Source organism: Apium graveolens, chromosome 5, assembly GCF_009905375.1.
Source record: "Apium graveolens cultivar Ventura chromosome 5, ASM990537v1, whole genome shotgun sequence".
In the NCBI taxonomy this organism is placed as follows: Eukaryota; Viridiplantae; Streptophyta; class Magnoliopsida; order Apiales; family Apiaceae; genus Apium; species Apium graveolens.
The window spans coordinates 222,004,318-222,076,406 of NC_133651.1; positions in this window are offsets into that span (position 1 = coordinate 222,004,318).

A 72,089-nucleotide genomic window follows, 5' to 3' on the forward strand; every position below is an offset into this window, starting at 1 on the left:
AGTGTGCATTATCCGTCGCTGTACTAAGTGTACATTATATGTCGGTGTACAAAGTATGGATTATCCATCTGTGTACTGAGCATTATCCATCAGTGATGGGCTGTTTCTGATTCTGGAAATATTCATTAAATGCATTTAAGTCAGAAAATTTATTTTAATTAATATAACATATTCAGTTATGTTTTGGTATGTAATATATATACCGAATAAAATATTTTGAAATATGTGTTGAAATATACATACGTAAAACCCTAGCTATCATCTTCCTCTTTATTTTTCTCCCCTCCAAAATTATACAAATTAGCATAGGTTTTGGAGACTGAGGTCTGATCACTGTTTGTACATCGAGTTGCTGTGAACCGATGTGATGTTGCTGTTTTATCATGGGAGGGTTATTGCAGTCTCTGAACACAGTAAGTGAGGGCAATAAACTCTTCAAAAACAGCCTCTTCCTCTCGAGGGATTGGTGACTCAGCTGTGATTGAAAGTTTTATTACGCTAAGCTTTCTTTCTCTTCTTATTTTTCTTTTACAGTTGTTGATTATATATTATTTACGATCTTCATGTTTTGTTTTCGTTATTGGTGCTATTGCCTTGTTCTTGTTATTAGTTATATAACTGCCTCATTGTGTTAGTATAGTAGTAATTAACTATTGTTAATTTCCCAACAATCTTGAAGAGTTTATTTGTTATATAGCTATTTAACGAGATGGTTAACGAAACTGATACTCCTGTTGGTGAGACTCCTGTTGTTGTTGATTCTGGTTCTGTAGTTACTGCGTCCACCATAGATTGGACCACATACAGATTTCCACAACATATTGATTTATCGGGCATGCCTGATAAATTCAGTGGGGGGCTTCTTTTTCTCGCTGGCAGAAAAAGATGAAGCTCTGGTTAACTGTTAAGGGTCTATGGTTGGTGGTACAGTATGATCTTCCTGTTGTGGATCAAGAAAAGCCTGAAACTATGACTGTTTATGCGCTATGGGCTAAGAAAGATGGGGTGGCTAGGGTTGCCATTCTAGCTGCTTTAGCGAACACTTTGTTTGATGTTTATTCATCGGATGCCTATAGTGCTAAAGCAGGTGTGGGAGAAGCTGGACCAAACCCATAATACTGATTCTCAAGGTCTTGAGAAGTATTCTGTGGCGAGGTTTCTTACAAGCTGGTGGATACCAAATCCATGACTGAGCAAGTACATGAGTTTGAGATGTTGGTGCATGTTTTGGGTGAGTCTGGAATGGACTTACCTGAGAAGTTTAAGGTGATGGCTGTGATTGAAAAGCTCCCTAAGTCTTGAGAGGAGTTTGCTCTCTCCCTGAAAAGATAGAAAGGAGAGATCACATGGACAAACCTTATGATGGACATCTCTGTGCAGGAATAGCACAAGTCCAAACAAGGACATGTGATGCCTGTTGAACATGGTAGTAGTTCGAAGGTGAACGTAGTGACTGTTGGGTAGAAAAGGAAATCTGTCAGTAAGAAGGATAACACTAAATCAAAAAATGGCAAGAATAAGGCTAAAAACCAAAGGCAAACAAATCTTGTTGGTTTTGTGGACAGGCTGGTCATTGGAGTAAAGACTGTCCTATGAAGAAAGCAAAGAAAGCTGGAGTGGTAGCTCAAGCAAACAGTGTGCTTGGACTTGCAACCACTAGTGGGCCTGTGGCTAACATGGTTGTTGGTGAGGTTGTTGCCTCTGACGCCAACGACGGGTATGTTAACTACAACCCTGAACTACTTTCCACTTATCTATCTAATGAATGGTTGATTGATACTGGAGCTAATGTGCATATTTGTACTGATATTACTCTGTTTGTATCTTATCAACAGACTTATGGGGTGACAGTGACGATGGGGAATTCTAGTGCTGCTCAAGTGCTTGGAATAGGAAACGTGGACCTGAAATTTGCTTCTGGACGGATTCTATCTCTCACTAGAGTGCATCATATTCCCTCTATTCGTAGAAATATTATTAGTAGAAGTTGTTTAGTTAAAAATGGCTTGAACTTTCACTGAAATGTAATAAAGTAGTTATTAAACATACTGGTACTTTTTATGGCAAGGGGTACTTTTCTGACGGTTTATTTTTAATAAATGTGGAGCCTTTTTTGGGCAGTTTTATTAATGATAGTGGTGCACCTTTTATTGATTGTATAGAATCATCTGATTTGTGGCACTTACGACTTGGTCATTTAAATTTTGGTACTCTAAAAAATATGATTCCAAAGCATTCCATTGATAAGAAAACTAAATGTCAAGTATGTGTGACTGCTAAACAAACAAGGAAACCATTTCATAATATTGTTAGGGATTCTGACTTGTTAGATTTAGTACACATGGACATATGTGAATTTGGTGGTGTGTTGACTAAGGATCATTATAGATATTTCATTACCTTTATAGATGATTATAGTAGATATTTTTATGTTTATTTGCTTAAACATAAAGATGAATCACTAGATAAATTCATTATGTTTAGAAATGAAGCTGAAACACAAACTGACAAAGTACTTAAAAGATTGAGATCAGATAGAGGTGGTGAGTATACAAGTACCTCGTTTAATGAATTTTGCGCAAGCAATGGTATAGTTCATGAGTTGACTCCACCATACATAGCTGAGTCTAATGGGGTGGCAGAGCAAAAGAACAGAACTTTTAAAGATATGATTAACAGTATGCTGATTAATTCGGGGTTGCCTAAGTACATGTGGGGAGAGGCTCTGAATACAGCGTGCCATATTCTGAACAGAGTCCCTCTGAAACACATGGACAAGACACCTTATGAATTATGTAGAAAGCGTAAAACTAGTTTGAATTATCTTCGTGTGTGGGGGTGTCTAGCCAAGGTGCTTGTCCCTGTATACAAGAGAAAGAAACTAGAACCGAAAACTGTTGATTGTGTCTTTTTGGGCTATCTTGAAACCACAATTGCTATGAGATTTTAGTCTTAAAATCTGACATAGATGGTATTGTGGCCAATACGATAGTTGAGTTTCGTGATGCAATATTCTTTGAGGATGTATTCCCTATGAAGACTGGTATACCTCAAGGTACTTCTGATGATGATCCCACTCGCACATCGAGTTCCATTCCCGATCATGTGGAAAGGATGACGAATGTGGGACGGATCCTAGTAGTAGCTCTAATCCTAACGAAGGAGAGGAACCTAGAAGGAGTAAGCGTGCAATACTAGTCAAGGACTTTGGAAGTGATTACATCATTTACAATGTCGAGGACGAACCTTTAACTTTCCGTCAGGCCATGGATTCTTTGGAATCAAGGTACTGGAAAGGCGCTGTGAAGAGTGGGATGGACTTTATTGTTTCTAATGGAACATGGGAGTTAGTCGATCTCCCTCCTGGGTGTTCTAGTATTGGATGTAAGTGGATTTTTAAGAGGAAATTAAACCCTGATGGCTCAAGATAAGTACAAGGCTAGGTTAGTTGCTAAGGGCTTTAGGCAAAGAGAAGGAATTGACTATTTTGATGCATACTCTCCTGTTACTAGAATGACAACAAACAGATTGCTTATTGTATTGTCTTTCATACATTATCTTATCATCCATCAGATGGATGTAAAGATAACTTTTCTTCATGGTGACATTGAAGAAGAGATTTATATGGATCAACCTGAGGGATTTGTTGCTTCCGATAATGAGAGGAAAGTATGTAAGTTAGTCAAATCCATTTATGGCCTAAAACAAGCTCCTATAGACTGGCACAAGAAGTTTGATGAAATTGTTTTAGGCTTTGAGTTTTTAGTTAATGAAAATGACAAGTGTGTCTACTATATGGTTAGAGAAAAATGAATGTGTGATTGTGTACCTATATGTGGATGATATTTTATTGTTTGGAACCAATATTGAGATTATTAAGGAGACAAAGAGTTTTTTGAAAAGGCACTTTGAGATGAAGGATATGGGTGAAGCTAGTGTGATTCTTGGGATCAAGTTGACTCGGTCAACCGATGGAATAACCTTGTCACAGTCTCATTATATAGAGAAATCTATACTTGAGAAGTATGGTTATTCAAATTGTAGAATTGCTAGTACTCCATTCGATCCTAAAGTTGGCCTTATCAAGAATAGTTCAGGTGTTCCTGTGTCTCATTTAAGGTATTCTCAGATTATTGGGAGTTTGCAATATCTTGCTAATGTGACTAGACCAGATATTTCTTATTCTGTGTCTAAGTTAGCTAGATATACAAGTTTTCCGAACAAGACTCATTGGGAGGCACTTGATAGAGTTCCTAGATATCTCAAGGGAACAATTTCTCTTGGCTTGCATTATCGGAGATTTCCGGGGTTACTCGAGGGGTACAGTGATGCAAGTTGGATAGCTAAGAAATCTGGTTCCAATGGGGTGACTGGATATGTGTTTACCCTTGCGGGTGGAGCAGTGTCCTGGAAGTCTTCTAGACAGACTTTGATTACTCGGTCTACTATTGAGGCTGAGTTGTGTGCACTCGATGCCACGAGGACGGAGGCTGAATGGTTACATGGACTCATGAGTATGTTACCTGTAGTAAGCAACCGCTTCCTGCCAATTCTGTTCATTGTGATAGCCGTACAACTATCGACAAAGTCAGAAGTGTTAAGTATAATGCTAAAACAAAGAGACACATCTAAGTTAGACTTAAGTCTATAAGGGGTCTTGTGTTTGATAGGAGTATTGCTACATATGAACTCAGGATAATATAGCTGATCCTTTGACTAAGGGGTTTGAGCATGTTGTGGTCCTTAAGTCGAGGTTGGGGATGAGACTGATAACCCATCATGGTTCATCCACAGCGGGAACCCAATACACCTGAGAGGAGATCCCTCGAAGTGTATTTAATGTGGCAATAACAAGTTGTAAGGATGAATCGGTAGTACCTTTACTATATATAGACTGATACTTACATATCTGAGTCTATCCCCTGAAAACCTCAAAAGGTACTAAAACTGCAAGTATAGAAAGAGTTTTATAACTCTGAATGGGGTCAAGTCGTAAGACGAGATGTTAGCAGTACATCTTAGGAGTTGCCCAGCTAAGCGAATTTTATTGTGCGGTTGCAATTAGAGGAAAGGGTTATTTCTCGAAGCATTCGACGAACAGGATCGAGACACGACCATAACGTCTCAAAGCCGTAGTCTAACCATAGCCTTTGACTTTTCATCGTCTATGGAGTGTGGTTACACTTCACGAATAAAGATTCAAGGTGAAATATTCCATCTATATCCGGTAGCCATCGAAGTAGGGGACTTAGGAGGGTTCAAACCCGGGAGGGTACCAACTCTGAAAAGCAAGTCATGATAAAATCTGATATGCATTTCTGTATGGATTTGTCAGGGGATTGTTAGAAAAATGGAAAGTTTGAGGCATATTTTAAACATGTTTTTAATGTAATTTCCTAAATCTAATTGTTGGAGGTTATTCCTTGTAATGAGGACTTAAACTTTCACGTTTGGATCTAAGTCATTTTCTTAGTGTAATCCATAAAGAAATTGAGTTGAAGTTAGTAGCTCGAAAAGGGTTGTGTGGGTTTGTCCCACATTGATTAAGTAAGCGAGGAATTTTACTTGATGTTTAATTATAATATTTATTGACTTATTATATTGTTTTAATATGAATATTGAATCTGAATATCAGGATTTGGTGAAATGAACTGAACTGATTATCCACCGGTGTACAAAGTGTACATTATCCACCGGTGTACAAAGTGTGCATTATCCACCGATGTACTAAGTGTGCATTATCCATCAGTGTACTAATTGTACATTATCTGTCGGGGTACTAAATGTGCATTATCCATCGGTGTACTAAGTGTACATTATCCATCGGTGTATAAAGTATGGATTATCCATCGGTGTACTGAGCATTATCCATCGGTGATGGGCTGGTTCTGATTCTGGAAATATTCATTAAATGCATTTAGGTCACAAAATTTATTTTAATTAATATAACATATTCAGTTATGTTTTGGTATGTAATATATATACTGAACAAAATGTTTTGAAATACATGTTGAAATATACATACGTAAAACCCTAGCTATCATCTTCCTCTCTTTTTTCTCTCCTCCAAAATTATACAGATTAACATAGGTTTTGGCGACTCAGGTCTGATCACTGTTTGTACATCGAGTTGCTATGAACCGGTGTGTTGTTGCTGTTTTATCCTGGGAGGGTTATTGTAGTCTCTGAACACAGTAAGTGAGGGCAATAAACTCTTCAAGAACAGCCTCTTCCTCTCGAGAGATTGGTGACTCGGCTGTGATTGAAAGCTTCATTACGCTAAGCTTTCATTCTCTTCTTATTTTTCTTTTACAGTTGCTGATTATATATTGTTAGGTCCCGTATGAGGGCTATATTAAGCTAGAAGGGGGGTTGAATAGCTTAATTACAAATTTAAAGTTTATTATGGTGTTTTAAAATAATTTATCCCTTTTTAAAATTTTACCGAGTGGTTATGCAGTTTATATGTGCGGAAAATAAAGTGCAAGGAAAGAAAATACCACACGGTAATTTTATCCTGGTTCGCGATGGTGCAACCTCTAATAGATCCGCTCACCCCTACTCCAGTCCCCGTGCTCCTCTCCCGGACTCAGGATTTTCCCTTATTATAAACTCACTCCTTTAGTAGGTGAAGAAGCCTTTACACCCTTACAAAAAATTATTTTGGTGCGTAACACAAGGGTCACCACCTCAAAATAAATGCAATTCCTACACAACTTATCTTAGACAATAACTCCCTACTATCTCTTCAAAGTTGATGTAGAACCCTTGTGTGGACTTGGCTTCCTTAGCTTTCACCGGTCTCGAATCTTAGTATCCGGTCTTGGGTCTTTCCTCTTCTTCACGGTGCAAATACGACTAACTCCCCGCTAGTGCATATGAGACTTGGGTCTTAGAATGAAGATCACCTCACGTCACCTCACCTCACTGCAAAACTAATAAGACAATCCAGAAAATACAAAGTATAGAGAAAATATGTGTTGAACTAGTATGTTACGGTACTAGCCCAAAAGATAGTATAATATTCAAATAATAATATTAATACTCTATATGTATACTTGACTTGAGATATAAAATGTTATATCAAGTATACTTTTGATTACTCCGTCTCTATGGATTATATGTTAATCGGAGTAATATAAGAAGTCCTTTATATGTATAATCAATATAGATTATGACTTCTTTGATCTTCAAGCTCAATACGTATACTTAACTCGGAATATATATTTATATGTCAAGTATACTTATGATTACTCCGTCTTTGTAAAATATATGTTTATCGGAGTAATAAGAAGTCTTGTATATATGTATAAGCACTATCGCTTATGACTTCTTTTGTATTCTTCTTCTTTCGATTATGTATTTATGGATCGAAGAATACTTTGGTTACAATCTCGGAATTGTACCTATCCTTTTAAGCTCTTAGGCTTATGGATTTAGTATACTTATGATTTAACGATTATGTGGTCAAAGTATACTTTTAACTTCAAGCAACTTTATAGGTTCTATGATTCTTATCCAAGGTCCAAATAATAGGATTGCAAGTAATTGTCTTTGAATTTGTGCTTTTGAAGTTTAGGTGGATGATTACGAAGTTTACTATTGATCGACTTATAATCCCCCACAACACTGAAGGTGCTAGAAGGGGTTATAAGTGATACCTTTCATAATGATACTATATACACGAACTCTGCGTTGACCAAGATCGAGATAAATGAAATGCAAAGTAATTGGTCAACTCGTGTGATTAAATCCACCTTTGAAGCTTAGACGGAAGATTACGAAGTTTATATATATCGAATAAAAACCCCAAGGAACACTAAGGTGCTAGAAGGGGATTATACGATATCTTTCGTAATTGGACTATATACACGAACTATCCGTTGGCCAAGATCCAAATAATAGAAGTGCGAGTAATTGGAAAACTCGTGTGATTTAATCCGTCTCTTATATTTGACAAAATTATGAAGATCACTATTGATCGATTTATAATCTCTCGGAACACTAGAGATGTTAGCGAGATTATAAAATGATACCTTTCGTAATTATACTATATTCATAAAATATGTTGGTCAAGGTCGAGATAAATAAAATGCAAGTAATTGGCCAACTCGCGATGTCAAATATGAAATCTCACTCGTGAGGAGTTATTTAGAGATTTATAAAATCTCACTCGTGAGGAGTTATTTAGAGATTTACGTACTTGTATATTATAGATCTTCTTCGTTTAGAGCTTTGGTTTGAAGATCAAGTACTTATTCGAATTCCGAGTTTGAATCTTCGTTCTCTTTTCTTAGAGAACCTTCTTTATAGGAGATCTTGTATTAGATCTTGAGATGAAGTAGAAAAATTAAGTACAAAGATCAAAATAAAGAAAACCAAAGAAAAAGCTAAAAACTCACCACTTTTGGAAAACGGTTGGAAAAGTTTGCCGGAAAAATTCACCGGAAAAATTCGCCAAAGGTTCGGCCGGATTTTGGCACTATGGACGAACTTGGGCAGCCCTTCGGTGTTACGACCGGCATTTTATGTAATATTATGTGAATTTGGTATAATATTAAGTCAAATGAAAATATATTCAATGATTGTACGTTTGTGTGAGTGAAAATTTCTGCATTATAAATTTGCTTTGGGTAGTATATGATTTTTCAAAGCAAGAGTTTATTTAATTTCTTTATTTTTGATTTATAAGGAATATTCTAAGCTTTGGAAAAATCTTCTTTTAAAAGGTATTTTGTTCACAAATTTTGAAAATGATTTTATAAAGTCTCTAAAAATACAAGTTAATTTATGGTATAAATTTTATAATTTTTGAACTTGTATTTTATTTTATAAAAATAAATCATTATAAATTTTAGTTGTCATATTTATCAAATTACATGAATAACCTTGCATGCAAACTCTCTTCTATTTAATCAAAGGGCAAAGAAGACATTCTCAACCCCACTAACTCACATTTTGCTAACCAATTTACCCCTTTACCCTTGCATGCAAATCTACCTAACTATATTGGAGGGTTACTCTTGTAAAATCTCAAACCCACTCACATTATAGTCAAATCAATGCATAAAAACAAGTCCAAGAAGTGATCATCACCTCACTTCACCCCACCACTTCACTCTCTTCTCCCTCCCTCCTCCCTCACCTCTCGGTTTTTCCCCTCCCCTCTCGGTAACCACCAAAACCGAGCCCCATCCCCTTCTTTCTTCAACTCTCACTCAAACAATCATCTTATATCCAAGTAATTTTACTCCCTATATGTTATTCTTATATATATTTCAAAAGTTTAGAGTGAAAAACCTATGTTTTGACCTTGCATGGTGATGTTTTTGTTAAACTCAAAGTGAACCTCCTTGATTCTTGTGAATCTAAGGCTTTCACCATGAGATATAGTATCATAGGGTCAAGAATGGCTAGACATAAGAGTGTTACACTTATGAAATGTTGTTCTTACCCTAATCCATTCGGCCATGACTTGATAGGAGCCGATTGGATGGTGTTTTGTTGCCTTGTTACATTTTTGTGTATTTTGTGATGATAACGTGAATTTTATAGTAAAAGCTTGATAAAACCCTTTTGCATGCTAGTTGATCATTTAGTTGTAATCCATGTTAGGCTTGCATGTTGAATTATGATAAAAATTTATTTGGAAATCATGTTGCTTTGGCTTGAAAGATCCGAAAGCATGCATGCATGTAAATCACTTTTGATTTTTTTTTGGAAGTTTGATCATTTAGATTCATGTTGTTAGTGAGCCTTAATTTCAGTAGGAATAATGTATTAATATTGATTTATACTTCTTATTGCATGGTAATAATTCGTGGTTATCTATTATAAAAAAATATATATATCTTGTTGCTTCAAGAGCATAAAGGTTTGTGATTTGTAAAGAGTAGTCTCTTTTGTTTTGCCATAGTTGCACCTTAGGTAAGGATGATCTCACCAAGGTTATTTTGAGAAAAAGGGAGTTAGTTCAGTAGAATACCATGTATAAGTCTTTGTTTAAGTTTTGAGTTGTTGTTAGATAGGTTTGTCAAGTCAAAGCCTTGGAAAAATGAGAGTTATAGTTTCTGCAGAAAAATCAGTTTAGTACCCTGAGGTTTAGAGTGAGTTTTGACCATGTCATTGATGTGCACTTTGAGGCCCAAGCTACCAGAAGTTAGTATGGGGAGTATATAATAGGTTTTAGGAGTTGGTTGGAGGTTTGCATGTCATTTGGTTAGGTGCACAAGTAGAATAACAAAATCTGTCCAGCAGGGGACAGTTTTGTTGCAACTTAGAAATAGGGAGATTTGGCCATGTCATGGGTAGGCCCTCATTAGGCCCAATTGGGCCTTAGTTAGAGGGTATGTCAGAGAAGTGTTTCCAACCATAGTTCATAGGATATGAGCTAGAACCATGTGTCACAAGATAATTCAAGTCAGGGCATTTTCTGCCCAGAAAAACAGGGGAACCTTGGACTTTTAGCTTAGACCCAAGAAGGCCCAAGCCAGGCCTTTGAGCCACATCAAGCTTGTGAGATGCCCTTAGGTCAGGAGAGTCTTGTGTAAAAATTTTGAAGAAAAACTTGTAGTTTAAGAGTGTCTAATGCACTCAAGAAACCTTAGTTACCATTCTGAAATTTGCACCAGTGAGCACTTTCACTTATCACATAGCTTTAGAACACTTAGAAGTGAGTATTAGGTCGACCACCATAGTTGTAAGATAGTATAAGGTCAGTAGAGCAAAAGGCACAAGTGAGGGTCAATAGGTTTTGGATAATTTAGGAAAGGCACATTGAGTTAGGAAGCCCAAATTTGAAGACTTTGTTTAGTTAGCGACCAAGTGACTTAAGTGGTGAGTCGAGATCATCCAAGCCTAGTGTGGCATTATGGTGTATATGATGTTATTTGGTATTAATATACGATATGTGATTATGTGGCTACGTGTGTACATTTGAAAATATAATGGTGGATATGAATTAAGTGCGTATAGGCCTAAGTGCCATCCATGTTTAATTTCGGGTTGTAAATAGGTTAAGATGGTAAGAATATATTATAATGAGGATTATTATTATTTATGTAGGATCTCGAGACGAGGGAAAACTTGCCATAAAAGTCGAGTGAAGCTCCAGTTGTTGCTCCTACCAGTCAGACCAGACCAGTCTATCTCAAGGCAAGTGATTCAACTTGACCTTCGTATTTACTATAAACAGTTCATATATATATTGATGCAATTATCCTGAGTCATTTTGATATATTTAAATCAAGCGTATCTTTTGTTTATCTTTGAGTTACATAGAGATGCCATGAACCCTCGAGTACGTATTGCAAGTAGTTCAGAAGTCTTTCATGATAGTTTAATGCCATGATAAAATAGAGATTTGTTATAATACTTTATTGATCCTTTTGATTATCATGCTATTGATCCCTGAGAAATCTTGATATTGCACCCTGATGCTTTGATTCAACTCTTGAAATAACCTCGATAGAAACTTTATCTTGATACCTAAAAGCCAATCATTTCTTAAATTCATTCATGATTGTTTGATAACCCTATCCTTACCCTAAAGCTTGATACCCTGTTATATCTTGAGCTGATGATCACTTTCTTTATATTTTAACACCTCTATCCTATTGGAACCAGTGATGCTTATCTTCTTGATGTTCTAATACCTATACCTTGTCTACAACCATTGCTTTAAGCCTAGTTTGGCATTACTCTTTCATATTATCCAATAGCCTTGCTCAATTTCCTTGTCAAAGCTCTTGTTTATGGAAACCTCTCAATTACCCTAATATAGTAAAGTCTAGTGGATCATGGCCCTGAGATTTAGTGTCATATTTCCAGTGTTTCAAGTTGATCTATAATCCCTTGATAAAAATGATTACAGTCGAAAGAGATTTTGTCATAAATCGGCATCAGTTTTTAAAATGATTAAAATGTGGATTTTTCAGTCCCAAAGGGGGATAAATGTTTTCTTTAAATGGTGGATCTGGACTGAGACGCGAGTCCTTTCCACACTTATATTACGCTTAAAAGTTGCCTAGGGATTCCCAATAATGTTTTAGAACCCAGCGAGGTTCGGGATTACTTCGCGGCTGATCACCGGCTGTAATCCGTAGCGTCATAAAATGATTTTGATTAAGAATGATTTTAAAATTGTTTTGATGCAAGCAAAATGATGCAAACTCACATAAGTTTTATCTCTCGTTATCATTGATTATGTCTTTCCATTGTCATTCCTAAAGGTATATCTCGATTTATGTTTTGCGTTGTACTGTTAGCACTTGTTGAGCTTTTGGCTCACTTCTTGCTTTACCCTGATATTACAGCTAGCAGCTATGGTTAGATTCAAGCAGACTGCCCGTAAGACCTGTGATGCTGATGCTTATGTTCGAGCTCAGGTAGAATAAGTAATAATAGCTGTGAGGATTCGGTATTTGTAATCAGATGTAATAGCTGGTAGTGATGGGCTGTTCCAAACCCTAAACTGTAAGATCTTGGATTGGTTGTGTATCCTTCATTAAAATGATGTAATAGCTATATTTATTTCGCTATTTAAGTTGGGGGTGTGACAGGTTTTGGTATCAGAACTACGGTTTAGAGTCCCTGGACAGCCCAAATAGGTTATAGGATTTGTGTGTAGGTTATAGATATTATGCGAGAGAGTAGGTTAAGTAAATTATTATTAATACTCCTCTTATTGGTTGTCAGCAAAGGGCGCATTCCTCGTCATCCTCTGGGTCGGACGACACTATTGTTTTCTCCGTGTATGCTGAGTTGAGGCGCGAGTTCGACATGCTTCAGGGCAAGTACGACCGACTGATAGACCGACTGAAGAACGTGTATCCGGACAGCCGAAACTACGAAGGGAAGCCCAAGGAGCAGATGATTGCGAGACTTGAGACCTTGGTTCAGTATGTCAACACTAAGCTTGAGGAGATGCCAGCACACCGGGACCGTACCAGCCAGTATGTCATTCAGATGGTGGCGGATGAGCTCCAGAGCATTGTGAAGACGCTTCGAGAGGAAAAGACTACCAAGCCCCGTTCAGATGGAGTGGAGCCTTAGTTCTTTCCATTTACTTTTCATGTTGTTGTACTATCAGACTCTATGGAATCCCCAGTTGTTTCCGTCTTTCCTTTAAATAAGCCTGTTATTCCTAGAATCAGACTATGTCCCAATCCTATGTACTGTGACCTTTAAAAATTTCAATAATTATGTGCTATTGTTCCATTTGCTCTCAACTGTTATTTTATGTTTTTATCATCATATCTGCTTAATTTGGAAACTTGACCCCATATGTAAATGAGAATGCCATGCGATACCCTCGAATCATTTTATCATTCATATCTGTTATGACACAACTCTTATTTCAGGATCATGCCTCCCAAAAAGAAGAACCCAACAACCACCTTCACCACAGACCCAAACATTCTTCGACTACTGGAAACCTTGCAACAGAAAACCAATGCTATAGCTCAACAACAACTAACTCTTCAACAACGAATTGAAAACCAAGATAACCGTGAGCCACACCAACCACCTGAACCACCAGTACCACCTAGACAAATTGTCACTTTCAAAGCTTTTCAGAATGTGAATCCACCTGTATTTCATGATACCACTGATCCAGTGATAGCAAACACATGGATCAAGGAGATGGAAAGGGCTTTTGAGTTGGTACAGTTAGGAGACGATCAGAAGACGCCGTATGCCACTTACTTCTTGAAGGGAGAAGTCATCTATTGGTGGGAATCAGTAAAAGCTATGGAAGTCACTCAGCAGGTTTCTTGGGAGAGATTTAAGAAGTTATTTCTGGACAAGTATTACCCTAAGTACATGCAGAATCAGATGGAGCTAAAATTTCTTGAGTTAAAGCAAGGGAACATGACTGTACTGGAATATGAGAAGAAGTTCACTGAGTTGTCAAGGTTTGTGACAAAGTATACTAGCACTGAGGAAGAAAAAGCAAAGAAATTTCAGCAAGGATTGGAGCCTTGGATCAGAGATAGGGTGGCTATGTTTGAGCTTGAAACTTATGTGGGAGTAGTACAGAAAGCTGCTCTGATTGAGAATAATGGGATGCAGTCAAGGAAAGAGAGGGATAACAAGAAGAGGAAGGTTCCATTTTATGGAGAAAAGTCTGAAGCTGGAAGTTCGCAAGATCGGAATGTAAAGAGGATTGGTTTCCAGAAGGGCGGAAATTTTCAAAGGAAGGGAAATTTGGGCAAAAGGCAAGAATCAAAAGGGAACAATCAGGCAAGCCAAGGGCAAGTTGGAGAAAACAGGTTCCAGAGGCCAGAATGCAAACACTGTGGAAGAAGGCACCCCGGAGTATGCAATAAGCTGAGTATGACCTGTTATAGGTGCAATCAGAAGGGACATTTGGCAAACGAGTGCAAGATGCCGAAGCCAGGAGTTACGTGTTACAAGTGTGGGAAGACTGGACACATGGCTAGGGAGTGTAAGGCAACAGGACCAGTCAGAGCTCTGATGAACGTGGCAAGTACCAGTGCAAGCGTGCCAGCCGAGGTATTGGCATTACCTCCACCACCCGCACCAACCCCGCAAGCAACAACAAGGACATTTGATCTAAAGATGAAAGATGCTGTTCAGAATTCTGAGGTGATAGTAGGTACACTTTTATTCAATAATGTCAAAGCTAAAGTATTGATTGATTCGGGAGCAACAAGATCTTTCATATCAGAATCTTTTGTTGATAAGCTCCAATGTGATAAAACGGTTATGAGTGAGGTAGTAAATGTGGTAATTGCGAACCAAGAGAAGATTCATGTGAATCAATTTTGTCCAAAATGTGAGATTGATATTTCGGGATATAAGTTCTCAGCCGACTTGATACTCTTCAAGCTGGGAGAGTTTGATATAATTTTAGGAATGGATTGGTTAGGAGAGAATAGCGCTCAGATAAATTGTAAGACCAAGAGAGTGTATTTAAAGACGAAGAGTGGAGAGAAGGTAGTATTTAAGGGGCAGAGGCAAGAGCAACTATTTCTTACAATTATTCAGGCTAAGAAGTTACTTAGAAAAGGTTGTGAGTCGTTCCTAGCATATGTAGTGGATTCAGAGAGAGGCAGCCCCAGCATGGAAGATATTCCTGTAGTTAATGAGTTCCCCGATGTGTTTCCCGACAAACTACCAGGCTTACCACCAGATCGACAAATTGAGTTCGAGATCAACCTTGCTCCAGGCACGGAACCAGTTTCAAAGGCTCCGTATAGGATGGCACCAGCAGAAATGAAAGAGTTGGCGAGCCAGCTACAAGAATTATTGGATAAGGGAGTGATACGACCAAGTACGTCGCCATGGGGAGCACCTGTTCTCTTTGTGAAGAAGAAAGATGGGAGTATGCGTCTATGCATAGATTACCGGGAGTTGAATAAAGTAACGATCAAGAACCGCTACCCGCTACCAAGGATAGATGACCTTTTTGATCAGTTAAAGGGAGCAAAATGCTTTTCGAAGATTGATTTGAGATCGGGATACCATCAATTAAAGATCAAGGAAGAAGATATTCCCAAGACCGCATTTAGGACCAGATATGGGCATTATGAATTCCTAGTAATGCCGTTTGGATTGACCAACGCTCCGGCCGCATTTATGGATCTGATGAATCGAGTATTTAAGAAGTATTTGGATAAATTTATCGTGGTATTTATTGATGACATCCTTATTTATTCTAAGTCGGAAGAAGAACATAAGCAGCACCTCTGGATAGCATTGGAGATACTCCGACAAGGGAAGTTGTATGCCAAGTTTACCAAATGTGAGTTTTGGTTAAAGGAAGTTCAATTTTTGGGGCATGTTATTGGAAATGAGGGAGTTAAAGTGGATCCGGCGAAGATTGAGGCAGTTATGAGTTGGGAGAGGCCAAAGACTCCTACGGAAGTGCGAAGTTTTCTAGGATTGGCCGGATACTATAGAAGATTCGTCAAGGATTTCTCGAAGATCGCCACGCCATTGACCAAGTTAACTAGAAAGAATCAAAAGTTTGAATGGAGTGCAGAATGTGAAAATAGCTTTCAAGAGTTAAAACAGAAGTTGGTAACAGCTTCGGTGTTGGTACTTCCAGATGATCAAGGGAATTTTGTAATATTCAGCGACGCTTCACATAAGGGTTTGGGTTGTGTGTTGATGCAACACAGTAAGGTAATAGCATATGCGTCAAGACAGTTGAAGCCACACGAGTTAAAGTATCCGACGCATGACTTGGAACTAGCCGCCATAGTGTTCGCACTCAAGATTTGGAGACACTATCTCTATGGAGAGAAGTGTGAAATCTACACGGATCACAAGAGTTTAAAGTACATTTTTACTCAGAAAGAGCTCAATATGAGGCAGAGGAGATGGCTGGAATTGATCAAGGACTATGACTGTTCGATAAATTACCATCCTGGAAAGGCGAACGTAGTGGCCGATGCGCTGAGTCGGAAGGAGAGATTGAATATGATGATAACATCAAAAGAGTTATCTGAAGAAATCGGAAAATTGGAATTGGAACTTTGTGCTTATGGGAAAGTCAAAGAAGTTTGTCGTGCAATGACCTTTCAGCCAACACTAATGGAAAAGATAAAGAAGTGTCAAGAGGAAGTAATGGAAAAAGAGAAAAATCAGTTATCTGGAGAAGAGATTAATACTAAAAGGGATGAGCAAGGAATACTAAGGTTTTCATCCAGAATATGGATTCCTCATGTACCTGAATTAAAGAATAAGATCCTCCATGAAACCCACCATTCGAAATTTTCAATCCACCCGGGAAGCACCAAGATGTATCAAGACTTAAAGAAGAACTTTTGGTGGCCAAATATGAAGCGAGACGTGGCAGAATGGGTTGCGAAGTGCTATACTTGTCAGAAAGTAAAGGCAGAACATCAACGACCAAGCGGATTAATTCAGCCCCTGAAGATTCCAGAATGGAAATGGGAAAATATCGCTATGGACTTTATAGTAGGACTACCGCGAACAAAATCCGGACATGACGCAATATGGGTTATAATTGATCGTCTTACGAAGTCGGCGCATTTCCTTCCAATAAATGAGAAGTCGTCACTGGACAAGTTGGTTCATCTGTATGTGCACGAAATCGTATTAAGGCATGGAGTACCCGTATCAATAGTTTCAGACAGAGATCCCCGATTTAACTCGAGATTCTGGAAGCAATTCCAGGAATGTCTTGGCACGAAGTTGAATATGAGCACGGCGTATCACCCGCAGACTGATGGTCAGAGCGAAAGGACGATTCAAACAATCGAAGACATGTTGCGCAGTTGTGCAATCGATTTTGCAGGAAGTTGGGACGACCACCTGCCATTGATTGAATTCTCATATAACAACAGCTATCATTCCAGTACCGGCATGCCACCATATGAAGCTTTGTACGGGCGAAAATGTAGATCACCAACAAGTTGGGATGAAGTAGGAGAAGGAAGAATTCTCGGCTCAGAATTGGTACAACAGTTGCATGACTCAGTCAAGTTAATTCAGAAAAGGTTGCTTGCTGCTCAAGATAGACAGAGGAAGTATGCGGATCCAGCGCGTAAGGATGTTCAATTCCAAATTGGCGAAGCTGTGTTGCTAAAGGTGTCACCTAGGAAAGGGTTGATGAGATATGGCAAGAAAGGAAAGTTAGCACCTAGATACATAGGTCCTTTTGAGATTTTGAGTCAAGTAGGAAAGGTGGCCTACGAGTTGGCCTTACCACCTCAGTATCGGCATGTGCATAATGTGTTCCATGTGTCGTTACTTAAGAAATATAATCCTGACACTAGCCATGTGATAGAATATGAACCCGTAGAAATTCAGGCAGACCTGTCATTTGTGGAGCAACCGGTTAAAATACTCGACTTGCAAGTAAAGAGTCTTAGAAATAAGTCAGTAAAGTTAGTAAAAGTACTTTGGAGGAACCCTAAGGTCGAAGAGTCGACTTGGGAGTTAGAGTCTGATATGCGTTCCCGGTATCCTCATCTGTTCTCTTAGATTCTGGGGACAGAATCCCTTAAGGGGGAGAGGATGTTACGACCGGCATTTTATGTAATATTATTTGTGAATTTGGTATAATATTAAGTCAAATGAAAATATATTCAATGATTGTACGTTTGTGTGAGTGAAAATTTCTGCATTATAAATTTGCTTTGGGTAGTATATGATTTTTCAAAGCAAGGGTTTATTTAATTTCTTTATTTTTGATTTATAAGGAATATTCTAAGCTTTGGAAAAATCTTCTTTTAAAAGGTATTTTGTTCACAAATTTTGAAAATGATTTTATAAAGTCTCTAAAAATACAAGTTAATATATGGTATAAAATTTATAATTTTTGAACTTGTATTTTATTTTATAAAAATAAATCATTATAAATTTTAGTTGTCATATTTATCAAATTACATGAATAACCTTGCATGCAAACTCTCTTCTATTTAATCAAAGGGCAAAGAAGACATTCTCAACCCCACTAACTCACATTTTGCTAACCAATTTACCCCTTTACCCTTGCATGCAAATCTACCTAACTATATTGGAGGGTTACTCTTGTAAAATCTCAAACCCACTCACATTATAGTCAAATCAATGCATAAAAACAAGTCCAAGAAGTGATCATCACCTCACTTCACCCCACCACTTCACTCTCTTCTCCCTCCCTCCTCCCTCACCTCTCGGTTTTTCCCCTCCCCTCTCGGCAACCACCAAAACCGAGCCCCATCCCCTTCTTTCTTCAACTCTCACTCAAACAATCATCTTATATCCAAGTAATTTTACTCCCTATATGTTATTCTTATATATATTTCAAAAGTTTAGAGTGAAAAACCTATGTTTTGACCTTGCATGGTGATGTTTTTGTTAAACTCAAAGTGAACCTCCTTGATTCTTGTGAATCTAAGGCTTTCACCATGAGATATAGTATCATAGGGTCAAGAATGGCTAGAAATAAGAGTGTTACACTTATGAAATGTTGTTCTTACCCTAATCCATTCGGCCATGACTTGATAGGAGCCGAATGGATGGTATTTTGTTGCCTTGTTACATTTTTGTGTATTTTGTGATGATAACGTGAATTTTATAGTAAAAGCTTGATAAAACCCTTTTGCATGCTAGTTGATCATTTAGTTGTAATCCATGTTAGGCTTGCATGTTGAATTATGATAAAAATTTATTTAGAAATCATGTTGCTTTGGCTTGAAAGATCCGAAAGCATGCATGCATGTAAATCACTTTTGATTTTTTTTTGGAAGTTTGATCATTTAGATTCATGTTGTTAGTGAGCCTTAATTTCAGTAGGAATAATGTATTAATATTGATTTATACTTCTTATTGCATGGTAATAATTCGTGGTTATCTATTATAAAAAAATATATATATCTTGTTGCTTCAAGAGCATAAAGGTTTGTGATTTGTAAAGAGTAGTCTCTTTTGTTTTGCCATAGTTGCACCTTAGGTAAGGATGATCTCACCAAGGTTATTTTGAGAAAAAGGGAGTTAGTTCAGTAGAATACCATGTATAAGTCTTTGTTTAAGTTTTGAGTTGTTGTTAGATAGGTTTGTCAAGTCAAAGCCTTGGAAAAATGAGAGTTATAGTTTCTGCAGAAAAATCAGTTTAGTACCCTGAGGTTTAGAGTGAGTTTTGACCATGTCATTGATGTGCACTTTGAGGCCCAAGCTACCAGAAGTTAGTATGGGGAGTATATAATAGGTTTTAGGAGTTGGTTGGAGGTTTGCATGTCATTTGGTTAGGTGCACAAGTAGAATAACAAAATCTGTCCAGCAGGGGACAGTTTTGTTGCAACTTAGAAATAGGGAGATTTGGCCATGTCATGGGTAGGCCCTCATTAGGCCCAATTGGGCCTTAGTTAGAGGGTATGTCAGAGAAGTGTTTCCAACCATAGTTCATAGGATATGAGCTAGAACCATGTGTCACAAGATAATTCAAGTCAGGGCATTTTCTGCCCAGAAAAACAGGGGAACCTTGGACTTTTAGCTTAGGCCCAAGAAGGCCCAAGCCAGGCCTTTGAGCCACATCAAGCTTGTGAGATGCCCTTAGGTCAGGAGAGTCTTCTGTAAAAATTTTGAAGAAAAAATTGTAGTTTAAGAGTGTCTAATGCACTCAAGAAACCTTAGTTACCATTCTGAAATTTGCACCAGTGAGCACTTTCACTTATCACATAGCTTTAGAACACTTAGAAGTGAGTATTAGGTCGACCACCATAGTTGTAAGATAGTATAAGGTCAGTAGAGCAAAAGGCACAAGTGAGGGTCAATAGGTTTTGGATAATTTAGGAAAGGCACATTGAGTTAGGAAGCCCAAATTTGAAGACTTTGTTTAGTTAGCGACCAAGTGACTTAAGTGGTGAGTCGAGATCATCCAAGCCTAGTGTGGCATTATGGTGTATATGATGTTATTTGGTATTAATATACGATATGTGATTATGTGGCTACGTGTGTACATTTGAAAATATAATGGTGGATATGAATTAAGTGCGTATAGGCCTAAGTGCCATCCATGTTTAATTTCGGGTTGTAAATAGGTTAAGATGGTAAGAATATATTATAATGAGGATTATTATTATTTATGTAGGATCTCGAGACGAGGGAAAACTTGCCATAAAAGTCGAGTGAAGCTCCAGTTGTTGCTCCTACCAGTCAGACCAGACCAGTCTATCTCAAGGCAAGTGATTCAACTTGACCTTCGTATTTACTGTAAACAGTTCATATATATATCGATGCAATTATCCTGAGTCATTTTGATATATTTAAATCAAGCGTATCTTTTGTTTATCTTTGAGTTACATAGAGATGCCATGAACCCTCGAGTACGTATTGCAAGTAGTTCAAAAGTCTTTCATGATAGTTTAATGCCATGATAAAATAGAGATTTGTTATAATACTTTATTGATCCTTTTGATTATCATGCTATTGATCCCTGAGAAATCTTGATATTGCACCCTGATGCTTTGATTCAACTCTTGAAATAACCTCGATAGAAACTTTATCTTGATACCTAAAAGCCAATCATTTCTTAAATTCATTCATGATTGTTTGATAACCCTATCCTTACCCTAAAGCTTGATACCCTGTTATATCTTCAGCTGATGATCACTTTCTTTATATTTTAACACCTCTATCCTATTGGAACCAGTGATGCTTATCTTCTTGATGTTCTAATACCTATACCTTGTCTACAACCATTGCTTTAAGCCTAGTTTGGCATTACTCTTTCATATTATCCAATAGCCTTGCTCAATTTCCTTGTCAAAGCTCTTGTTTATGGAAACCTCTCAATTACCCTAATATAGTAAAGTCTAGTGGATCATGGCCCTGAGATTTAGTGTCATATTTCCAGTGTTTCAAGTTGATCTATAATCCCTTGATAAAAATGATTACAGTCGAAAGAGATTTTGTCATAAATCAGCATCAGTTTTTAAAATGATTAAAATGTGGATTTTTCAGTCCCAAAGGGGGATAAATGTTTTCTTTGAATGGTGGATCTGGACTGAGACGCGAGTCCTTTCCACACTTATATTAGGCTTAAAAGTTGCCTAGGGATTCCCAATAATGTTTTAGAACCCAGCGAGGTTCGGGATTACTTCGCGGCTGATCACCGGCTGTAATCCGTAGCGTCATAAAATGATTTTGATTAAGAATGATTTTAAAATTGTTTTGATGCAAGCAAAATGATGCCAACTCACATAAGTTTTATCTCTTGTTATCATTGATTATGTATTTCCATTGTCATTCCTAAAGGTATATCTCGATTTATGTTTTGCGTTGTACTGTTAGCACTTGTTGAGCTTTTGGCTCACTTCTTGCTTTACCCTGATATTACAGCTAGCAGCTATGGTTAGATTCAAGCAGACTGCCCGTAAGACCTGTGATGCTGATGCTTATGTTCGAGCTCGGGTAGAATAAGTAATAATAGCTGTGAGGATTCGGTATTTGTAATCAGATGTAATAGCTGGTAGTGATGGGCTGTTCCAAACCCTAAACTGTAAGATCTTGGATTGGTTGTGTATCCTTCATTAAAATGATGTAATAGCTATATTTATTTCGCTATTTAAGTTGGGGGTGTGACATTCGGGAGGCCGGAAAGTGGTGGTGGATGAGTTCACTTGGTGGGAACAAGCTTGGTTGGGTGAAGCTAAGCTTGGATATCAAAAACATTAAGTATATGTGTATATATTTAACAGAGAGAAGGTTTTTGAGAAGAAGTGTGTGTATAGAATTTGAAAGAGATGAAGAGAGGCACTTCTTGAAAATTTCCCAGCAAGTATTTGGCTCTTTAGCTTAGTTAAAATGGTTTGGGGTGGGGGTTTATTTATAGAGAAAGTTGGGTGGAATGAATGGTTGAGATTTGAGAAGGAATAGATGGTGGATGGAGTGTATCACATGGATTGATGACATGGCAAGTAGGTTGTGTTTCTTTGAAAGTGGGAAGGAAGCACAAGCTAGTATTCATTCAAATCTCAGCTGATATATATATGTATATGGGGCTACTCCAATAGAAACCAATTTAGAATAGAAACTAGAAACCAAATAATTTTTTTTAAAAAATTACTTCGAAATATAACACATATGATATGCAAATCGATCTTTGTGAGATGTAGAAATCGGATTTTAAAAAAAACTTACGGTTTGACGGGAAAAATCAAATTAAAAACGAAGGTGAAAAACTGAAATTGGGTGTGGAAGGGTACAAGGTAGTTGGGTGGGGTGATTTAGGGGGGACCATTAGATTAGGTAGATCTAATGGCTTAGATTAGTTCTAAGTTTCTATTTTAATTTTAGTTTGTATTTGATCATTCCCCTGTATATATATTAAATATATATTTTCCTTTTCTTTTAATCATTCTTTAATTACTTTAATTAAGGATTAAGCACCATTAATTATGACCACCCCAAAAACTCTTAAATAAATATCATAAAAAATATTTTAATTACCTAAATATTATGAAATGATGTCCAAAAAAGTTTGGTCAATGGTAGCTAGGTCAAACGTGGTCAATTTTGGGACCAACTACCTCGAACTTCGTGCCCGGACAAAAATTCTCGAAATAAAACGAAATTTTTACCATGCATATAAAATACCATTTAAGTGATCCATACCAAATTTCAAGTCATTCTAGTATGTGGAAGTATTTATTTAGATTTAAAGTGGTTACGTCAGCCTTTACTTCCGAATAAAAATACTATTGGTCTTGGAATGAAAGAGATGGATATTTTGACCAAAATATTGACTTGTATAGATACTTAAAATATATTTCCTAATATATAAAATATATTTGAGTGGTGGGAAATATTTTTGATTATTTTTGAATAATTTTCTCCGAGAAATGCTGATTTTACGAAACGGGAGAAAATTACTTTACGAACACACAAAATGGGTGTAAAAATGGATATTAATACTTCAACCATGAAAATTAATAAACTTTGAATAAAAACTCTTTTGAAGGATGTAAAATATATTTAGGAGCGAAGAGTAAAACATTTTTGATTTAGCACGAAATCTCTAAATAATATTTCTGATATATTCCTTATTCGAGCTTGTTACCTTATTGATGTTGCAACTGTGATCTAAAAAATATCATAACTTGATATTTATTATTTGATCAAATTATCTTAGAGATATATTCCATAAAATATAATTTTGATGTTTTTAGAATAATGGAATATCTCTTTCATAAATAGTCTTGAAAATAATTTAGCTGGTTTGACAATTTGACTTTGATCTGGATCAATTAAAATCATGTCCTAATGGAGAGGATCTAAGTGTACTTAAATTTTATGTTTAATCGTACAAATACCAAAATAAATAATATATCGAAGATATCCTTTCAATCTTTACCTTTTTGGTATTTGCCAAACAAACATAAAATTTAAAATTTTCAAGTGCGTGCTTCCCCTTGGTGTATGCATGAGTTTTAAAATATTTTTGCACATACAGTTTATGGGACTCAGCTTGATTCCACTCTTAGGATAAATCCTACAAAACATTGTTAGATATTTCAAAAATATTGAAGCATAGTGATTATCTAGCAAAATTTGGCATTTGAAAAATTTAGGGGTCTAAATTCGTTTAAGTACTCTTTTCCCTTTTTATTTCCCTTTAGTTTACAATAAAACACTTTAAATTCTCTTTCCCTTTTGTTTGGAAGATAACAAAAAGTAGGTGAATCCCAATTTAGAAACTATATGATCATGTTAAGAAATGAAATATGTGAAGAAGTGCAAGTAGTTTCTTATTGGTTTTCAGTTTCATTCATGCAGTCTAATTTCTGATTAAGCATGGGATTTTTTTTAAGTATACTGTTAGATATATTTGAGATGTCATGTCTAATATGTTTCATGTTTAGTTCTTAGATCTTAACAAACAAGAAATATCAGGACTTATTGGAATTAGTACTTACTGGAAGTCAGAAGATAGATATTAGAACTTAAGGTCATATCAGAACTTAAGTGCGGGAGGTCTTACAGTTAAGGAAGGAAGCTGATTTACAGGATAAAAGATCGAGACTAAAACAAAAGAATATATGCATGGAAAGAGTTAGAAGATAAGAAGACTTGTATAAGATATCTGATTGATATATTTTAGGAGACAGAATTATATTCCATATCAATTAGAAGTTATCTTGTAATTGTGTACTATATAAACACAGACATAGGTTTACACTATATGTGTTATCATTATCGAGAAGATTATACATTGTAACCTAGCAGCTCTTAGTGATATTTGTTCATCACTGAGTGAGAACAGTTCCATTATAACAAAGTTTATTATATTCAATATATCTGTTTACTGTTACTTGTGTTTGAAATCGATTTGATTGTAATAAACAATGTATTCAACCCCCTTATATAGTGTTGTGTGACCTAACAATTGGTATCGGAGCTTATCTATTAACACACATACAGTAAAGATCCAAACAATCATGTATGAAGAAGCATAAACTCCAACCAAGCCCACCAAAATTGAAGAAACTAAAAACACTCAAATTCACAGTCGATATGAGACTATTAGGATTCCCATAGTGAGACCTTCTGAGTATCCATTATGGAAAGTGAAGATGGCTATATTTCTGAAAGCTATAGATCCAGAATACCTTGACAGAATTAATGAAGGACCACATAAGCCAACCAAGCTCTCTGTTGTAGTTGCAAATCAGCCAGCAAAGACCATACCAAAGGAGAAAAATGAGTATACAACTGAAGATATCTCATCCATTGCCAAGGATGCAAAGGTAAGGCATTTGCTGCATAGTGCCATTGATAATGTCATGTCAAATAGGGTAATTCATTGCAAGACTGCAAAGGAGATATGGGATGCTTTGGAGACAAGATGCCAGGGAACTGATGTAATCAAGAAGAACAGGAGGACTATACTCACTCAAGAGTATGAGCACTTTGACTCAAAAGCTGATGAGTCATTAACTGACTTATATGACAGGTTTGTCAAACTCTTGAATGATCTGTCACTGATGGACAAGGAATATGATCTTAAAGATTTAAATCTAAAATTCCTTTTAGCTCTTCCTGTTGGGATTTGAAGTCTACTACTATAAGAGACAACTATGCTCTTGATGAAACTACTCTTGATGAAATTTATGGTATGCTCAAGACTATGAACTTGAGATGGATCAAAGGAGCAAGAGGCATGTGAGAAAGTCTAGGATAGTTTCTCTTAAAGCTGAGGGGGAACCCCCCAAAGTGGTTGTCTCAAAGAAAGGCAAAGGAAAGGCTCTCATCATAAAGTCTGATTCAGAATCATCAAGTTCTGATGATTATGATTCAGAAACTAAAATTTTACCTGAAATAGATGTTGATGAAGAGATGATGAAATTGTGTGCTCTTATGGTGAAGGGTATCACAAGGATATCCTACAGGAAATTCAGAAGGGGAAAGAAGTTTTCCAAGAAAGGTGGAAGTTCTGATAAGAAAGGGTTCAGAAAGTATGAAGGCTGAAATGCAAAGTCTGACAGAGGAGACAACTCAAATGTCAAATGCTACAATTGTGGTGAAAGAGGCCACATATCTCCTGACTAGAAGAAAGGAAAGAGTGAAAAAGATAAGGAACTTGTCACAAAGAAGAAAAGCTGGACAGACTCTTCAGATTCTGAAGATGAGGTGAATTGTGCTTTAATGGCAAATACTGATGGCAGCCCTAAAACTGCTGAATTGAAGGTACCTCAAATAACTTATACTTTTCATATTGATAATATTACTGAGTTGAGACTATATCTTAAAACCATGTTTATTAGCTACAAAGATCAAACTTTAACATGTGAAAGATTAACTTCTGAAAATCTTGCTTATAATAAAAGGAATGACTATTTAGAAAAGGAGTTAGTTATATTCCATCAAACTCAGAAAGAAAGAGATGATGCTTTTATGTTAGAGATGAAGTGCTAAAATTGAATCAATTTCTAAAAACTGAGTTAGAAAAAGAAAGAGAGATTATCAGGACTTGGACTAACTCTGGCAGAACAACTCAGAATTTATTAAGTAGTGGAAACTGGAAAGAGGGCTTAGGTTATGGAGATGATAAAAGTGAAAAAGGAACTGAACAAATTGAGCCAAGTGTTGTTAAACAGACTGCTAAGCCAAAGGTGAATCTTGTTAAGTTTGTAGCTAAAAATGTAAAGTCTGATTCTGAAAAGATGAAAGAGTCTGTAGCAGAAGTTAAGGAAAAGTCAACTTCTGACAAATTAGAACAGGATAAACTAGCTGAAGTTAACATAGGCTTAATGATAAAGAAGTAGCTTAAGCATAAGCTGAAAGAAATAAGAAATGTCAACAAGGTAAAGGCAGCTAGGAAAAATAGGAATGGAAAGGAAGGTGTGAATAAAAGCAATAATTATATGCCTGTTCCTAATGCTCCCAGAAAGAAATGTTATTATTGTGGAAACTCTAACCATTTTGCTTCTTTTTGCAGGAAGAATAAGAATATAAACTCTTTACCTCCTAAGTCAGGAGTTAAGAGTCAGTCTATTAGGTTTAAGCCACAAAATCCTTGTTTTCATTGTGGTAGTTTATGGCATTCCATTTATACTTGTAAGGAATATCATAGTTTGTAGTATGATTATTATCAAATAAAACCCTCTTTGAAGAAAATTATTTTAATTCCTTCTAGTGTAATGTCTGATGCAAAGTCTGATATAAGTTCTGATAAACAGCATGTTAGCATAAACTCTGATATTAAATCCGTTGCAAATGCTAATAAACTTAAGAAGGCCAAAGGATCCAAGCAAGTCTGGGTCCTTAAAACTAACCATTAGTGGTCTTTATGATTGTAGGGCAATACGAAAAACATCCTAGTACTGGATAGTGGATGTTCAGGATATATGACTGGAAATAAAGCCCTGCTCTCAGACTTTGTGGAGAAAGCTGGCCCAGGAGTTTCTTATGGAGATGGCAACATGGGAAAAACTCTGGGATATGGCAATATTAATCTTGGGAATGTCATAATTGAATCAGTAGCTCTTGTCTCAGGATTTAAACACAATCTGCTAAGTGTGAGTCAAATCTGTGACAGAGGTTATCATGTGGATTTCTTTGAAGAACACTGTGAAGTTGTAAGCAATTCTACAGGCAAAGTGGTTTTGAAAGGTTATAGGCATGGTAACATTTATGAATCCGGACTTTCAATAAGTTCTAATGGTTCTGCAATCTTTCTGTTGAGTGGAGCATTAATTTAAGAAAGCTAAAATTGGCACACAAGACTCTCTTATTTAAACTTTAATAACATAAATGAGCTTGTAAAGAAAGATCTTGTGAGAGGACTGCAAAAATCAGTATTTGCTCATGATGGCCTTTGTGATTCATGTCAAAAAAAAATCTTCTTTCAAGAGCAAAACTAATTCATCAATTCTTGAGCCTTATCACCTACTGCATGTTGATCTATTTGGTCCAGTCAATGTCATGTCTATTGTAAAGAAGAAATATGCTATGGTTATAGTGGATGATTTCACAAGATAAACTTGGGTGTACTTCTTGCACAAGAAGAATGAAACTGCATCTACTCTAACTGATCATGTCAGACATCTGGATAAGTTGGTCAAAGATTCTGTTAAAATTATAAGAAGTGATAATGGCACTGAGTTCAAGAATTCAATCATGAAAGAGTTCTGCAAAAAGCATGGAATTAAACAGGAATTTTTTGCACCTGGAACTCCACAGCAAAATGGAGTTGTAGAAAGAAAGATCAGGACTCTCATTGAAGCTACACGAACTATGCTTGATGAAGCAAAGCTACCAACCTACTTTTGGGCTGAAGCTGTGCAGACTGCTTATTTTACACAGAATGCTACACTCATAAACAAGCAAGGAAAAACACCATATGAGATGGTGAAGAAAAAAAATCCAAATATGAAATACTTTCATGTATTTGGATGTAAGTGTTTTGTTCTTAGGACTCATCCTGAACAGCTGTCAAAATTTGATCTAAAAGCTGATGAAGGAATTTTTGTTGGATATACACTTTCCACAAAAGCCTTCAGAGTCTACAATTTAAGAACAAGGGTTGTCATGGAATCTATCAATGTATCTTTTGATGATAAGAGCTTACTGGACTTGAAGATTTCAATGATCACGATCAGCTGAGATTTGAAAATGAAGACTTAAATTCTGATTTTGTAAATTTTGATGACTTATACTCTGATCCTGTAAGTACTGATGTCATTGAATCTGTGGTAACAACTCCAAAGGAAAATGCACCTGTCCAGGGGGAACAAGCATCAGAACCTGTCACTGGCTCTTCAAGTTCTAATTCATCTAGTTCTGATGAGCCAAATTCTGATAATTCTGGAAACTCTGATACTTCAAATCCTGAAGGATCCAAGTCAAATTCTGAAGTCTCAGAGAGCATAACTATAGGGGGAGCATCATAAAATGCTGATGGAGACAACATGGATCATGGGGGAGGATCCAGTTCTAGAAGTCAACTTCAATATGCAAGGAAGTGGACCAAATCACATACACCTGACTTAATAATTGGAGATCCTGAAGCAGGTGTCAGAACTAGAACTGGAACATCAAATGAATGTCTCTATCATTCTTTTCTATCTCAGACTGAACCAAAGAAAGTGGAAGAAGCTCTTCAAGATGTTGATTGGGTGCAAGCAATGCAGGAAGAGTTAAATGAATTTGAAAGAAATAAAGTCTGGACCCTAGTGCGAAGACCAAAGAACAGATCAGTAGTTGGCAAAAAATGGGTGTTCAGAAATAAAACTGACAGTGATGACATAATTACAAGAAACAAACCAAGGTTGGTTGCTAAAGGCTACTTTCAATATGAGGGTATTGATTATGATGAAACATTTGCACCAGTTGCTAGATTAGAAGCCATAAGAATCTTTTTGGCTTATGCTGCTCACAAAAAGTTTAAATTCTTTCAAATGGATGTAAAAAGTGCTTTTCTCAATGGAGAATTGGAAGAAGAGGTGTATGTTGAACAACCTCCAGGCTTTGTAGATTCAAAATTTCCAAATCATGTCTAAAGGCTTGAAAAAGCATATATGGCCTTAAGCAAGCTCCTAGAGCATGGTATGAGACTTTAGGTCAATTCCTTCTGGAGAGTGGATTTCACAGAGGTACAATTGATAAAACACTGTTCTACCTCAATCATGGAAAGGACCTACTTTTGGTACAGATATATGTTGATGATATCATATTTGGTTCTACAAATGCCAAACTCTGTGAGAGGTTTGCAAAGCTAATGCAGTCAAGATATCAAATGAGTTGATGGGAGAACTCAACTATTTTCTGGGACTTCAAGTCAAGCAAAATGAAGAAGGTACTTTTATCTGTCAATCTAAGTACACCAGAAATTTACTGAAGAAATTTGGAATGCAAGATTGTTCAACTGCATCCACTCCTATGGACACTGCAACCAAGTTAGATAAAGATACTGGTTCATTAGTAGATATTACTAACTATAGAGGTATGATTGGCTCTTTACTCTATTTAACTGCAAGTAGACCTGATATCATGTATGCTATCTCTCTTTGTGCAAGATTTCAGGCTGATCCAAGAGAACCTCACTTAATAGTTATGAGAAGAATTTTCAAGTACCTTAAGGGTACAGGTGATCTAGGATTGTGGTATCCCAGAGAATCAGATTTTAAGCTAATAGGTTACTAAGATGTAGATTTTGCAAGATGCAAAATAGACAGGAAAAGCACAAGTGGAAGCTGCCAATTTCTTGGAGGCAGATTGGTTTCTTGGTTTAGCAAGAAACATAAGTCAATTTCCACATCAACTGTAGAAGCAGAATATGTTGCTGCAGGAAGCTGTTGTGCACAGATTCTTTGGATGAAGAATCAATTATTGGATTATGGGTTAGAATTTTCTAAAATACCTATTTACTGTGATAATCAAAGTGCAATTTCTATGACAAGTAATCCAGTTCAACACTCAATGACAAAGCACATCAGCATTAGGTACCATTTCATAAGGGAACATGTGATGGAAGGTACAGTGGAATTGTATTTTGTTCTAACAGATCAACATCTAGCAGATATCTTCACAAAACCACTATGTGAAGCTACCTTTACAAGACTGGTAAATGAACTTGGAATGGTTTCAGGTTCTTTCTCTAAATATACTTAGTTTTTGTTCTTATGCATCAGTCTTTATGATCAGTGTTTACAGATTGTTTTATTTCATATAATCTGTGCTTAAATTGAAATTCATTAAATGCTGATTGTTATCTGATGTGGATCTATTTACTCTGATAAGTGTTTTGAATGTTCTTTGACAATTCAATCCAATGAGGATACTGTTCCAGATGATGACCTAGTAGTCTTTAAGATACTAGAAATCCCATGTTTGAATTAGTTGTTTATGTGGAAACTCATTAACACAAGCAAATTTTGATATTGAGCTTAGTCAAGTTCACTTTGTGTATCTTATTACTAAGTCACAAACTAGATTCTTGCCTCTTATCTGTCAAATTCTGATGTCAGTAAATCTTAAAGATGAACTAAATGCTGATAAGCCTCACTTATCAAAAGAAAATAAAATAAAATAAAATAAAAGTCAGGTACTCCTTTGAGATCTAGAGAAAATAATGTGAAAGAGAAGACCCAAGTGCATTGCTGGTATTAAGTAATATGCATTAGAAAAGCAAATAAATATTTCTTGGTGACTTTTCACATTCTCTGATTACTGGAGAAATACTCTGATAATAGCATAAATTCTGATAAGCAGTTGTGACTCACTTACATTGAGAAGCCACTGTAAAAAGGAATTTCTAAAGATGCATAAAATGAGCACAAACAGTTGAGGTGGACTCTTGCATAAATTTGTTCTATAGTAGACTTCATGATTGATGACAGATTTTAAGCACTTTTCTTAGTTATGCCTTATTTCTAAGATGTACTGAAGTTTATTAGACTTTAATCTTTATCTAATAATTTGCTGAATGCACACACTTTCACTTAATATGAATGATGAAAATTACTGTGGTGATTAAGTTGTTTTTGACAAACAGTTAAGTGTCATTTGCATAAATTCTGAGGACAAGTTCTGATGAAAGTTCTGATGATTAAACTCTGAAGAATCAAGTCAGTATTTGTATGAAGATTCACATAAAAAGATATTCACTTTTTGAGTACAGAAGCCATATTCCTGTTAAAATCTGATATAAGTTAAAGTTCTGATATTAAATCCTGATGGAATCCTTGATGCTTACGTGGTATTATTCTTTACTTGACTTATTTATGGTAAAAACTGAAACGGTCATATTTAATCAGAATATATTTATGTGAGATAAAAACAGTCATAATCATTTGGGTTAGTGGTAAATGTGTTTGTCTTGAAAAAATGCATGTGCACAGTAATTATTACTTATTTCTCGTACACATTAACTCCTACTTTCATTTTTACTAACTGTTCTTATTACACATTAGTCTAGGGAGACGAGGCATCATTATTTTTTTACATAACTATTAATCAGTCCTCTAGTCCCTTGATATTCCTTTGGTTATTTAACCGACATCTCATCTCAAACAAATCATCATCTATTCTCACACAATATCATTTTCTCTCTCTGTAAATTTTCACCATTTTCTTCCTTCATCAAAATGGTTCTAGTCAACATGTTCATGAACTATGACACCTTCAATGTCGAGTTTAGCTGTGATAACTGGGAACAGGATTGGCACATCACTACCATTCCTGCTGAGATATGGAACATGATTCCACAAGAGGTTCAGACGAATCTCTTGTTCTTCCAGATGGACTATCAACTCCATCTTAATCGCCTGGAAGAAGAACGCAAAGAGGCTCTTCTTCAGCAAGAACGGATCATCCGTCTTGCAGTGCTTTTTGTCAACAGCAGGAGGAACTAGTTGATAGCTTTCCTTCTTGGACTGAGGCCATTGATGTTCACTATCTTAGAATAAGATTATCTTGTAATCTTTTGCATGTAATCTATAAACTTCATGAATGTACTCTTTGGATATTTTAATGAAATTTCTTTTGATTGCAAGATTTAATCTCTGTTTATCTCGTTTTATGTGAATGTGAATGTTATTATTGAAACCTATTAATCTTTACTTCACCCACTTAAACTGTATTTCTTGATGAATGTTTTGATTAAAGTTGTGGTTACTAATAATTTATGCTGATTTGACAAACAAATGTTGAATTTGAATCGACATATCCTAAGTTACAGTGAAGAGGAAGCACAGGTTCATGCTTCAGAACCTGTCACAGTTGACCCTGAGAATGTTACTTCTCAGAAAGAAACTGCATCTCAAAGTTCTGATACTTTGAAGAGGAAATCTGTAAGCTCTGATGCTTTAACAACAACTCCTTCATTGGCAAGGATATTGAAGAAAATGAAGGCAAAGAGGTATAATGCTAAGTCTCCATCAGAAGATACTGAAGAAGCTGAGGAAGGGGATCAGGAATCTCTGATCTCAAAAGAGCCAATTATCATTGAAGCCCTTCCAGCTAAAGCCCAAGACACTGTTCCTGATACAGTGATTACTCCTACTGCTTCTCCAGTCAGAGAGACAATAGTTGAAGGTTCATGATTAAGTCCTGAAATTGATCTTCAAAGGCTGATTATACCAACTATTCTATTTTTGGAAGCTCCATCTACAGCAGCTCAGCCATCTACAGTCAACTCTCCAATCTTAGATGCTGAGATACCATATGCACCAGCTCTGGAGATACATTCTGATGATCAGAATTTAGATGATGTTATTTCTAAATCTCCAGTTGCATCACACACTCTTGTGCTGTCAGAACATAATGAATCTTCCTCAAGTTCTGAAGACAGTGATTCTGTTGAGACTCCATCTCCCATTCTGGGAAAGGAAGAATTGGTCAAAAAATTTATTGAACAGGATGCTCCTGTACCTAGGGAAGAAACTCACAGGGGAGTTGAGTGGACCAAGAAGTGGAATGAATCATATTTTATTCCAAGCACCAAAATTCTGACAGAGCATGTGTCAAAAGCTGATAACTTATTGTCAAATTCTGATTTCAAGACTCAACTCAAGGTTACAGCTATGAGTACAAGAAGTCTTCATGGTCTACATTCCATTATTCATCATAAGGTTGATACACTAAAAGAAAATGCTGATAAGCTACATCTACAGATCAAGCTTGACAAGAATAGATATATCAGACCTACTCTTGAGAAAATTGAAGCAATTGAGAAGATTCAAGAGAAGCAACATGCCCAAATTATTGAGGTTCTACAAAATCAAGCTTCTCTGGAAAGCTCAATTGGATGAGATCCAATCTTCATTTGAACTTCTTCTCTCTCTCTCTCTCTCTCTCTTACTTCCTGATGATGCCAAAAAGGGGGAGAAGGTAGTTAAGTCCAAATGTTCACCTACACCAAAACTAAAGAAGAAGGATGACGAAGGTGATGACCAGGGAAACTCTGATAAGAGTAGAGGTCAAGGAAAATTTCAAGGAAAATCTTCTACACTGGACAAGTCAAGTTCTGATAAGCAAAGTCTGATGTCAAGTTCTGATATCCTGATTCAGTCAGGATCTAAAGACTCTCAGAAGTTTTTACAAACTCTGAAGCTAAAAAGGAAGAAGACTACTGTTTATTACAAAGATCCTAAAATCCAGACACTTGATGAGGAGATAACTAGAAGATTATTTCTAAAACAAAATCCAGGAATGGATTTGGAAACTCTCAAGGAGGAAGAAGCTAGATTTGCAACTGAGAAGACAAATCTAAAGTCTAAAGCTTCTGATGCAAAGAAACTTCCAAGGCCTAAGGAAAAAGGCATTGTGATCAAGGAAAAGTCAAATTCTGAGGCTTCAAAGTCCAAGACTAGATCACAAACTGAGATTGATCCTAAGTCAAAGGGAAAAGAAAAGGTTGGTGAACCTTTAAAGATTCAGAAAAAGATAAGTTCTTTCATTCCAGTCTATCAAGCTACAATGCATGATGATAATTTGATAGAAGATGAAACTGAAGAGAAGAAAGTTAATTGAAGAATCTAAAACAACCTCTGACACTGCTCAAGTTGTTCAGAATGAAGAACAGCTAGCTATAGAAGAAACATCAAATTTTGATCAAGCTATCAAGACATCAACTACTGACAATGCTCAAGTTGATTTGAAAAAGATGACAATTGATGATAAGAAGAAGCTGTTACGGAAGAAAGCTACTCCAGTTGAACCAAAATCCAATCTTATGATTAATCAACTCGCAACATTTGGGTTGAGAGCCAAGCAACCTAGAGATAGAGCTGGATTAGGTTCTGATGAAGAGAAGATACAAACAAGAGTAGAAGTTACTCTAAGAGATCCTTTCATGTTGACAGACAAACCATATTAACAAATCAAATAAAAGCACCTTGACAAAGTGCTGTCTGCTCAAATTGTGATAGATGCTCATGATAAAGAAAATCTAAAAGAGAAATTGATCTTATTTCTCAATGATGGAAGAACTTATAGACTAGCTGATACTGATGTGCTAAAGAAGTCTATCAGAAAGCTTCAACATATTCACTATCTTCTGGAAGTAAAATATGATATTACAAGAAGATGGTCAGAATGCATTTTGAATGCTATAAAAGATCTTCTCAGAATCCCTGGTACAAAGGCTTCTCAGTATATTCCAATGATTACTGAAGATGATGGAAGAGAAATTCCTATGCTGAAGAACTCTGCTAAGGTGGAAGTTATTCTGAAAGGAAGATGCTTATGTTATAATGAAGACTCTTCACATCCTAGAGTTATCAGGCTTGGTGATGGACTTGAAAGAACATCAATTCAAGCTCTCAGAACAGCCATTTATCAAATTGGTGACAGTAAAGATGAAGAACTTATGCGGGTCAAAGCACAGTTAGTTGAAGTTCTGAGAAAAGCTGAAGATAAGCTGGTAAAAGATTTTGTTAAGAATCATTATGGATTCAGATTGATCCAGTGATGTTGGTAAAGCTACATGTTCTGTAAGTTGTAGTTAATAGTCTTATTAAACTCTCATTGCATTTGAACTTAAATGTTTTTGACTTCATCAAATCTATTAACTTGTATATTTTTGCATAATTTACAAGTTGGGGGAGATTGTTAGATATATTTGAGATGTCATGTCTAATATGTTTCATGTTTAGTTTTCAGATCTTAATAAACAGGAAATATCAAGACTTACTGGAATCAGTACTTACTGGAAGTCAGAAGATAGATATCAGAAGTTAAGGTCATATCAGAACTTAAGTGCGGGAGGACTTACAGTTAAGGAAGGAAGCTGATTTACAGGATAGAAGATCGAGACTAAAATAAAAGAAGATATGCATGGAAAGAGTTAGAAGATAAGAAGACTTGTATAAGATATCTGATTGATATATTTTAGGAGACAGAATTATATTTCATATCAATTAGAAGTTATCTTATAACTGTGTACTATATAAACACATACATAGGTTTACACTATATGTGTTATCATTATCGAGAAGATCATACATTGTAACCTAGCAGCTCTTAATGATATTTGTTCATCACTGAGAGAGAACAGTTCTATTGTAACAGAGTTTATTATATTGAATATATCTGTTTACTGTTACTTGTGTTCGAAATCGATTTGATTGTAATAAACACTGTATTCAAACCCCTTCTAAAGTGTTGTGTTACCTAACATATACATAGCTTGAATAAGAATATAGCTGTTATGGTCAAAAGTAATGTAAAAAAAATGTTTAGATAAGAAAAATATCATGGTATAGTTTACAATCTGAATTTACCTTAAGCAAACAATGATAGTTTTATAGTCCTTTAGTAAGAAAACATGTTAAGTGTAATTCATTTATGCACGTTTTATTTTGCCTTGTTGCATGCACAATTTCGGATTTTAAGACTCTGCTAAAACATGCCAATTGCAGTTTAAAGATATAACTTCTTTTTATAAGAAAACATTTACTTACTTATACCTTTTAAACTAGTTTTGTGATTCGAGTTTTTCCATGCATAACTTTTCAATTTAAAGAATTATCAAGTATATATATCGAACTTTGTAGGCCTTAACTAAGTTCAATTGCATGTAATTTTGTGATTTTAGACCTTGATTAAATCATACAATGACATTTGAATAAAAATATAGTTTCATTTTAAATAATCACAAAAAGAGTTTTACTGCAAATACAAACTTATTTTACGCAAGTCTTTTAAACTTGAACTAACATATATAACTGTTTAATCTTGATTTTAGTTCAGTTGCATTCATGATGTTTTAGTAGAAGTACGTATGACCCTGTCGAGTTGTACAGATTTAATAATACAAAGTATAGTCTTGCAATAGAAATTGTTACCCATGTGAGAGCCTAATACATTATATGTCTTGTATTGTTACATTTCCAGAAGACTAATACATGCTACTTCAATGCTTTTTATCTAAACTCATAACCATTCTTACAATTTACATGGGATAAACACTACTACATTCTAAGGAACCAACTGTTTACATTCAAATTGTTCTAAACTGATTCTAACTTATCATGTTATAAATTAAATAAACAATTATTATAATACAGTTTGAATAAGTCCAACAGTGTGTACCTTTCATACCTGAGTGATGTGTGTGAGTGTGTAAATGTCAAATACACTTCTTTTGCATTTTGTTTGTGCACTGTGTGAGTTTTTGAGAAATGAACTTGTTAATCTGTAAAATGATTAGTATACACAGTTTCTAATCCATATATATATATATATATATATTCTTTGAACTAGTGGACTGAATACAACTGGTTAGTAGACTAGTCAGATTTAAACAAAGCAGTTGTAGTTCTAGGATATTAAACTGTTTAACTATCTCAATTATCAGCAAACTGAAATCATTTCCTTAGTTTATCTGTACAACCGTTTAGTATATTGACAATAGTACCTGTAGATGCATATTAGTGATTCATAAAGGCATAAATACAGTACTGCAAGGGAATGTAACAAAATGCAAATTTTATATTCACAAGAAGCCAAAAATGTTCCTTTTCAATCAGTGTGGTTCACTGATGAAAGAGAACAAACATTTGCACCCGTCTTAACATTACAAAGCAAAAGGAGTGCATGCACTCGAGAGAATTACAAGTTCAACATCTAGTTCCATCATTATAAACAACGTTAAAGATACAAAAGTTAACATCAGATCAGCAGAGTTAAATAGCACAGAATCAAACACCACTTTAAGTTCAGCAAACATAGATCATCCAACCACATTTCCATCCACATCACAAACATGAATCAGATCAGGTAAGAGTTCAATGGGGGGTCCTCTAGCATCCAATCATATATCCTCTAATTTCGGAACCATATCTAAGTCATTAGAGACTAGAACTTGGAATGAGTTCACAATCTCTAGGTCAGTCAAACTAGGTTCCCCTAGGTTTGATCCAGCTAGGTTCTCTAAATAGGAAATCCTATTCTTACAGGATATAGTTACACTTTCTTGGTAAGCCACCTTGTCTTTAATCTCCTTATTTTCTGTTTTAACCTTTTTAAGTTCAGTTTTAAGCTCACTAATCATGACTCTCACAGATTCATAATGTGAGAGGAAGATGTCTTCTTCTTAATTACTGGAGGAAGTACAATAGGTTCAACCTCTTGAGGTTCACAGGTTGTAAGGGAGATCTGAGGTCTTATGTGGTCTTTGGTGATATGAGAATCACCCAAGTTAGCAAATTTTTCAGGAAGGTGAACATTACACATTAGAAAGAAACATGTAATGAGAAGACCATAGGGCATGTATCCTACCAGATTAGCATTTATCATGTTTAACAAGATTACATAGGATATACTGAAGTTTATCTTGTTATTATAAAGGAGGTAAATGAGTTTTACATCATAAAATTCAAAATACTTGCTTTGATTAGGCTTAGGTAACACATTCGCCCTAATTATTAAAGCTAAGTGTTGAAATACCCCTTTAAAATGCTTAAAATGGATACCACAGTTAACATCACACAACCCCAAAGGCACATCAGACTCACAGAGGACACCCAACATTAACTCATACTCAGCTTTGTTAAACACAAACAAGGAATAAATATCACGACAAGGAAGTTCACACAAGTGTAAAGGTAAATGCAAAGCTCTGTTTAGACTCTTGTTATCAATGCAAATAACCTTCTTGTTCACAGTGGTAGTAAAATGCAGCACACCATCTACTCCCTTTATGAAATTCATGTTGCAATAGAATTCACCCATCAAATGTATGAAGTATTGTCTACACAAATGAAAGACTAACCCATCCCATTTAGCAGTTCTGATTACCTTCTCAACTTCACCAGTCAGATTTACACATAAGCAGGCTGGACATTTTTGATAAGGTCTAGGTATTTCTTTGAGTTGGAAGGGTTTGCAAGGTCTGTAGGAGGGGGTTTGGCACTGTTTGTGTTTGTGTTTGTGTTTGGTTCATTTTTGAGGTTTGATTTCCTAGTGTATACCCTAGCTTGAAAAGGCTTAATGGGTCTAGGGTTTTGAGCATTCGGGATTTAGAATAATCTGCTTTGATATAATGGAATGGTGTGATTTCTAAATCCTTTTCTAGGGTTTCTGTACAAGGCTCTTTGGTTAGGGTTTCTGGACTGGGAAGTGTTTACAGGTTTGAAGGTAGAATTTTTGTGGTGGATAAATTGTTTCTTTTCCATATCTTGAAGTAGATATGGATTGGTTATGGCTGGTCTTGGTCTAGGGTAATATGGTATTGCATTTGGATTCATGACTTGTAAATAGAGAAGACAAGCTTTGTCTAAGTGTGTGTGTGAATGCAGCAAGTAATAGGTATATATGCATGCACATTGCACAAAATCCAAGATTAGTTTAGAAAATAATTTCATTTTAACGTCACTTTTACTGTTCATGAATAGTGTTAGGTCACACAACAATATAGAAGAGGGTTGAATATAGTGTTTATACAATCAAATAGATTTAGAACACAAGTATGTAACAGTAATCAAGTTTATTCAATATAATAAACTCTGTTACAAAGTAGGTTAAACTACTCTCTCAGTGATGAACTATATCACTAAGAGCTGCTAGGTTACAATGAATAATGTTCTCGTGAATGATAACACCTATAGTGTAAACCCTATGTTGTGTTTATATAGTACACAGTTACAAGATATCTTCTAATTGATATAGAATATAATTCTTTCTCCTAAAATATATCAATCAAATATTATCTTCTACAAGTCTTCTAGTTGTCCAACTCTTCATGCATATTTTCTATTGTTTTAGTCCAGATCATCTCCTATAAATCAGCCGTATTCCTTATCTGAAGTACCCGCACTTAAGTCCTGATATAAATCCTGACGGCCTTAAGTTCTGATATAAGTTCTGACTTCAGTAACTTCTGATTTCCAGTAAGTCCTGATATTAAGTTCTGAAACTAAACAAATCAGATTAGACATGACATCACAAATATATCTAACAATCTCCCCCAACTTGTAAATTATGAAAAATATGCAAGTTAATAAATTTGATGATGTCAAAAACATTTAAGTACAAATGCAATGAGAGTTTGTTTAGACAACTAACTATAACTTACAGTCCTTGTAGCTTTTACCAATCTTACAAAATCAATCTGAATCCAAAATGATTCTTGACAAAGTTTGATATCAGCTTCTCTTCTGCATTTCTCAGGACTTGAGCTAATGTAGCCTTGACTTGCTTCATTTCTTCATCTTGACTTCCAATCTGGTAGATTGCGGTCCTAAGTGCTGAGATGTGGTTTATTTTCAATCAATCACCAAGTCTGATTACCCTTGGATGAGATGAGTCTTCGTTATAGCACAGACAATTCTCTTTCAGAATAACTTCAAGTTTAGCAGAATTCTTCTTCGTTGGAATTTCACTTCCATCATCTTCAACTATCTTTGGAACAAATTTTACAACCCTTGATCCAGAGATTCTGGCTTTATCCCTTATGGTCTTCATTATAAAATTTGACCATATTCTGGTAATCTCAGACCTTATCTCCAAAAGATAATGAAAGAATTGAAGTTCTTTCAGAGATTTGTTCAACACATCTGATTTTGACATTCTGTATGTTCTTCCATCTTCAAGAAACAGAACCAGCTTTTCCTTGACATTACTCTTATCATGAGCATCTAGTACCACTTGAACAGATATAACCTGTTGTGAATATGTTGTGGACTTGATGATTTCATTAACAAAACACCTTAGTAGATTCAACTTAGTGAATTATGTAGCACTCGACGGATAAACAAACATAGTCCCGATGGATGACTCAATAGAGTCCCGACGGATGATGATTTGACATCCATCGAGTGAGTAGCTTATGTAATAATAAGTCATGTAGCATATTTCTGTAAACACCTTTGTTTAGATTCTGTAGTAGCATATAAGTCATGTTAACTTTAATTAGATATACAGAATCGGTTGATTAATTGTACATAGATGATGTCTTGTAATTCTGCATAAATGAAATGAAGTCAAGTGCCAAATAGCTACCCGACGGATGATCAACAAAGCTACCGACGGATGATCAACAAGGCAACCCGACGGATGATCATGTACCCGACGGATAATCAATTCAAACATCAGTTGATAGTGACAACACAGTCACATGCGTCGAGTGTATGTAAAAGGAATGTGGAAGCCTATTCAACTGGGTTTTTGAGAACAAAGAAGCATTGCCATTTCCATACTATTATGAAGATATTCAAAGATGCTGGAATAGAGTAATGAAGCAGCATAGTATTAGACTTGATAGGTTTTATTTTATTATCTTGTCTTATTACTGTGTAATCTTGGTGATATATAAACCAAGAGTAGAAAATAGATAAACAAAAAAAAGACTAAGCAATATATTTTCTCAGAGAAACAATCGTAAGCTGTATCCTTAGCATTTCTCTGTAAGTTTAGTTGTTCTTATTTGTAAGCAGCTGTGAGCTATTCAAGCTTCACAGGGTTCTCTTGATATATATATATATATATATATATATCTGGTGGATACATTCAAATCCACCAGAAAGTGAGGAAACGAAGATGGTTGGAGTTGGTTAAGGACTACGATTAAGGACAACAAAGATGGTTAGAGTTGATTAAGGACAACGATTGCACAATCAATTATCATCCCGGAAAAGCGAACGTAGTAACGAATGCTTTGAGTCGCAAGGAGAGACTGAATATATTGACCATGGCCCAAGATTTATCAAAGGAATTTGAGAAGATGGAAATTGAGATTCGAGCTCCAAGTGCACCTACAAAAATGATTTGTACGTTGACTTTTCAACCAGAATTATTAGGAAATATCAAGAAGTGTCAAGAAGAAGTGATGAATCAAATGATGAATGAGTTGACCAGAGAAGATATTTGCACTCAAAAAGACAACCAAGGATTTCTAAGATTCTCATCAAGAATTTGGATACCGAATGTGGAAGAATTGAAGAACAAGATTTTGAAGGGTTGCCTCATGTTGCCCCATATATTACTTAATACCAGCAATGCACCTGAGTCTTCCTTGTCACATATTTACTCTAGATCTCAAAGGAGTACCTGATTTCAATTTTTTCTTTTCTTTTGTTTTCTTCAGATAAGTGAGGCTTATCAAGCATGTAGTTCATCCTTAAGATTTACTGACATCAGAATTTGACAGATAAGAAGCAAAAATCTAGTTTGTGACTTAGTAATAAGATACAAGAAGTAAATTTGACTAAGATCAAAATCAGAGTTTGCTTGTGTTATGGATTTCCACACAAATAACTAATTCAAACATGGGATACACACTCTGTTAAAGACTACTAAGTCAGCATCTAACAATTAATCCTCATTGGATTGAATAGTCACATAACATTCAAAACACTATCAGAGTATATAGGATCACATCAGATAACAATAAGTATTTAATATATTACAATTTAAGCACAAATTATATGGAGATAAGACAATCTGTAAACACTGATCATAAAGTCTGATGCATGAGAACAAAAACTAAACAGATTTTGAGAAAAAACCTGAAACCATTCCAAGTTCATTTACCAGTCTTGTAAAAGTAGCTTCACATAGTGGTTTTGTGAAGATATCTGCTAGTTGTTGATCTGTTGGAACAAAATGTAATTCCACTATACCTTCCATCATATGTTCCCTTATGAAATGGTACCTAATGCTGACGTGCTTTGTCATTGAGTGTTGAACTGGATTACCTGTCATAGCAATAGCACTTTGATTATCACAATAAATGGGTATTTTAGAAAATTCTAACCCATAGTCCAGTAACTGATTCTTCATCCAAAGAATCTGTGCACAACAGCTTCCTGCAGTAATATATTCTGCTTTTGCAGTTGATGTGGAAATTGATTTCTGTTTCTTGCTAAACCAAGAAACCAATCTACCTCCAAGAAATTAGCAGCTTCCACTAGTGTTTTTCCTATCTATTTTGCATCCTGCAAAATCTGCATCTGAGTAACCTATTAGCTTAATATCTGATTCCCTAGGATACCACAATCCTAGATCAGTTGTACCCTTGAGGTACTTGAAAATTCTTTTCACATCTATTAGATGAGGTTCTCTTGGATCAGCCTGAAATCTTGCACAATGACAGGTAGCATACATAATATCAGGTCTACTTGTAGTTAAATAGAGTAAAGAGCCAATCATACCTCTGTAGTTAGTAATATCTACTGATGCTCCAGTATCTTTATCTAACTTGGTTGCAGTGGCCATGGGAGTTGTTGTAGTTGAACTGTCTTGTATTCCAAATTTCTCGAGTAAATTTATGGTGTACTTGGAATGATTTATGAAAGTACTTCTTCAGTTTGCTTGACTTGAAGTCCCAGAAAATAGCTAAGTTCTCCCATCATACTCATTTGATATCCTGACTGCATTAACTTGGAAAATCTTTCACAAAGTTTTGTATTTGTAGAGCCAAAGATGATATCATCAACATATATATGTACCAAAAATAAGTCATTTGCATGGTTGAGGTAGAACAGAGTTTTATCAATTGTTCCTCTGTTAAATCCACTTTCCAGAAGGAATTGAGCTAAAGTCTCATACCATGCTCTTGGAGCTTGCTTAAGGCCATAAAGTGCTTTGTCAAACTTGTAGACATGATTTGGAAATTTTGGATCTACAAAGCTTGGAGGTTGTTCAACATATACCTCTTCTTCCAATTCTCCATTGATGAGACCTTTATTGCCTTTGATCTTTATATTCCATATATTTGTAAGGCACACACTTATCATCTTTCTTGTATGATTCCTTGCGAATCCATACATGCTTCCCCTTAATTTCACCATTCTTGAATTTACAATATTGAACCGTGTGTCCAATCTTGTTACAATAAGAACATCTATACGATGGTGATTCGGGTGAAGTCTTAGTTGGTGATACAAATCTTCGAATATTATTTTTAGGAGGAGAATTCTTATTATATCCTAAACCTTCATGATTGTATGAGGTTTTTGTATGCACCATTTGATCCAACATTTTATTGCCTTTCGTAAATCTTTGAAGAACATTTTCAAGACTTTCATTATCTTTTTGTAAGGCATCAATCTTGTTGTTAAGGATTATTTCTTGATCCTTAACTTGAGCTATGAGCTTATGATTTTCTTCTTTCAACTTTTGAGCTTCAATTGTAAGCTCGTTGATCTTTATTAGCTCATTTTCTTTATCAAGATTGTCTTTAGAAGATGTTTCTTTATTTTGAACACTTGATTCTATTTGAATCTTTAGGTTCAATAGATCAACGTGAAGTTCACATATATTTTCATTCAATTGAACCTTTTCACGTACCATCTCTTCCTCTTTGATGATTAGTGATATATTCTCTGTTTCAAGGTTGATTATATTTTGTTGAAGTTTATTTACTTCAACCTTGATGAGATGGTTTTGATCTTTTAGAGATGTAATCTCTTTTTTATCTTGGACTTTTGAGTCCATCATCCGAGTATACTCTTTATTTTGAGTATGATGTATTTCTTCTATTTTCATTTTCTCGGACCATACTAAGTGAAGCCTTTGATCAACATCTTTGTATTTACTTTTATATTCTACCACAAGTCCAATTAAATCATGCTTATTCATGTCCATAAGTGATAAATTAGATTCATCCAATAATGACTTAATTGAGATGTAGTTAGATGTTACCTCTTCATTTGTAGAGGAGATTTCCCTAGATGTAGTTTCTTCTCCGAGAGCCATCAAGCATAGATTCACCACTTCTTCACTAGCTTCAGGAGCTTATTCATCTTCACACAAATCCCAACCATTTTTAGCCACGAGACTTCGTCCCTTTGAAAGTTTAGGACATTCTCTTTTATAGTGACCGGGTTGTTTACACTCAAAACACACATCTTGTGTTTCCTCCGGAGATGCATCTTTTGGTTTTGGAGGAGTGTAAATGGGATGAGTAGTAGAGACATTGGCATTATTATAGGTATTCATATTTTGATTGCCTTTGCCTTTGTTGTAGCTCGTTGACGGAAAATTATTCTTATAGTTGGAAGAATAATTTTGGGAGTAATTAGGCCTTCCGTTAGAGTTAAAAATTGTTTGTTGATTATTTAATTTTAGAAAGCCTTTTCCGTATCTTTGAGCTTTGCTTTGAAGTACACGACAGAGTTGTCTCATGAGAAGAGCAATTTCACTCTCATTGAGATTTTGAAGTTCCTCGTTTAACTCCTCATCGTTTTCATTTTCATCTATTAATATGGCCTTTAGTGCCATATTTTTATTTTTGTCCACCACTTTTGTAGCAACCTTTTCCGGAATATTATCTTCTTCGTAAGCACGAAGATTTCCGAACAGGTTATCAATCTTATACTCATTTAGATTGTGCATCTCTTTTATAGTAGTAACTTTGACTTTCCAACTTGGAGGTAGAGATTTAAGCACTCTTCTATTCTTTTCATTTTGAGTATAATTCTTTCCAAGTTGAGATAATTCATCTATTATACGAGTAAATCTTGTTTCCATATCGATGATATTTTCTCCATCTTGGAGTTTAAAGTTCTCATAATCTTGGATCAATGTTTCCGTCCGAGAATCTTTTATATCAGTGGTTCCTTCATAGGTTACCACTAATTTGTTCCACATCTCTTGTGCCAACTTGCAATTATTTACTCTTTTGTATTCTTTTTCCGCAAGTGCACTTGTGAGAACCATTTCCGCCTTGGCGGCTATATTCATTGTGGCTTCTTCCTCGAGATTGTATTCATTAACCTTCTTTTCGATGAGGATGTCATCGATAATTTTGGTAGGTATGCAAACACCGTCTTCGATAGCCATCCAAATTTTGACTCCTCGAGATCTTGCATAAATGCAAAATCTAGTTTTCCATGTTGCAAAGTTGAAGCCATCGAACAGAGGAGGTCGTAAGCTTGATGATCCTTCACCACAACCAACGGGATTAAAATACGCCATTTGGACCACTTTTTGTTGTGCCTGTAAATCTTCAAATCACTTAACAAACACGTTAAAAAGCACTTCTCTGATACCAATTGTTAGGTCCCGTATGAGGGCTATGTTAAGCTAGAAGGGGGGTTGAATAGCTTAATTACCATTTTAAAATTTATTATGGCATTTTAAAATAATTTTATCCCTTTTTAAAACTTTACCGAGTGGTTATGCAGTTTATATGTGCGAAAAATAATGTGCAAGGAAAGAAAATACCACACGGAGATTTTATCCTGGTTCGCGATGGTGCAACCTCTAATAGATCCGCTCACCCCTGCTCCAGTCCCCGAGCTCCTCTCTCGGACTCGGGATTTTCCCCTAATATAAACCCGCTCCTTTAGTAGGCGGAGAAGCCTTTACACCCTTACAAATATTTATTTTGGTGCATAACACAAGGGTCACCACCTCAAAATAAATGCAATTCCTACACAACTTATCTTAGACAATAACTCCCCGCTATCTCTTCAAAGTTGATGTAGATCCCTTGTGTGGACTTGGGTTCCTAAGCTTTCACCGGTCTCGGATTTTAGTATCCGGTCTTGGGTCTTTCCTCTTCTTTATGGTGCAAATACGACTAACTCCCCGTTAGTGCGTATGAGATTTGGGTCTTAGAACGAAGATCACCTCACGTCACCTCACCTCACTGCGAAACTAATAAGACAATCCACAAAACACAAAGTATAGAGAAAATATGTGTTGAACTAGTATATTATGGTACTACTAGCCCAAAAGATAGTATAATATTCAAATAAAAATATTAATATTCTATATGTATACTTTACTTGAGATATAAAATGTTATATCAAGTATACTTTTGATTACTCCGTGTCTATGGATTATATGTTAATCGGAGTAATATAAGAATTCCTTTATATGTATAATCAATATGGATTATGACTTCTTTGATCTTCAAGCTCAATACGTATACTTATCTCGGAATATATATTTATATGTCAAGTATACTTATGATTACTCCGTCTTTGTAAAATATATGTTTATCGGAGTAATAAGAAGTCTTGTATATATGTATAAGCACTATGGCTTATAACTTCTTTCGTATTCTTCTTCTTTCGATTATGTATTTATGGATCGAAGAATACTTTGGTTACAATCTCGGAATTGTACCTATCCTTTTAAGCTCTTAGGCTTATGGATTTAGTATACTTATGATTTGACGATTATGTGGTCAAAGTATACTTTTAACTTCAAGCAACTTTATAGGTTCTATGATTCTTAGCCAAGGTCCAAATAATAGAAGTGCAAGTAATTGGCTTTGAATTTGTGCTTTTAAAGTTTAGGTGGATGTTTATGAACTTTACTATTGATCGACTTATAATCCCCCGGAACACTGAAGATGCTAGAAGGGGTTATAAGTGATACCTTTCGTAATGATACTATATACACGAACTATGCATTGACCAAGATCGAGATAAATGAAATGCAAAGTAATTGGTCAACTCGTGTGATTAAATCCACCTTTGAAGCTTAGACGGATGATTACAAAGTTTATATATATCGAATAAAAACCCCACGGAACACTAAGATGCCAAAGGGGATTATACGATATCTTTCGTAATTGAACTATATACACGAACTATACGTTGGCCAAGATCTAAATAATAGAAGTGCGAGTAATTGGCCAACTCATGTGATTTAATCTGTCTCTTATATTTGACAAAATTATGAAGATCACTATTGATCGATTTAAAATCTCTCGGAACACTAGAGATGTTAGCGAGATTATAAAATAATACCTTTCGTAATTATACTATATTCACGAAATATATTGGTCAAGGTCGATAAATAAAATGCAAGTAATTGGCCAACTCGCGATGTCAAATATGAAATCTCACTCGTGAGGAGTTATTTAGAGATTTATGAAATCTCACTCGTGAGGAATTATTTAGAGATTTAAGTACTTGTATATTATATATCTTCTTCGTTTAGAGCTTCGGTTTGAAGATCAAGTACTTATTCGAATTCCGAGTTCGAATCCGCGTTCTCTTTTCTTAGAGAACCTTCTTTATAGGAGATCTTGTATTAGAGCTTGAGATGAAGTAGATAAATTAAGTACAAAGCTCAAAATAAAGAAAACCAAAGAAGAAGTTAAAAACTCACCACTTTTGGAAAACGGTTGGAAAAGTTCACCGGAAAAATTCGTCGGAGGTTCGGCCAAATTTTGGCACTATGGACGAACTTGGGCAGACCTTCGGGAGGCCGGAAAGTGGTGGTGGATGAGCTCACTTGGTGGGAACAAGCTTGGTTGGGTGAAGCTAAGCTTGGATATCAAAAACCTTAAGTATATGTGTATATATTTAAGAGAGAGAAGGTTTTTGAGAAGAAGTGTGTGTATAGATTTTGAAAGATATGAAGAGAGGCACTTCTTGAAATATTCCCAGAAAGTATTTGGCTCTTTAGCTTAGTTAAAATGGGTTGGGTTGGGGTGGGGGTTTATTTATAGAGGAAGTTGGTTGGAATGAATGGTTGAGATTTGAGAAGGAATGGATGGTGGATGGAGTGTATCGCATGGATTGATGACATGGCAAGTAGGTCGTGTTCTTTGAAAGTGGGAAGGAAGCATAAGCTAGTATTAATTCAAATCTGAGCTGATATATATATATATTAAATATATATATTCCTTTTCTTTTAATCATTCTTTAATTACTTTAATTAAGGATTAAGCACCATTAATTATGACCACCCTAAAAACTCTTAAATAAATATCATAAAAATATGATAATTACCTAAATATTATAAAATGATGTCCTGCAAAGTTTGGTCAATAATGGTCAATGGTAGCTAGGTCAAACGTGGTCAACTGTAGGACCAACTGCCTCTAAATTCGTGTCCGGATAAAAATTCTTGAAACGCTACGAAATTTTTACCATGCATATAAAATACCATTTAAGTGATCTATACCAAATTTCAAGTCTAGTTTGTGGAAGTATTTATTTAGATTTAAAGCGGTTTTGTCAGCCTTTACTTCCGAATAAAAATATTATTGGTCTTGGAATGAAAGAGATGGGTATTTTGACCAAAGTTTTGACTTGTATAGATACTTAAAATATATTTCCTAACATATAAAATGTATTTGAGTGGTGGGAAATATTTTTGAGTATTTTTGAATAATTTTCTCCGAGAAATGCTGATTTTACGAAACGGGAGAAAATTACTTTACGAACACACAGAATGGGTGTAAAAATGGATATCAATACTTCAACTATGAATATTAATAAAATTTGAATAAAAACTTTTTTGAAGGATGTAAAATATATTTAGGAGTAAAGAGTAAAACATTTTTAATTTAGCACGAGATTTCTAAAAAATATTTCTGATATATTCCTTATTCGAGCTTGTTGCGTTATTGATGTTGCAACTGTGATCTAAAAAATATCATAACTTGATATTTCTTATTTGATCAAATTTTCTTAGAGATATATTCCATAAAATATATCTCTTTTATAAATAGTCTTGAAAATAATTTAGCTGGTTTGATTATTTGACTTTGATCTGGATCAATTAAAATCATGTCCTAATGGAGAGGATCTAAGTGTACTTAAATTTTATGTTTAACTGTGCAAATACCGAAATAAATAATATATCGAAGATATCCTTTCAATCTTCCCCTTTTTGGTATTTTCCAAACAAACATAAAATTTAAAATTTTCAAGTGTGTGCTTCCCCTTGGTGTATGCATGAGTTTTAAAATATTTTTGCACATACAGTTTATGGGATTCAGCTTGATTCCTCTCTTAGGATAAATCCTGCAAAACCTTGTTAGATATTTCAAAAATATTGAAGCATAGTGATTATCTAGCAAAATTAGGCATTTGAAAAATTTAGGGGTCTAAATTCGTTTAAGTACTCTTTTCCCTTTTTATTTCCCTTTAATTTACAATAAAACACTTTAAATTCTCTTCCCCTTTTGTTTGGAAGATAACAAAAAGTAGGTGAATCCCAATTTAGAAACTATATGATCATGTTAAGACATGGAATATGTGAAGAAGTGCAAGTAGTTTCTTATTGGTTTTCAGTTTCATTCATGCAGTCTAATTTCTGATTAAGCATGGGATTTTTTTTAAGTATACATAGCTTGAATAAGAATATAGCTGTTATGGTCAAAAGCAATGTGAAAAAAAAATTGTTTAGATAAGAAAAATATCATGGCATAGTTTACAATCTGAATTTACCTTAAGCAAACAATGATAGTTTTATAGTCCTTTAGTAAGAAAACATGTTAAGTGTAATTCATTTATGCACGTTTTATTTCGCCTTGTTGCATGCACAATTTCGGATTTTAAGACTCTCCTAAAACATGCTAATTGCAGTTTAAAGATATAACTTTTTTTATAAGAAAACATTTACTTACTTATACCTTTTAAACTAGTTTTGTGATTCAAGTTTTTCCATGCATAACTTTTCAATTTAAAGAATTATCAAGTATATATATCGAACTTTGTAGGCCTTAACTAAGTTCAGTTGCATGTAATTTTGTGATTTTAGACCTTGATTATATCATACTATGACATTTGAAAAAAACATAGTTTCATTTTAAACAATCACAAAAAGAGTTTTACTGCTAATACAAACTTATTTTACGCAAGTCTTTTAAACTTGAACTAACATATAAAACTGTTTATCCTTGATTTTAGTTCAGTTGCATGCATGATGTTTTAGTAGAAGTACTTATGACCCTGTCCAGTTGTACATATTTAATAATACAAAGTACAGTCTTGCAAAAGAAATTGTTACACATGTGAGAGCCTAATACATTCTATGTCTTGTATTGTTACATTTCCCGAAGACTAATACATGCTACTTCAGTGCTTTTTATCTAAACTCATAACCGTCCTTACAATTTACATGGGATAAAGACTACTACATTCTAAGGAACCAACTGTTTACATTCAAATTGTTCTAAACTGATTCTAACTTATCATGTTAAAAGTTTAATAAACAATTATTACAATACAGTTTGAATAAGTCCAACTGTGTACCTTCCATACCTGAGTGATGTGTGTGAGTGTGTAAATGTCAAATACATTTCTTTTGCATTTTATTTATGAACTGTGTGAGTTTTTGAGAAATGAACTTGTTAATCTGCAAAATGATTAGAATACACAGTTGCTAATCCATATATATATATTCTTTGAACTAGTGGACTGGATACAACTGGTTAGTAGACTAGTCAGATTTAACAAAGCAGTTGTAGTTCTAGGATATCAAACTTTTTAAACTATTTCAATTATCTGCAAACTGAAATCATTTCCTTAGTTTATCAGTCAACCATTTAGTATATTGACAACAGTACCTGTAGATGCATATTAGTGATTCATAAAGGCATAAATACAGTACTGCAAGGGAATGTAACAAAATGCAAATTTTATATTCACAAGAAGCCCAAATTGTTCCTTTTCAATCAGTATGGTTCACTGATTAAAGAGAAGAAACATTTGCACCTGTCTTAACATTACAAAGCAAAAGGAGTGCATACACTATAGAGAATTACAAGTTCAACATCTAGTTCCATCATTACAAACAAAGTTAATGATACAAAAGTTAACATCAGATCAGCAGAGTTAAGTAGCACAGAATCAAACACCACTTCAAGTTCAACAAACACAGATCATCCAACCATATTTCTATCCACATCACAAACATGAATCAGATCATGTAAGAGTTCAATGGGGGGTCCTCTAGCATCCAATCCTATATCCTCTAATTCCTAAACCATATCTAAGTCATTAGAGACTGGAACTTTGAATGAGTTCACAATCTCTAGGTCAGTCAAACTAGGTTCCCTAGGTTTGATCCAGCTAGGTTCTCTAAATAGGAAATCCTATTTTTACAGGATTTAAGTTTAGTTTTAAGCTCAGTGATCATGACTCTCATAATTGGAGAATTTGAGAGGAAGATGTATTCTTCTCTAAGTACTGGAGGAAGTACAGTAGGTTTAACCTCTTGAGGTTCACAGGTTGTAAGATCTGAGGTCTTATATGGTCTTTGGTGATATGAGAATCACCCAAGTTAGCAAATTTTTCAGGAAGGTGCACATTACACATTAGAAAGAAACATGTAATGAGAATACCATAGGGCATGTATCCTACCAGATTAGCATTTATAATGTTTAACAAGATTACATAGCATATACTGAAGTTTATCTTGTTATTATAAAGGAGGTAAATGAGTTTTACATCATAAAAGTCAAAATACTTGCTTTGATTAGGCTTAGGTAACACATTCGCCCTAATTATTAAAACTAAGTGTTGAAATACCCCTTTAAAATGCTTAAAATGGATACCAAAGTTAACATCACACAACCCCTAAGGCACATCAGACTCACAGAGGACACCCAACATTAACTCATACTCAGCTTTGTTAAACACAAACAAGGAATAAATATCACGACAAGGAAGTTCATACAAGTGTATAGGTAAATGCAAATCTCTGTTTAGACTCTTGTTATCAATGCAAATAACCTTCTTGGTCAGAGTGGTAGTAAAATGCAGCACACCATCTACTCCCTTTATAAAATTCATATTGCAATAGAATTCACCCATCAAATGTATGAAGTATTGTCTACACAAATAAAAGACTAACCCATCCCATTTAGCAGTTCTGATTACCTTCTCAACTTCACCAGTCAGATTTACACAAATGCCAGGCTGGACATTTTTGATAAGGTCTAGGTATTTCTTTGAGTTGGAAGGGTTTACAAGGTCTGGAGGAGGGGGTTTGGAACTGTTTGTGTTTGTGTTTGGTTCATTTCTGAGGTTTGATTTCCTAGTGTATACCCTAGCTTGAAAAAACTTAGAGGGTCTAGGGTTTTGAGCATTTGGGATTTGGAATTTTCTGCTTTGATAGAATGGAATGGTGTGATTTCTAAATCCTTTTCTAGGGTTTTTGTAAAAGGCTCTTTGGTTAGGATTTCTGGATTGGGAAGTGTTTATAGTTTTGAAGGCAGAATTTTTATGGTGGATAAACATTTTCTTTTCCATATCTTGAAGTAGATATGGATTGGTTATTGCTGGTCGTGGTCTAGGGTAATATATGGTATTGCATTTGGATTCATGACTTGTAAAGTAGAGAAGACAAGCTTTATCTAAGTGTGTGTGTGAATGCAGCAAGTAACAGGTATATATGCATGCACATTACACAAAATCCAAGATCAGTTTAGAAAATAATTTCATTTTAACGTCACTGTTACTGTTCATGAATAGTGTTAGGTCACACAACACTATAGAAGGGGGTTGAATATAGTGTTTATACAATCAATCGATTTAGAACACAAGTATGTAACAGTAATCAAGTTTATTCAATATAATAAACTCTGTTACAAAGTAGGTTAAACTACTCTCTCAGTGATGAACAATATCACTAAGAGCTGCTAGGTTACAATGAATAATGTTCTCGTGAATGATAACACCTATAGTGTAAACCCTAAGCTGTGTTTATATAGTACACAGTTACAAGATATCTTCTAATTGATATGGAATATAATTCTGTCTCCTAAAATATATCAATCAGATAATATCTTCTACAAGTCTTCTAACTGTCCAACTCTTCACGCATATCTTCTATTGTTTTAGTCCAGATCCTCTCATGTAAATCATCCGCATTCCTTATCTGAAGTACCCGCACTTAAGTCCTGATATAAATCCTGACGGCCTTAAATTCTGATATAAGTTCTGACTTCAGTAAGTTCTGATTTCCAGTAAGTCCTGATATTAAGTTCTGAAACTAAACAAATCAGATTAGACATGACATCACAAATATATCTAACAATCTCCCCCAACTTGTAAATTATGAAAAATATACAAGTTAATAAATTTGATGATGTCAAAAAATTTAAGTACAAATGCAATGAGAGTTTATTTAGACAAATAACTACAACTTACAGTCCTTGTAGCTTTTACCAATCTTACTAAATCAATCTGAATCTAAAATGATTCTTGACAAAGTTTGATATCAGCTTCTCTTCTGCATTTCTCTTCATTTCTTCATCTTGACTTCCAATCTGGTAGATTGCAGTCCTAATTGCTGAGATGTGGTTTCTTTCCAATCCATCACCAAGTCTGATTACCCTTGGATGAGATGAGTCTTCATTATAGCACAGACAATTCTCTTTCAGAATAACTTCAAGTTTAGCAGAATTCTTCTTCATTGGAATTTCACTTCCATCATCTTCAACTATCTTTGGAACAAATTCTGCAACCCTTGATCGAGAGATTCTAGCTTTATCCCTTATGGTCTTCATTATGAAATTTGACCATCTTCTGGTAATCTCAGACTTTATCTCCAAAAAATAATGAAAGAATTGAAGTTCTTTCAGAGATTTGTTCAGCACATCTGATTCTGACATTCTGTATGTTCTTCCATCTTTAAGAAATAGAATCAGCCTTTCCTTGACATTACTCTTATCATGAGCATCCAGTACCACTTGAACATATATAACCTGTTATGAATATGTTGTGGACTTGATGATTTCATTAACAAAACACCTTAGTAGATTCAACTTAGTGAATTATGAAGCACTCGATGAATAAGCAAACATAGTCCCGATGGATGACTCAATATAGTCCCGACGGATGATGATTTGACATCCATCGAGTGAGTAGCTTATGTAATAATAAGTCATGTAGCACATTTCTGCAAACACCTTTGTTTAGATTCTGTAGTAGCATATAAGTCATGTTGACTTTAATTAGATATGCAGAATAGGCTGATTAATTGTACATCGATGATGTCTTGTAATTCTGCATAAATGAAATGAAGTCAAGTGCCAAATAGCTACCCGACAGATAATCAACAAAACTACCCAACGGATGATCAACAAGGCAACCCGACGGATGATCATGTATCCGACGGATAATCAATTCAAATATGAGTTGACAGTGACAACACAGTCACATGCGTCGAGTGTATGCAAAAGGAATGTGGAAGCCTATTCAAATGGGTTTTTGAGAACAAAGAAGCATTGCCATTTCCATGCTATTATGAAGATATTCAAAGATGCTGGAATAGAGTAATGAAGCAGCATAGTATTAGACTTGATAGGTTTTGTTTTATTATCTTGTCTTATTACTGTGTAATCTTGGTGATATATAAACCAAGAGTAGCAAATAGATAAACAAAAAAAAGACTAAGCAATATATTTTCTCAGAGAAACAATTGTAAGCTATATTCTTAGCATTTCTCTATAAGTTTAGTTGTTCTTATTTGTAGGCAGCTGTGAGCTATTCAAGCTTCACAATACATTCAAATCCACCAGAAAGTTTTAAAGACTTGTGTTTTTATTAGTTTGTGTTTGTATTTAACTAACTCTTATTCCGCACTTAGCAAATCAAACACCTATATATATTATTAAGATAGAACATTTTTTAATTCAAAAAAAGTTTCAAGAATTCCATTCAACCCCCCTTCTGTAATTCTTGTTGCATTGTTAGGGATTAACAATTGGTATCAGAGCAAGATCTTGAAGAACCAAGAGTTTAAAGATCACAACAAATAGCAAGATGAACAAGAAGGATGTTGGAGTCAAGATTCCTTTTCTGGATAAAGATAATTACCATCACTGGAAGGTAAAGATGCATCTTCATTTACTTTCTCAAGATGTGGCCTATGTGGATTGTATAGAGAGAGGCCCTCATGTACCAATGAGAGCTGCAACTGGAAATGAGCCATCAGTTCCCAAGCCAAGGCATGAATGGTCAGATCCTGATATTGAACAAGTCAGGAAGGACAAGAAGGCCATGAATATTCTGTTTAATGGAGTTGATGGTGACATTTTGACAATATCATCAATTGCAAAACTGCCAAGGAAGTTTAGGATACAATTCAGATTAACTGTGATGGCACTGAACAAGTTAGAGAAAATAAGATGCAGTTACTAATTCAGCAATATGAGCATTTCCACTTTGAAGAAGGTGAAACTCTCACTGATATCTTTAGTAGATTTCAAAAGCTACTAAATGCTCTAAAGCTGCATGGAAGAGTCTACCAAACCAAAGATTCTAACCTCAAATTTCTGAGATCCCTACCAAAAGAATGGAAACCAATTACAGTCTCCTTGAGAAATTCACAAGAATACAAGGAGTTCACACTAGAGAGACTGTATGGCATTCTAAAGACTTATGGGCTTGAAATAGAGCAAGATGAAAGAATGGAGAAAGGGAGAAAGAAGGGAGGGTCCATTACACTGGTTGCTGAGTTAGAGAAAGAGAAGAAGATGAAGATAGAAGTTGTTGAGTCTACTTTAAAGGTCTGTGAAAACAAGGGCAAGGGGCTGGTAGCAGAAAATGAAGATTCTTTCCAGAATATTTTCCAAGCTCAAGTTCAAGAAGAACTTTGGAGCAGCTAAGCCAAGTAGAAACATGGTGGATAAATCAAAATTCAAATGTTTCAAATGTGGCTTGGCAGGGCACTTTGCCAGTGAGTGTAGAAAGTCAGATTCCAGCAAGAAGAAGTTTGAGCCTGTGGATTATAAAAAGAAATACTTTGAGTTGCTCAAACAAAAGGAAAGGGCTTTCATTACACAAGAAAATGACTGGGCAGTTAATGGTCTGAATGAGTATGAGGATGTCAGCTATGTCAATCTAGCCCTAATGGCCAAGTCTGATGAAATAGAGACAAGTTCTTCAAGTAATCAGATAATCACCACTAACCTTGTACATTTATCTAAAGCTGAGTGTAATGATGCAATAAATGACATGTCTACAGAATTATATCATTTGCGTGTTACACTTAAGTCCCTCACTAAGGAAAATGCTAAAATCAAAGAAAACAACTTGTTTTTAAGTGAGAGAAATAATGTGCTAGAGTCTCAGTTTATTGAATTTGAAAAACTGAGAATTGAGTGTAAGATTGCTAAGGATGAATTAACTGAGTCCTTGAAGAAAGAAGAGATTTTGAAGAAGAAGCTTGAATGAGAACATGAGGTGATTAAGGCATGGAAAACATCTAGAGATGTTCATGCTCAAATCACCAATGTTCCAGGTATTGAGTCCTTTTGTGATGCAGCCTGGACGAAGAACAAGAAGAAGCTGGAATCCAATTTGGTTGAAGGATTGCTAACAGATGTGGACTCGACGAATGATAAGAGTCATCCGTCGGATAACCAAAAGGATTATCCGTCGAGTGACATAAATCCTCATCCGCCGGCTGTAAGCAAACCTGTAAGTAAAGCCGAACTTGCCAAGTTAAATGAAAAATATGGATCAGTTTCCAAAAACTTAATTTCAGGAGAATCTAGTCAAGTGAGGAAGGAGAAGAAAGTGAATGTTGGACATCTGTCTATCAAGCAATTGAATAACAGACTAGAAAAGATTGAGGTTAAAATAGAGGCTAAAAGGAAAAACAATAGAAATGGTAAAGTGGGGATTAACAAACATAACAACTACACACCTGATAAGTATGCTCCAAGAAAAATCTATGTTAAGTGTGGTAGTGTAAATCATCTGTCTGTTAATTGCAAAACTGTCATGCCTACTTCCATATATGTGCCACCTCATTTTCCCAACATGAATGTCATGCCCTCTATGCCTATGAATGTTATGTCTACACAGAATGTGAATGCATAATTTGCTAATATGCCATTTGTACCTAATCCTTATTATGCTGCATTTAGTATGCCTCAAATGCCATTTAGCATGCCCTACTGGAATAACATGTTTACTAGTAGCATGCAATTCCCTGTTAATCAAAATGTGCAACATAATTTTGTTGTAATGAATGGTTTCAAAGGTCCAACTCAAATGACTAAGGATGAATCTGATATCCCCAAGTCAAATGAGATCAAACCTAAGAAACAGAAGAAGAAAGCTAACAAGGCGGGATCCAAGGAAACTTGGGTACCAAAATTAACTTAATTTGATTTTAATGTGTGCAGGGAAACATAAAGAATATGTGGTACTTGGATAGTGGTTGTTCAAGATACATGACTGGTGATTCTACCCTGCTCACAGAGTTCAAGGAGAGAGTTGGCCCAAGTATTACTTTTGGAGATGACAGCAAGGGTTATACTGTGGGATATGGCTTGATTTCAAAAGATGTCATCATTGAGGAGGTTGCCTTAGTGGATGGTCTCAAGCATAATTTATTGAGTATCAGTCAGCTGTGTGATAAAGGCAATTAAGTAACCTTCAACTCAGAAGCCTGTGTAGTGACTAACAAGAGGAGCAACAAAGTGGTTCTCACTGGTGTGAGAAAAGGAAATATGTATTTAGCTGACTTCAACTCAACAAATGCAGAATTTGTTACTTGTTTTCTCAGTAAAGCAAGTCAAGATGAAAGTTGGCTATGACACAAGAAGCTATCCCATCTAAACTTCAAGACCATGAATGAACTTGTAAAGAAAGAACTGGTTAGAGGCATTCCTCAAGTGGAGTTTTTTAAGGATGGACTGTGTGATGCTTGCCAAAAGGGAAAGCAGATTAAAGCATCATTCAGAAAGAAGCTTGATTCAACAATTGAAGAACCTTTACAACTGCTACACATGGATTTGTTTGGACCAGTCAATGTGTTGTCCATCTCAAGGAAAAGATTTTGCCTAGTAATTGTGGATGATTTCTCAAAGTTCTCTTGGACATATTTCCTTAAGTCTAAAGATGAGGCTAGTGAAATCATCATCAATCACATAAGGTAAGTCAACAATCATCCCGATTTCAAAGTTAGAAGAATCAGGAGTGACAATGGAACTGAGTTCAAGAATTCTGTCATGAGAGCATTTTGTGAAGAAAATGGGATTTTGCATGAGTTTTCAGCAGCAAAAACTCCACAACAAAATGGAGTAGTAGAAAGAAAGAACATATCACTTATTGAAGCTGCAAGGACAATGCTTGAAGAATCTAAGCTACCAACATATTTCTGGGCTGAAGCTGTAAATACTGCATGCTACACTCAGAATATTTCTCTGGTTAATCAAGCAAAATGCATGACTCCCTATCAATTATTCAAGAACAAGAAGCCAACTCTAAACTTTCTTCATGTCTTTGGCTGCAAATGTTATATTTTGAGGAATCAAACTGATCAGAATGGGAAGTTTGATGCTAAAGGAGATGAAGGAATTTTTGTTGGATATGATGTTGATAAAGCATACAGAGTCTACAATATGAGAACCAACATTTTTGTGGAATCAATACGTGTTGTGTTTGTTGATAAAAAGATTGAAGGACTACAAGATGGAGATTATCATGAAAGCCTCAAATTTGACAATGTGGAGATGGTTAGTGATGAAAGTGATGATGAAAGTGATCAAGAAACAGTATCAAAGGATAATGCAGAAAAATCCACTACCAATGAAGCACAAAATTCAACATCTGTCGAGTTGCAAAATGCTTCATCCGTCGGGAGACAATCTGCTTTATCCGTCGGGAGACAACCAGCTTCATTCGTTGGTACTCAAAATTCACCATCCGTTGGGTCATCAAAAGAAGCTGAAAGTCAGTATAGATCACTTACAGAAAGTTCCCCTTTCTCAAATCAAAGATCCATTAACTCAGGGGGAGTTTCTAATAATCAAAACTCAATCACACATCAAGACAACAATGACGCCTCTTCATCTAGAGCTAATCTACCTCAACAAAGGAAATGGACAAAGGATCACCCCTTTGAGCTCATCATTGGTGATGTAGATTCTAGAGTTCAAACAAGAAGAGCAACTCAAAAAGAATGTTTATATAGTAGCTTCCTCTCTAAGGAAGAACCAAAGAAGGTAGAAGAAGCTTTGTTGGATCCTGATTGGATTTTAGCTATGCAGGAGGAGCTAAACCAATTTAAAAGGAACAAAGTATGGAAGCTGGTACCCAAGCCTGGAGGAAAGAATCCAATAGACACTAAATGGGTATTCAGAAACAAGATGGATGAAAATGGCATAGTGCTAGATTGGTTTCTAAGGGCTACTGTCAACAAGAAGGAATAGATTTTGATGAAACCTTTGCTCCTGTTGCAAGACTTGAAGCCATTAAAATTTTCTTAGCCTATGCAGCCCATGCCAACTTCAAAGTCTATTAAATGGATGTCAAGAGTGCCTTTCTAAATGGAGATTTGGAGGAGGAAGTCTATGTTAGTCAGCCTCCTGGTTTTGAAGATCCAAATCTACCTAATCATGTATACTATCTTTTGAAAGCACTCTATAGATTGAAGCAAGCACCTAGAGCCTGGTATGATACTTTGTCAAAGTTTCTTTTTGTGAATCACTTCACTAGATGTACTATAGACAAAACATTAATCTTTAGAAATGTTAATGGCTCTAGTATACTTGTTCAAATTTATGTAGATGACATTATTTTTGGCTCTACAGATGAGAAACTTTACAAAAAGTTTGCCAACTTGATGCAAAGTAAGTATGAAATGAACATGATGGGAGAACTAACCTACTTTCTTGGTTTGCAAGTTAAACAAGTTAGTGATGGAATATTCATTAGTCAAACTAAATACATTTATGATCTTTTAAAGAAGTTTGATCTAATGGATTGCACATCTCCAAAAACTCCCATGGCCACTCCAACTAAGCTTGAATTAAACACTACTGAAAAGTCTGTGGATATTTCAAGTTATAGGGGCATGGTTGGCTCACTTCTGTACTTAACAGCTAGTAGGCCAGATATAATGTTTGCTACATGTCTTTGTGCTAGATTTCAGGTTGATCCTAGAGAATCTCACTTAGTAGCTATTAAGAGAATTTTCAGATATCTCAAGGGAATTCCAAAACTTGGCATTCGGTACCCTGGAGATTCTGGTTTTGATCTAACTAGTTATTCAGATGCAAATTATGCAGGTTGCAGAATTGATAGAAAAAGTACAACAGAAACCTGTCAATTTCTAGGAAACAAGCTTGTGTCCTGGTTCAGTAAAAAGCAAAATTCAGTTTCTACTTCTACACCTGAAGCTGAATATATTGTTGCTGGCAGTTGTTGTGCACATATTTTGTGGATGAAAAATCAATTGCTAGACTATGGTCTGCAAGTGGAAAGGATTCTTATTTTCTGTGATAACACAAGTGCAATTGCTGTAACACCCCCAAATCCGGGGTCGGGGATCCGGGTTGTCATGAGTTCCATTTCCCTTAATAACACCCAATCTTAATAAACAATCAACTACTCTGTACTGTGACCCCACAATAAACACACACACCACAAGTTATAGTCTCAGAGATGAATATCCAAAAATAACACGAGTCATTTTATTCCACAATTATATGCCATTACACCTTAAAAGGGTTTCTAAATAAATTTACATTTCTTTGCCATTATTATAATTCATAAAGATACATAAGTCTGGTACATCAAAAGTTGAAAGCCTAGCCTATTGGTAGTTCCTACCTCAGCTACAGCGACATCAACTCCTATAGGAAACTGCGGAATGTTTCCTATCCGCTCGCGAATTGGGAGCTTGGTCATGTTCATCTTATATATCTGATGTTGTGTGATGAAAGAAGAAAACAAGGGTGAGCAACAAGCTCACCGAAATAATATGTATAATGATTAACAATATATGAGCATTCTCATAGTACTCATGAAAGTCTTGATCAAGTAAAAAAAAAGAACCAAGTTTGATATCTTATCGCGACCAAGTCGCAAAATATTCAGTATATATGTATATATACTTTTCAAAATCTTGGAAGTCCTCTTCCATGCATAATATACACAGAGTTCCAGTTGATAACTGTATAAAAATATCGTTGCAAGGTGATCTCATATATCTAACCTTGTCTCAACGTTTTTGTGAAAATCTTTGTCATGCATAAGATAATCATTAACCAGATATAAGTTGAAAAGATGAAGTTACAAGATACTCCAATATACTTATATCTTTTCCGAATACGACTTGAACTACCACTATTCAAGTTATAATTAGTTCATCCCATAGATGAAGCTACACGACAAAACTTGTATAGAATTAATCTTTGAAATGTCATCAAAATGAAATGAAGTTACGAGATACTTCATTTGATGAAAACATCATTTTGAAAACTTGACCCTGCCAACACTTAACAATCGCCCAGCCTTAGCCTTTCTATCGAAGTGCTCTGGATAGTGTTGCAGAAATATCCAATTGGATGATGAACTCATTACGGGAGTTTGCCGCGCCAAGAAGACCACTCACGATGATCAGTCGCAGTAGTGCAACCCCACCATTTTCTACATGTAGAGGAGAACCTGTCGGATTTACTTGTTAACCGAACACTGGACTCCTAAGGAATGGACCGTCTTAGCGGAACTTCCAGGCCATTTGGGCCAATATAATAAGGCTGGGCCGGCGCCACTCGACCACTTACGCCACTCCTAGTTCAGATGAAATCCATGACTCTGAAACGTAAAGCTTGTCCCCCCTTTCCCCAAGTAGAAACTTGTTGATACAGCTCCACCAAGAAGTCGTATCTAGTTGGAAAGGAAAACTCACCGATATTTCCCAGGCGGTGCCTGTTAATGGATTAACTTGTTCTAAGAATTTTACTTCCCGAGTGTTGGGTAAGTAATCAAAAACTCTTTTATCCAAATAGCAACCTTGTTGCGAATATAAAACACACCACAGAGCCAGATCCCTTAGGTTTTGAGCGAGTATTTAAATCCCCTTCGAAAGGAGGATCTTAAATATAAAAGTGAGTTTTGGGATCCGCCCTAACTTTTAAAATCATTTTGAAGACTCGAAAACATTTTAAAGAATATTTAGAGTAACGCTGATTTAATAAAATAAATCAGTCCCGATATATTAGAAAATATCTGAATATTATTATTTAAATAATATTCCCATAAAAATAATCCTTATAAAAATAATTGAAGTAGAAGTTTTAAAACTTATACTTAAATGACCAAAGATATACTTATACGAAAGTACTATCTTTATTTGTATAATCAAAAGTGAGTTTGATTATCGACACATTATTCTTTAATAAAATAAAGAATAATAATTAGTAAATAATCAGAGTCATAAGTCCTCGAATGAATATTTAAATAATAATATTTATTAAATAAAATAAACGGAGTCATATGTCCTTGAATGAATATTCAAAATAATATTCATTAATAAAATAAACGGAGTCATATGTCCTCGAATGAATATTCAAAATAATATTCATTAATAAAATAAACGGAGTCATAAGCCCTCGAATGAATATTCAAAATAATATTCATTAATAAAATAAAGTTATCGAATAAACCTTATTCGATTCATAGTTTTGAAAACTATATATATATATATAATATACTCGGGAACATCGACTCCCGGTTTTAGAAAATGTTCACCTTTGGGTCCCCTATACTAAGGGTATACGCAACTACTGCTTATCTCTAGCATAGGTATTATGCAACTATAAGCATTGAAATCAACAGATAGATAACCAGATTACGAAACAGACATGCATATATATACCATATCAGCATGCTCCAATATATCGTAAGATTTGCTAATGAACCATCATGCATCTATCACAAGATAATGCATATACATATGTATACATCATAACAACAGTATAACGGGTAGAAAACTTGCCTGAGCGACTGGGGGTGGTAAAAGTCCTGGGATGAGTCTGGTAACCTATAAACCACATATAAGTTGGAATTAAACCAAAGTCGCTTATGAATCTATACTTTAACCAATTAGACTCTAACGCTCGCTTTGCGCTCAACGATTCTCTTAAGTCGCTCGAGTACCCTCGGCTCCATCATTTTTAATAAATTAACCATTAAGAGTTTTAAGGCGATTCTTCCGCGAGTGCCTTACCAACTTCCTAATACACTTTACATAAATGTTTCATACTCCAATTAGTCAATTAAGGTCCTTAACCAAGGTTTCAAAGTAAGGCGAGGGGAAATGGTTCGTTCGCGAAACGCCGTTACTTAAAACAGTCGTTTCTCCTAAACCGTACATCGGATTCAAGCATACCACATATCAAAACGAAGCTCGTAACATGAACTATCTAATCATGGCAATGGTCAAAACCTAACAGTGAGTTCTCGGGTCCTGATGTCATGAACAAAAACAGTCTAGGATAATCGGACATTACGACAGCTATGTTTACGCGATTACCAAATTTGTACAACTCCAAATCAATCCACAATCAACCCACAATCAACATTACAACCCAAAATCCCTCCAAACCTCACCACATCAGTCCATTACTTCATGTTTTAACCAACTCATTCAATCACAACAAAAGCTACTAACCATATTAAGGTTCATTAACTAATAACCAAGATTCAACCATCAAAATCTCTACAAACTCAACCAAACTTTAAACAAACAAGCATCATGCTTCACATATACTATATCAATCATAACCATTCCTAAATACTCAAAAATAAAGCTAGGGTTTGGAGTTTATACCTTCTTAAAGCTTCTTAACACAACACAAGAGCTTTGAATGCCTAAAGAACCTTGATCCTTGCTTGTATAACCTTAAACTTTCATAAAAATTCAAGAAAACTAAAGTTATTTTTTGAAAGTTACTATTCACCATCTTCTTCCTTGAATTATTGGAAGAGATTGTAAAGGAATTTGAAGCTTAAACTTATAGGATATCCATATCTATGTACAAGGAACCTTAGATAATTACCTCACTAATTAACAAAGCTTGGAACTAGGATTTGAGTTTTTTTCTTCCTTTGAAATGGACAAAGCCGAGAGCTCTTCTTGAAAATGGAAGTGTTTTGTGTTTTTTGATGTTTATGATTTATTTTTGGCTTGGTTGATCCACTTGGTTTGTTAATTAGATTATTACCATGGTAAATTTTGTGTGGTTCACAATCAACCAACAACACACTTCTCTTTTGGTCATGCTTAGGTCATCTTCCCATGTCATCCTCTCACACTTGTCCTCTTCTTGTTGGTGAGATGACATCACTCTCCACTAACCCTTTGTTTAACTCCTAATCACTTGGCTAATGACCGCTGATCTGTTATACGGTTCACTTAAATTTCGCTCTCGTTTATCGTTTGAGGGATCATACCCGGCATCTTATTACTTGGGTTCCCTTAACCTTTCTCAATACATTATATTCCTTTTATGATCCTCTCTTATAATCCTTGAATTTAAATCCTTTTAATCATGTTACCTTATACTCAATTCTTTCGGTATCTGGTGGATTTTCGGGAAAAATCAAAGTGTTCGGATTTGGATTCTGACGATCTTTACATACACTTATATACCACATAGAGTACTAATAATATCCCAGAAGATCAATAAAAGAACCCCTTACATAGTGTGGCAAGAAAAATTTTCTTATTCAGCATAATCAGCAAAACACTATTCATAAGGGTTTAAAAAATTTCAAAAATTGGGGTTATTACAGTATCCCCTCCTTAAAAGGATTCCGTCCCGGAATCAGATAGAAAATGAGTAGGGATACTTTCTTAGCATTGCACTTTCTAACTCTTACGTAATTTTCCCACATTGTGGTTCTACCATCAAACTCTGACTAGTTTGATAACTCTTCTCCTAAGCATTTGTCCATTTTTGATCTATAACCCTTCCTGGTTGCTCCATGTAGGTTACGTCTGGTTGCATGTCTATGCACTCATATGCCCCTATTTGTCTGGCATCCGAATTACACTTCCTTAACATTGATACGTGGAACACGTTATGAACTTGCTACATGTTCGGGGTAGGGCTAGCTCATATGTTAACTTCCCAATACGTCTTAATACCTCAAAGGGTCCAACAATTCGTAGGCTTAGTTTTCCTTTCTTTTTGAACCTCATCAATCCTTTCCAAGGGATACCTTTAACATTACTAGGTCCCCTATTTCCTATTCTTTGTCCTTTCGTGTCAAATCAACATACTTTTTATGTCCATCTTGGGCTACTACCAGCCGTCCTCTGATTAGATCTATTATATCCTTGGTCCTTTGGACCACTACTAGTCTGAGCATCTTGCGCTCTGCAACATCATCCTATCATAAGGGAGATCGACATTATCTTCCCTCAAGGATCTCATAAGGCGATATCTCAATACTGACATATGATCTATTATAGTAAGAAAACTCAATCCGTGTTAAGTGATCATTCTAATTTCTCTCAAGTCTATTGCACAGACTCTCATCATAGCTTCTAGAATTATAGCTTTTACTTCTCAATACCCATTCTTTTCTAGTTTATAGTCCTTACTATCTTCTGTACATAATACTATACTGGTTACACTTTTGCTCGTTAGCATTCTATAACATTTTAATAATTGCGTCAACATTAGTATCACGAACGCGTTAGAATCGGAATACCACCATACTTGGTACCACTTCATCTCTAGCTGCCTACATCTTCGAAAGCTTGGTCCTTCATATAGAAGTAAAAGAATTTATTGAGAGATCACTGTGATCATGAACACTTGTTACATTGCATAGTTAGTACAGAAGGTGGCCAGCCTTTAGTACTTGACAAGCAATTAAATAATAGATTGTATCCTACTAGGCTTCTATCACACAGATAGATAGTCATTCGACAATACCTCCCAATCTGGAAGGGTTGTTCTTCTCAGCTTATATGAAATGAAAAGGAGAGAAAAGAATGAATTGAAGAGAATTGTATATATATAAAATATACTGCCACAAAATATCTGGCTTGGTATCTACCTCTGATCTATAGAGGTTTGTCATAGGAGAACAAAACATATATGTATATATATCAACATCAAGTATTATAGCATCGTATTTCACGTTCTTAAAGATTTTTTTGCTATTCCGTCCATCATTCTACGGACCCATGCTCTTGCTCGAGCTCATAAACACTCACCTTTGAAACTCCCTCAACATCGAAACTCGAATAAGGGATTTCATTCTAGACATCATTGTTACTAGAATTCTATGCTTGCACCGCAACCTTCCTCGTATAGCAATATGACTCTGTATTGGTAAGAAGGAATAAGGATTCAATAGGTAGATAATCGACTTAATTAGCCTATCAATGATAACTTATACACCACCACGACCCGATTAGTGGTACTCACTCTCAACATCCATTCCAATACAACTCTCACGGTTGTAAGTAATCGGCTCATTACTCGCAGAATCATTCCTGCATTACTATGGCCCACCGTTGACCTACTGTAGTCATTCGTTTTCCATGAAGTTTTAATAGCTAACCATACGGAGTCCATTCATATCATATCGAATCCTTCTAAGGAGGTAACATAATCACCATTCATGATTCGTGAAGAACATTCCTGATCCTGACGTACATACATGACATGAAGCAGATAAAATTGCAAAAGAGTTTCAATCAAAGCAACGATAGCAGGCTAATACCATTATTAACCATTTTTCTTTATTGGGAGACATGAAGCTCAAAGGTTCATTTAGTCCTTTCGTAACATGCTCCTGGCTTATCTCAAGATAGGACCTTCTAAGATAGAAAGCCCGCTCACGGCGATTACATGAATTAAATCTTTACCAAACTACTATTATGGTTGAGTACCGCACAGTCATCAAAAGGAATGTCAATCTTTCACACCATAATATAACCTTCACGAAATTAACCATTATCACTGTATTCCTCTGGCACGAGCTCTGATAATTGTCCTCTTATACTTAAAGTGTTGGCCACCTCTTTGGCCTTTCCTGATAGTAAAATTTCCTTACAATCAATGTCATTTTAACCACCTCCAACTAAATTTTCTACCTCATTTCAATTACTGCTTATGTGAAAATGCTTCTCTTAAGTCCTAGTGAGAAAAAAAAATCACCATTTTTTCATAAGTCATTGCCTTAGTCTTTAGATGTGAACATTGTCATGACTGACTCTCGATCATACTTAGGACGTCTCTTATCTTGGGTCATTCTTGTTTTCACCAATCTCGACCCTCATTGGATCGATCTATACTTTCTTATGGTTCAACACGTGCCCCACCTGGCATTATTATACTTACGTCATATTTCCTTCATCAAATTTTCTATTCTTGAGAACTTTGAATATTACCTTTCTCCTTGTAAAACCTCTAAGGTTATCCTTAAATCCTTCATCAGGTACACCCTAGGCACAGGGCATATCAAGATACCATTTACTAATACCAGAATCATTGTCTATATACTTCTGAAAAATTTCTCCACTGATCCTTAAAGGTTCTTGTTACCTTAATCCTTTCCAATTCATACTGTCAAAACTCATGCTGTCCCTATTAAGGGTGAAATGTCAACCTTTATGCATTCCCCTAGGATTCATTTCAAGTTATCGGGGTTTTATCCTTAATTCCACCTTTAAAAGATACTTACACTCTTCCATGGATAAATCAAGTCATATATACTTGATAAATTACCTTATTCAATCATTCTCACTTCGATGGTCTATACTTAATTTCACAATAGCATCCTTATTCAAACTGAGGTCAATCCTTATGGCCTCCAAAAGATAACAACGGTTTTTTTTTCTCGCTTTGCTTGCCTAATTTGGTAATGACAACAGGGATGTTCTGGGAGATATTGGTCGTGTTCAACGTGAACTTCTTCTTAATAATTCCTTATTTACTTTTGTTGTTTATCTCAACAGTCATCTCAAAGTTGGGATATCTTTCATACCTGGCGTCTCCCTTTCTGGGTATCAAGCCACCGGTCTTACACTTCACATTCTTGAAGGTCACTTCCTTCATCCAATTTTCCTAATTTCTTACTTCCTTGTCTCCTCAGTCTATCCGCGTCTCATTATTTATCCTTCGAACTATCTCAAGGTTTCCTCGAATCCTCCCAACTTACAGGGGATAAAATATATGTATCTCTTATTCCTTCATCTATCAATTTTAACTCATGGTGAATCACCCTCATCCTGGCGATTACATAGTTTTCTATTTCTATTGCTACGAGTCTTTAGGGTTTCCTCATACCCAACTCCCTTATCATTCCTCAAACTCTATTGCCTTTATATTCCTTTCCACTTCAGTTTCTTTTTATTTTCCTTTCTCTTATCATTATTTCACGAACCAACACAGCATAAGCATTGATTTCAAACATCCCGTCATTCTGGATTCGTGTCCTCAGAAAGAATCTTGACAACTTTTATAACTTAGATTCATAATTCATCATACTCGTCTGCCTTTGTTCTGGCTCTAAAGCTTTTACACTATCTCCATAACCTTGGGAAGTACTTTCCTGAAAACAATTAACTGAACTTAAATCAGTTTATTATAATCTCTTACTCCGTGCCTTCCTTGGCCTTTCACCAGCGGGTGGCCTCTCTCTTAGGAGGGTAAGTGACAAAAATAGTCTTTTGTGATTCGTCAATCATTTAGAATCTCAAATGATTCCTATATTTCCTTTAGCCAGGCTCTTGCCTCGACTGGGTCAGCTTGTTCCTTGGAACTCTGAGAGCTTAGCGACTTAAAGGTCCTGAAAGAATTTCTCACCGCATTGTTTCCTCGGGGTGGTGGTTTGGGATAATAGTCTAAGTTCTGTCTAGAAAGGTCCATAAATTGTCGTATAGGAGTACCGTCTCGGGTCTCCTTTCCTTACTCGACTTCTGTTTCCTTAGTCTGAACGTTCCCTCTTCCTCCCCATAATCGGGGTCATCCTACATGTTTTAAATCCTCATTTTCCACTTCATTATGTTATGGGTTCCTTCTATCTTGATGGCGACCTCCCTGACTATCACGTTCAGGGTTTGCTCTAAATCTTATTCCTCAAACTAGCTTTCATCTAAGATCTCATCTTTAAGCTCTTGAACATTTGGAACCCAAATTCTGTAGGAATACCTCATTATTCCCTTATCATCTTTCCCGGTATTAATCTCTTATCTATTTGTTGGCTCTCTGCCTTCATTCATCACTTTTTCTGGCACAATATGTTCTTTTCCAATAATTCAGGTTGTATTGCAATCTCAAACAGCTTTTCGGTACCGGCTCCGGTTACCTTCACTTCTATTTCCATTTTCTCAAAATCTCTTATAAACTCTCCCAAAGATATTATCATCTTGAGTCTCTCCTTTTTACTAAGGGCATCAGCCACCACATTGGCTTTCCCCGAATGATAAAGAATCTCCCAATCATAATTCTTGATTAGCTCTAACCGCCTCCTCTGGCGTATGTTGAGTTCTTTCTGCGTGAAAATGTACTAGAGAACTTATGGTTTATGTAAATCTCGCACTTTTCTCCATACAAGTAGTGCCTCCAATCTTTAGGGCAAAACTATTGCCACGAGCCCAAGCTCATGGGTGGGGATATCGAATTTTATATTCCCTTAATTGTCTTAACGCGTACGCGATTACCTTGTTGTGCTGTATAAGAAGCACCCTAATTCCTTATGCGAAGCGTCACTACACATCACGAAATCTCCTTTTTCATCCGGCAATGCCAACATAGGGGCCGTCACCAACCTTTTCTTTAGTTCTTAAAAGTTGTTCTCGCATTTCTCTGTCCTTTCGAACTTCTCAGTCTTACGAGTAAGCCGCTTTAAAGGGGCTACTATCTTTATAAACTTGAACGAACCTCCGGTAGTGACCGGCCAATCCTACCTCTGGTAGTCGCCCTAACCATGGTCATCAATTCCTCAGTGGTCCTTAATTCATTCTTGTCAGGATCCTCCACGGAATCCTTCTCAGCAATAATCCCTTCTAGGACAACATCCTCAACCTCTACATTCTCAATATGAACATCAGCCGGTCCTGCGTTAGGACGCACTATCGGATCCACATTCTGATCTCCAATAACTAATAAAACATCATCGCGTTATTGGTCCTCAACCTCAGGGTTCGGAGTCCCGCTACCATATACGATAACGAGCTACGCTTCTATCACGATATTTATAAGGGTTCCCATAAGGGTTTTAACTGTCAGTACTACGTTAGGTAGTCCGACCATGAACTTGGAAAGAGTTCTTATTATCTTGGTGAAATTATTATAACGTCACATCATCTCTGAGGTTTATAACGCTTGGCTCTGATACCATTTATGTAACACCCCCAAATTCGGGGTCGGGGATCCGGGTTGTCACGAGTTCCATTTCCCTTAATAACACCCAATCTTAATAAACAATCAACTACTCTGTACTGTGACCCCACAATAAACACACACACCACAAGTTATAGTCTCAGAGATGAATATCCAAAAATAACACGAGTCATTTTATTCCACAATTATATGCCATTACACCTTAAAACGGTTTCTGAATAAATTTACATTTCTTTGCCATTATTACAATTCATAAAGATACATAAGTCTGGTACATCAAAAGTTGAAAGCCTAGCCTATTGGTAGTTCCTACCTCAGCTACAGCGACATCAACGCCTATAGGAAACTGCGGAACATTTCCTATCCGCTCGCGAATTGAGAGCTTGGTCATGTTCATCTTGTATATCTGATGTTGTGTGATGAAAGAAGAAAGCAAGGGTGAGAAACAAGCTCACCTAAATAATATGTATAATGATTAACAATATATGAGCATTCTCATAGTACTCATGAAAGTCTTGGTCAAGTAAAAAAAATGAACCAAGTTTGATATCTTATCGTGACCAAGTCGCAAAATATTCAGTATATATGTATATATACTTTTCAAAATCTTGGAAGTCCTCTTCCATGCATAATATACACAGAGTTCCAGTTGATAACTGTATAAAAATATCGTTGCAAGGTGATCTCATATATCTAACCTTGTCTCAACATTTTTGTGAAAATCTTTGTCATGCATAAGATAATCATTAACCAGATATAAGTTGAAAAGATGAAGTTACAAGATACTCCAATATACTTATATCTTTTTCGAATACGACTTGAACTACCACCATTCAAGTTATAATTAGTTCATCCCATAGATGAAGCTACACGACAAAACTTGTATAGAATTAATCTTTGAAATGTCATCAAAATGAAATGAAGTTACGAGATACTTCATTTGATGAAAACATCATTTTGAAAACTTGACCCTGCCAACACTTAACAATCGCCCAGCCGTAGCCTTTCTATCGAAGTGCTCTGGGTAGTGTTGCATAAATATCCAATTGGATGATGAACTCATTACGGGAGTTTGCCGCGCCAGGAAGACCACTCACGATGATCAGTCGCAGTAGTGCAACCCCACCATTTTCTACATGTAGAGGAGAACCTGTCGGATTTACTTGTTAACCGAACACTGGACTCCTAAGGAATGGACCGTCTTAGCGGAACTTCCAGGCCATTTGGGTCAATATAATAAGGCTGGGTCGGCGCCACTCGACCACTTACGCCACTCCTAGTTTAGATGAAATCCATGACTCTGAAACGTAAAGCTTGTCCCCCCTTTCCCCAAGTAGAAACTTATTGATACGGC